This window comes from Helobdella robusta (assembly GCF_000326865.2).
Source record: "Helobdella robusta unplaced genomic scaffold HELROscaffold_3, whole genome shotgun sequence".
Classification (NCBI taxonomy): domain Eukaryota; kingdom Metazoa; phylum Annelida; class Clitellata; order Rhynchobdellida; family Glossiphoniidae; genus Helobdella; species Helobdella robusta.
Window position 1 is genome coordinate 4474777 of NW_008704501.1, and position 71799 is coordinate 4546575.

The 71799-nt window shown below is 32.5% G+C and overlaps 12 protein-coding genes across 12 annotated transcripts; 5 read left to right on the forward strand and 7 right to left on the reverse strand.

The window, feature by feature from the left end:
• Positions 1 to 2351: 2351 nt before the first annotated feature.
• HELRODRAFT_65156 (hypothetical protein) lies at positions 2352 to 3151 on the reverse strand (the record flags this gene model as incomplete). Its single annotated transcript, XM_009021358.1, has 3 exons — positions 2352 to 2624; positions 2801 to 2911; positions 3035 to 3151. The coding sequence occupies 3 exons, from the start codon at positions 3149 to 3151 to the stop codon at positions 2352 to 2354; spliced, it is 501 nt and encodes a 166-aa protein (XP_009019606.1).
• A 14364-nt stretch (positions 3152 to 17515) lies between these two features.
• On the forward strand, positions 17516 to 21909 carry HELRODRAFT_155789 (hypothetical protein; the record flags this gene model as incomplete). Its single annotated transcript, XM_009021359.1, has 13 exons — positions 17516 to 17537; positions 18390 to 18466; positions 18634 to 18793; positions 19005 to 19105; positions 19376 to 19473; positions 19661 to 19755; positions 19902 to 20024; positions 20092 to 20201; positions 20437 to 20580; positions 20938 to 21021; positions 21127 to 21222; positions 21464 to 21550; positions 21829 to 21909. 13 exons carry the CDS (start codon positions 17516 to 17518, stop codon positions 21907 to 21909), a joined length of 1278 nt encoding a protein of 425 aa, XP_009019607.1.
• An 818-nt stretch (positions 21910 to 22727) lies between these two features.
• Positions 22728 to 24302, reverse strand: HELRODRAFT_66168 (hypothetical protein; the record flags this gene model as incomplete). The annotated part of the gene is made up of 5 exons (XM_009021360.1): positions 22728 to 22971; positions 23157 to 23218; positions 23343 to 23480; positions 23628 to 23735; positions 24156 to 24302. 5 exons carry the CDS (start codon positions 24300 to 24302, stop codon positions 22728 to 22730), a joined length of 699 nt encoding a protein of 232 aa, XP_009019608.1.
• A 1220-nt stretch (positions 24303 to 25522) lies between these two features.
• On the forward strand, positions 25523 to 34186 carry HELRODRAFT_106517 (hypothetical protein; the record flags this gene model as incomplete). Its single annotated transcript, XM_009021361.1, has 22 exons — positions 25523 to 25669; positions 25821 to 25992; positions 26190 to 26315; positions 26622 to 26788; positions 27103 to 27258; positions 27499 to 27618; positions 27857 to 27972; positions 28261 to 28497; positions 28631 to 28709; positions 29128 to 29174; positions 29355 to 29456; positions 29598 to 29765; positions 29894 to 29963; positions 30113 to 30221; positions 30383 to 30543; positions 30793 to 30956; positions 32188 to 32343; positions 32476 to 32573; positions 32826 to 33037; positions 33121 to 33315; positions 33525 to 33626; positions 33907 to 34186. 22 exons carry the CDS (start codon positions 25523 to 25525, stop codon positions 34066 to 34068), a joined length of 3066 nt encoding a protein of 1021 aa, XP_009019609.1. The 3' UTR covers positions 34069 to 34186.
• A 4482-nt stretch (positions 34187 to 38668) lies between these two features.
• Positions 38669 to 41856, forward strand: HELRODRAFT_65423 (hypothetical protein; the record flags this gene model as incomplete). The annotated part of the gene is made up of 9 exons (XM_009021362.1): positions 38669 to 38811; positions 39064 to 39214; positions 39482 to 39649; positions 39973 to 40098; positions 40394 to 40703; positions 41043 to 41145; positions 41268 to 41317; positions 41461 to 41663; positions 41791 to 41856. Coding segments are annotated over 9 exons (1320 nt in total), but the record flags the coding sequence as incomplete, so codon positions are not given.
• An 846-nt stretch (positions 41857 to 42702) lies between these two features.
• HELRODRAFT_161444 (hypothetical protein) lies at positions 42703 to 44125 on the reverse strand (the record flags this gene model as incomplete). The annotated part of the gene is made up of 5 exons (XM_009021363.1): positions 42703 to 42779; positions 42859 to 42922; positions 42989 to 43206; positions 43258 to 43336; positions 44120 to 44125. The coding sequence occupies 5 exons, from the start codon at positions 44123 to 44125 to the stop codon at positions 42703 to 42705; spliced, it is 444 nt and encodes a 147-aa protein (XP_009019611.1).
• Positions 44126 to 46954: 2829 nt separating this feature from the next.
• On the forward strand, positions 46955 to 48560 carry HELRODRAFT_65590 (hypothetical protein; the record flags this gene model as incomplete). The annotated part of the gene is made up of 6 exons (XM_009021364.1): positions 46955 to 47044; positions 47177 to 47366; positions 47797 to 47937; positions 48011 to 48119; positions 48261 to 48344; positions 48461 to 48560. 6 exons carry the CDS (start codon positions 46955 to 46957, stop codon positions 48558 to 48560), a joined length of 714 nt encoding a protein of 237 aa, XP_009019612.1.
• Positions 48561 to 48774: 214 nt separating this feature from the next.
• On the reverse strand, positions 48775 to 50982 carry HELRODRAFT_184972 (hypothetical protein). Its single transcript, XM_009021365.1, has 7 exons — positions 50964 to 50982; positions 50624 to 50731; positions 50381 to 50542; positions 50150 to 50292; positions 49727 to 49843; positions 49401 to 49496; positions 48775 to 49247 (listed from the first exon to the last, which is right to left on the reverse strand). Exons 2-7 carry the CDS (start codon positions 50709 to 50711, stop codon positions 49035 to 49037), a joined length of 819 nt encoding a protein of 272 aa, XP_009019613.1. The 5' UTR covers positions 50712 to 50731; positions 50964 to 50982; the 3' UTR covers positions 48775 to 49034.
• Positions 50983 to 51647: 665 nt separating this feature from the next.
• On the forward strand, positions 51648 to 56346 carry HELRODRAFT_188623 (hypothetical protein). Its single transcript, XM_009021366.1, has 12 exons — positions 51648 to 51744; positions 51812 to 51851; positions 52086 to 52309; positions 52648 to 52827; positions 52971 to 53176; positions 53339 to 53430; positions 53850 to 53925; positions 54150 to 54315; positions 54559 to 54706; positions 54914 to 55022; positions 55240 to 55444; positions 55570 to 56346. Exons 1-12 carry the CDS (start codon positions 51742 to 51744, stop codon positions 55657 to 55659), a joined length of 1539 nt encoding a protein of 512 aa, XP_009019614.1. The 5' UTR covers positions 51648 to 51741; the 3' UTR covers positions 55660 to 56346.
• A 516-nt stretch (positions 56347 to 56862) lies between these two features.
• Positions 56863 to 59912, reverse strand: HELRODRAFT_66283 (hypothetical protein; the record flags this gene model as incomplete). The annotated part of the gene is made up of 7 exons (XM_009021367.1): positions 56863 to 57046; positions 57221 to 57317; positions 57594 to 57724; positions 58092 to 58173; positions 58354 to 58452; positions 58925 to 59148; positions 59791 to 59912. Coding segments are annotated over 7 exons (939 nt in total), but the record flags the coding sequence as incomplete, so codon positions are not given.
• A 6703-nt stretch (positions 59913 to 66615) lies between these two features.
• HELRODRAFT_161449 (hypothetical protein) lies at positions 66616 to 68395 on the reverse strand (the record flags this gene model as incomplete). Its single annotated transcript, XM_009021368.1, has 2 exons — positions 66616 to 66957; positions 68345 to 68395. The coding sequence occupies 2 exons, from the start codon at positions 68393 to 68395 to the stop codon at positions 66616 to 66618; spliced, it is 393 nt and encodes a 130-aa protein (XP_009019616.1).
• A 1496-nt stretch (positions 68396 to 69891) lies between these two features.
• Positions 69892 to 71409, reverse strand: HELRODRAFT_161450 (hypothetical protein; the record flags this gene model as incomplete). Its single annotated transcript, XM_009021369.1, has 3 exons — positions 69892 to 69939; positions 70583 to 70828; positions 71320 to 71409. 3 exons carry the CDS (start codon positions 71407 to 71409, stop codon positions 69892 to 69894), a joined length of 384 nt encoding a protein of 127 aa, XP_009019617.1.
• Between the last annotated feature and the right edge of the window lie 390 nt (positions 71410 to 71799).

Below are 71799 nucleotides of genomic sequence, written 5' to 3' on the forward strand. Positions count from 1 at the left end.
CCTTTTGTGAACCTCGAAGCATGGAAGCATTATGAACTTGTTGTTGATGTTGATAATGTTGTTGTGGCTGCTGAGGTGGATGCAGATGTTGTTGTTGTTGATGTTGTAGATGTTGTTGTTGATGTTGTGTAAGACCTTGAGATGAAGCACCTGGTTTGTAAGATGTCTGAGCAGAAGATAGTGAGGAGGAGGAGGAAAACATTGTTGACGCTCTTGGCGGACTGTCGTGTGCTGTTGCTGAGGCTGATGTTGTTGCTGCTACTGATGATGATGACAACGGTGTTGTTGTCCTAAACGATGCTGTTGTCATAAGGGAGGTTGCTGTCATAGACGACGTTGCGAAAAATGTAGTTGTGTTTGATGTTGTTATAAATTCGCGTGTTGAAATATCAGATACGGTGTTGTTGTCTCTAACGTACTTTATGTCATTCATCTTCAAGGGTTCACCATGCATCACAGTTTGCTGTTGTTGCCGCTGATATTGTTGTTGCTGAGGCTGTTGCGGCTGAGGTTGTTGTTGAAGTAGTTGCTGCTGACGCTGCTGACGCTGTTGTAGTAATTGTTGTTGAGATTGTTGCTGGAATTGTTGTTGGTATTGTTGCTGAAATTGTTGCTGGGATTGTTGTTGGGATTGTTGCTGAGATTGTGGCTGGAATTGTTGTTGGGATTGTTGCTGAAATTGTTGTTGAGATTGTTGTTGAGATTGTTGATTTGTAAACTGCTGCGAAAGTTTGCTGAATTGTTGATTGGCAGTTTGTTGGCTGTCAGGTTGTTGTGAATAACTTTGTTGTTGTGAGTAACTTTGTTGTGGCTGCTGTGGTGCTACTTGCTGTCTATAGCCCGGAGTCGTCAGCTATAATGAATAAAAAATAACAATTAAATGGAGCCATCGAGAAACATTATGTATCCAGAAAGCGTCAAAAATGTTTGCGCTACATTTGAAAGCCGTAATAGGAGCGATCAGCTAGCCAAAGCACAAAAATTACGAGCATTAAGTCAAATAAAAAATAATGGTAGATGATACCTTTGAATTCGAGCCACTGGTAGTTACAGGTTGCTGCTGTGTTTGCTGAGATTGTTGAGGTTGGTGATAACGCGGTTGCTGATAATTTTGAGCCAGTGGCTGTCGTTGTTGTGGTTGATGCAACTGACTGCCGAAACGCTGCCTCATCACACTTTGGTTGCTGGGAGATGATGCAGAGAATGATGATGACATGAACGACGATGGAGTTTGATACATCTGTTGTTGTCTCTGCGGATGTTGTTGAGTCAAACCTTGCTGCTATGAGGTGGATTTTAGAAAAGTTTATCTGATCGAGTAATGTCAGCAAATGCTGAAACCACATTTAAATTTTTAAATTTTCTACATTCTCAAGCTTTACGAACTGGTCAACTTCTCAAAACACAAATTAGTGCAGTTAAATAAAAAAAATTTACGACTCAAAAACATAAGGCAAATTTAGCCAAGAGACGAGGCTAAGCTACATTATGTTAATGTTGAAAAAGATGTACCTGAAATACTCTGGCATGGTGTTGGTTCATACAGAACCTTTTTATTTCATCGATCGTGGGTGTGTACCTTATCTGTTGGGTGGTTTCAATTTATCCGTTGAAATGTATGCGTATGCATGTGCTGTACATGGGTGTACGTTTGTATGTATGCTAAAACCAAATCCTAATGAATGACACTAAACAGTCAAACATCAGATAACAAATGGTTGTATGTATGTATGTGTCTATATGTACCTATGTGTCAATAATTATATTATTATTATTATTTAATAAATGAAGTTGACATTCATTCATACATGTCACTCATTTGTTCATTTATTTATTTAACATTTACATTCCTCATTAAATTCATTTCTATTCATCGAATCACTCGTCTGCTTCCACACATTCAAAAAATCATAACAGTTGAGAAAATATTTCTTTTTAATTTAATCATTAAAAATCGTCATGATCGAGAAACCTCTTCAAATAACAAACACCCAACAACTTCCAACCATTAGAGCCACCATCACCTCCACCATCAACTGACACAAACACGACCACACCTTGTGAACCAGCTTGTAGGTGTCCACCATGACGTCATCAAGTGGTTTGGTGGGCAGTCTGACGCATTGCTGTCTGATGTTGTAGATGCACAATAGGAAGTCCACCATGGCAGAAAACGTAGGCGGGTTTTGGTTTCTCCCTGAATCATTTACCAAATCGTTGACGTTGTTGTCATTCGCGGTGGTGTTTTCGTCTTTGAGACTGTTGAGTTGCTTGTTCAAAACCTGACAGCACATCAAGAAGGCTTTCTTCGACAATTTTTCTCTTTCATAATCTCTCAGATACTTTCTGGTTTACAAAAATAATAGAGCAGTTAATAAAGAACAATGAAATTGAATGAGTGAGAATGAAAGAGAGAGAGAGAGAGAGAGAGAGAGAGAGAGAGAGAAGAGCACATACTTGGCAGCATTTTCAGGGCACCTGCTGAGTTGCAGATGCAGATTGAAGAGCATCTTTGCATCATTTGTGTACTGGAGCACGTCCAGCAGTAACTTGATGCAGCGATGGAGATGTGAGGAGAAAGAACCACACCTGTCTAGGTCAGAAGATGGAAGTCGCCACAATCCCTGTCACACACATTGCGTTGTTGTGTTAATTCAATTACTTTCTCTTACAAGCCATTCATTAAAAAATTTGAGATAATTTTCAGCGACAACTTTACAGAATAACAAAATATTTGCAATAAAACAACTAACCAAATTGAAGAAATAAAAAAAAGTATTGTTAACGAATGAAAAGTTACATTGAATAGATTATGTTGTTTCCTGTCATGAAAGAGTCCAACGCATTTGAAGTTGTTGTATGGGAGGATGAAATTGTTGCCCAACAACAACTCTTTGCAGTGCTCTATATTCTGTAAACGTTCGAATCAGTGTACATTTATCAGCAAACGACTAGTTGGATGAAGCAAGTAATTTGAAATCGTGAATTACATTATTAAGAGATTAATAATGATGGAAAATATTCGCAAACTTACTTTAAACCTATCACAATAGAAGTAGATGTGTGCTAGTCGATATACAGATTTGAAGTGCCACGGATACCTGGAGAGGACGAGCGTGAACGCTCTCATACATGTTATCATCAGGGACATGAATCTAATCTCTTTCGATGATGTCATCAGTGGCTGTGGTAACGACATTTGCGATGACGATGCCAGAGACGATGATGATGAGGACGATGTTGTTGGGCAGTGAGACGTGGTTACTGCATTATCAATGGAGTCCTTGTTTGTAGCATTTGTAGCAGACGTTTTGGCGATGCTTGAAGTCGCCACATACGATGATGAAGATAACGATAAAGAGCTAACATCATAATTAGACGATGATGTAGCAACATTAATACTGCCAGAGACATGAGTCTTAATGTCACGTTGGTCAGGGATAGCATCATTATAAAATGATTTGGCATCGCCATCACTATTCAACTGATCACGAGCTGGTATTATCGGCTGATCACTTGTTGAAGAGGATTTTGGGATCACACTGCAGTCTGATGGAAGATTGAGTGGTTTATCATAGGTTGATACCATCTTCTGGTCTTTGTTAGTTGAAAGACTGCAAACTGCAATGCTATCGGCAGAGTTTTGAATGTTGACGGTGTGAGTTGTAGAAAGATTACTACAAATATTTCCTTGGCTAAGAATTGATTCAATCAGAGAAAGAGACGTGGAACTGGCAACGCTGGTCAGAGCTTGCGATTGCATGCATTCGGATAATACTTTATCAACAATTATGACGTCATCGTCATTCTTGAGATCTTCATCGTAACTGTCGTTTCTGGTAATGATGAAGTTGTTTGATTCGTCAGTGGCAACAACTTTTAAGACTACATTACCACAAGCGCCACCCTCGTCGCCATCTTCCCTCCTTCCTTCACACTCCATTTCGTCGATACTTCCATTATTGTTACTGCCATCCTCATTTCTTTCCATCCCCAGAGCCATGTTATCATCATTTTTGTAATTAGCACCAAAAGCATCTACGGAATTCATCAAATCACTCAACTTTTCCAAGCGTTCCAAACCGGCCACCCAGCGGTTTTGCTGGTACGTTGAAGCAACTGTTGCTGCTGTTGCTGATACTGAAGTTATAGAAGGTGTTGTTGGTGTTTTGGTAGTTGACTTTGTCGCTACGCTCGTTGCTGATGTTGCTGTTGTTGTTGCGATCAATTCAACGTTGCCATCGATTTTGATGAAAGTATCATTCTCAAGCAAACAACTTGCAGAATTATTAATAATGTTGATATTGTTTCCAATGTTGATAGCATTATCATTGCCTCCATAGTCGTCTTCCTCCATTGCTTCTTCATCATCAACTTCCTTAGGTACAACGTTATCTTTGTTGGTTGTTGAATTAGTTCTTGAGGCGTTATAAGATAGTGGAGTAGGCAGTTTCACTGGGGAATGGTACTCTTCAACAGCCACGACAATGTCTTGCAGTGAGACAAGGTCCTCATCGTAGTCCAGACATTCAGACGACTTTCGACGCTGTTCAATTGTTGGGGGTGCCTGTGATGAAGCTTTTTTATTTTTCTCATTATCATTCTCATCTTTATTATCATTAAAAATATTAGATTGATAACTATCACTGGCGACGTCATCTTTAATAATATCAAGATTTTCATCAGCAGAGATGTTAACCATATTATCATCGAGACCACCACCACGAGCAATCCTGTCGCCACCATCGCCGCCACCACCGCTACGAACCGCTACAATTTTTTCCCCAATTGTATTCACAACTACATCACCTGCCGACTTCACACAATCGTCTTCTTTTCCTTCTGCTACTCCCACCTTACAGCCAGCACTTCCATCTCCACCATCGTCAGCAACGCTACTGCAAATAACTTCGACGTTAACAATCTTATCATCATTATCACCGTCATCATTCTTCTTAGCCAGAGTTTCAGTTTTGTTGCAGCCGGCAGAGCTAGCAACAGTCTCCCACTTTGATTTGTTGTCTACCCTCCTATCGAGCTGCTCGTGCAGCGTGACCAGAGGAGTGTCTTGCACCAGCGTCAAGTACTTTTCAAATACCTCAAACGGAATGTTCTGCAGTTGTCCTTGGTTGGTTATCAAAAATTTGGCCGTGCTCACGTGCATTCGGTAAAACATCTGCGGTGATGAGGACGATGCGGTGAGGTGATGTTTATGTGATAGTGTGATTATGTCACGAATATCATATGATAATGTCACGTAATGTGATTGTGTGATGATGTCACGTAATGTGATTGAACGACTAAATGTGGTGACGATGTATCTTAAATTATAAATTTTCAATTATTTTTTGAATGGTGATACAGATTAAGGTATAGATTAGCGTTGGACCGACTTCGAGTGATTCAACAGCCAAGTGTGGCGGGTTGTAGTAAGATATGTTCCGCTTTGGGTACTTCGCCTTCTCAACGTGTAGATGGTGGCTGGCCTGAGTTTTGTGATGATATCGTTATGGTGATGCCTTGTATGCATTCAGTTAGCATGTGTGTGTCATATACGTATATAGAGTTTTGCATGAATATAACAACGATGATGATGATGATGATGACGGTTATGTCGATAAAGGTGATAAAGATGATGATAATGATGAAAATAGTGATGACGACCGACGATGGCGGTGATGATGATGTTGGATTTTAATAATTGCTGCTGAAGGTGGTGATGAAACAAAAAGAAGGAAAAATTCTCCTGTCACTACTATATTTAAAGCAAAATCGGTTGTTCAATTTCTATTAATAAATAATAATAAACATTTAATTTTCATTTAATCAAAGTTAAAATTGATGTGAAAATTTGCCTTGAAAATAACGCGAATAAAATGTTGACATATCACTACACATTGACTAAATAACCTGGAGATAACAGTTCAGATAAGTTTCGGGTTGCTTGCACAACTTCTCAGCCACCTTGCCAATCATGTAGTGTTCAAGCCACTCCTCGCCTGAGCCAGCATCATGTTCATGTGCTTGCTGGAAACATTCGTAACATAACTGCAACATCCTTTCCTTTCGAGCCATCAGTTCTTCCATTGATTTGTCTTTGGGTGGCAGTGTTGAAGTTCTCGGTATTGTAATTGTTGATGTCAGTGAAGTCGCTGATGTCATTACAGCTGCTGATGTCACTGAGGCTGATGTTGTCAGTGGAGTTGTAGTTAATGTTGTAGTTGTTGTCTTTGTTGTTGAAAGTTGATCAACCATATTGTTGTTGTTGTTGTAGAAATTCTGTGAAAAAAAGTTAACGAGTATCATTAATAGAGATACCATCAGGCTGACTGTTACAACTTACATTGTTGTTGCTGTCGTTGATTGTGTGGTTGCCGTGGTTGTCGTTGTTGTAGTTGTGGTTTAGTTTCAATAAAATCTCATCATCTCTCTTCTATTTAATATTTTGAATAAATAAAAAATTAGGATTTTAAAAGGTACTTATTCAATTAGGACAACGATAACATGAAATATAAATTAATAAACCGTATCTCTCCTATCACACGAGACGATACTAATGCAATGATAAATAAAAAAAAATGTGAGCAGTAAGCAGATGAGTAGAGACCTGTTTAATGATGTTGGATAGATGTGTAAGGATGATGTAGACGCACGTTCCATATTCTATCCACAACTTGCTGTTCGAGTTATCTATTGAGAGCGCTCGCTTGAAGCAATTCAAAGAATTCCTCGACAATTTTCCAATGTTCAAATCCGGCTTCATGTCGTGCTGGGCAAACAAAAATTTAATTCATGATCATTATTTTCTCAAAATATACTTTTATCTAAAAAATTATTAACAATAAAAGGAACGTAAATAAAAAAAAACAGAAACACGATAAAAACGAAAAAGCAAGCAGAGAAAAACAATGAAAAAAACCAACCGCGGATAGCAGATCTTCGAGTGAACTGGAATGGATAAGAGCCAGTGCCGCCCATGAATCAAATCTTTTTGGGTTCATGCAGAGGTCCTTCATGTAATACGTCTGGGCCTTCCTATTTCAGTTAGTTACAGTGAGAATCAGGAAATTACGCTTACACATCCGTCGCTATGCTAAATGTTTAATTGTGTTCGTGTGTGTCTGGATATATAAACAGTCATCTATCAGTATGCATACGTTGAATTGTGTGTGTGTATGTGTGTGCGTGTGTGTGTGTGTGTGTGTGTGGGTGGGTGGGTGTGTGTATGTGCGTGTGTGGTGTGTGTGTGTACGTGCGTGCATTTCAAAAAAACTTGAGGCATAATGCCAACATCAATAAACTAACTCAGGGTCTCCATTCTTGAAGTGGTGGTCAGCCAGCAAATAGTAGATATCCATAACCACTGGACTGTTTAATCAATGCATTTATTTAAAAAAGACATTTTTATCACCGTTGTTTTTAAAAGTACGCTGCAGTTTCACACTTTGACATCTGCACGCGTCTATCCTAGCCTTGCAGATGGAATAAAAAGTAATTATTTAAAAGTGAATGCCGATACTAACTCATCTGAGGCAGTTTCTTTAGGAATGTGATCAGCATCCTCATCATCGTTGTCGTCATCCTCCTCACTGCCATTTATATACCTCCTCACATTATCGTAAGTAGTATCTAACATAAAAACAAAACATTTGTATGTCAATGTATGCTACATGTCAACCAAACAACCGACCGACCAACCGACCTACCTATGTTTGTTATGGGTGGAATGAGAGGGAGCATCTTCATCAGCAAACCCTCGAACTTGGTTTTATGATTGAATAATTTAATATTTTATAAATAAGTTGTAATTAAAAATAAATGTTTCAATTAAACAAATCACAATACAACAATTGTGAAGGACCAAAAATGTATTTCAAAAGAAATTGCTAGAGGCTCAACCAACATGTAAGATGTAGAAAGTTTGAAATGTTTGCCGAAAATTAAGGAAATAAAATAAAATGTCGTTTCAACATGGATACGACAGACCTCATTTGATATGGAGCTCGTTTTAATGCTATCATATTCTGGCAGTGTGGCTGGTTTATAGTAGGAAAACAACGAGTGGCAGTGACTCCATTCCAGAGATATCTAATGACGTCACGATGATATCATAATGATGCCGTGATGATGCCGTGACGATGTCGGATGTCATGATGATGCATCAGTCAAGTAATCGTAACGTATTTAGTAAAATATTATTGAACTTAATGAGGTCAATCTCAACAAAAAAACTGAATAATTCTATAGGACAAATAACGCAATTATTTTCCACTGAATTGAATGAATGAATCTGCTAATTTGGACGCAGAGTTGATTCAAAACATTTGCACAGTTTTTAACATTTACGCGGACCTGCGTGGAGTTGTGGTCCTCCAGATATTTGACCCTGGCCTTCTTACTCGGATAGCCATGCAGACAGTAGAAGGCTTGCTCAAGTGCGTACCTCAATTCATCGATGCATGATTCCGATAGGATTTTATGCTGCGCTGAATGTTTTCCATCGCCAGTTAGTTCCTGTCCTTTGGTAGCATCATTGGTTGGAGGAGGAGGAAGACTGTTACGATCGGTGCTGATGTCGTCGTCTTTGTTACTGCTGGCCTCGCTTTCAATCATTTTGTTGTTTTCATTTACGATGGTCATCAGTTCGTCGACAACGAACAGTAGGTAATCTGAACCATCCAGTGAGCACCAACTATTTCTGGAGGTTATTTGGCGATGGGGGAAAATAATTATAGGTGGATTTGAGGAATGAATGAGGTTAAGTTTTCAACCAATAAAGAGCAAAGGTTGATTGAAACCTGCCAATGTAATCATGACTGGTCGTAATGATCTTGAGAAAACTTGGAAGGTCATCGTCGTCGTCGTCCTCGTCCTCATCAATGTGGCCATCTTCTTTGAAACAATTGTTGAACTCCGTCAAACTGTTGAGGGAAAAAAAATGATAGTGAAAATCAGATCATTAAACAGTTGAAAATGCAGGCACGAATTTGACAAGACTCAAAAACTTAGTGAGATTTAAAATGAAAACTAACACAAAACAAAACATCAATAAAATAAAACACAAAATGATGATTTCTACCTACACAAAAAAAGTACAACGAACAAGACACAGGCAGTTCAGATGAACAAAAAATAACTAACAATTTGATAGTTCGGTAGAGGCAGATCCAAACTGAACTAGGAAATGATGGCGATGACTTCAAGATTGATGACAACGATGATGACGAGGATGAAAAGGATGATGACGACGATGATGATGACGGTTTGTTTTCCTCGTCAAAAAGGTTCAGCAGTATGAGAATCAAGTTGTTCACAAATCTATGAGCGTGCTCTCTCCTCAGTACTTTCAATTCATCTGTTTCACATTCTATGCAGCTAGAACCAACATTTAATAATAAGTATAATACAAATATAAATAAATCATCGGCATGATGTATTGAATGATGATGATAACAATGAAGATGTTGATAGTGGTGATAAGAAAGATGATACTAGTGACGAATTAACAGAAAATTTAAAATATCGAGACATTTAAAACGCATAAACTTACTAATCAATATAGTTGAATATAATCATAAAACATTTGATGAGATCTCCATTGCTTTCCTGCTTGTTCTCATCAGCGCCGCTCCTACACTTCATACTCTGCTGAATTTGTTGGTGCTTCAGGTTCAGAATGAACTTCAAAATTTCGTCAAAAAACTTTTCAGACCACACCACGCACTCCTAAAAAGTGATAATTAATAATAATAATGTTGATGTCGATGGTAATGTTTGAGGTGTTGCTGATGAAATTATCGATGATGACATTGCTGATAATGTTTCAAACGATGATAGCATCATGATAAATAATTCAACTATTGATAATCCCATATTTAACGGGACGATTGCCAAAATAGATGCACTACCAAGTAACAACCCATCTTAACGCTCCACACTGACGAACACACGAAACACACCACCTGGTATCTGGATAGGGAGTACAAAGATTGCAGCATCATGACCATCATCTGCATCCTTCTCAAATCCGGACAGGATGTTGCTGCATCAGCATTTCTCGAGGAAAATGACTCGTTCAGAAGTTCAACGACCTTTTCATAGTTATCCTCGTTGAATATTTTGTGAACATCTTCCAAGCACTGCTTGCGTTCAATTGATTGCAGTACACTGTCCACGGTTTCTTATACAAAGTGCAGTTTATTTTTTCATTACTTTGTTTTAAATGAAACATTTTTATACAAAATCACAAAGAAAGAGAAAATTAGTCTTACGAATATTTCAAGTAAAATTAAAAGTAATTTACTGTTTGAAAAACAAGTTCATCAAGTAACCTGAAGAAATGACATTATCATGGGAGCAGTTGACTAAAAGTAGACAACCATTGCCAACTCCTTTCACTAGCTCCAATAGCTGCGAAAATCACAGTAACTGACCATTACACAATTTCAATGCCATAATTGATTTTAAGAAGAAATAAAAGAACAAAACTCACACCTCATACAACGCATGGGAAGCTTCATGCAATTTGTTGGTGTGCACCAGTAGCTTACATTCCAACCAACAAACTGAAGATTGGTGGTGAGTTACTAATATTATCATTGTTATCATAATCATCATTATTTATTGCAATAAAAAAGTTAAAGATACAAAAAAAAAAGAAAAATTATATTACAGCGTCTTAACGTTTAAGTATTCGAGCCAAACTAAAAGACGAAAAAACAAAAAAAATTAATTTTAAAATAATTTTGAAATTTTTTTTAAATAAAGACCGTCAGATCCAACTTGAGTTAAATAAGTTGTGTGCATTTATGCAATTGAATAAAAATGATAACGTAGAAAGAGCAATGTAATATTGATGAAATGGAAATGGAAGAATGGGAAGGAGGTGATGATTGAAAGAGGATGAGCAGACCTCTTGCAGCGAACTCATCAGCATGTTCTGCCTCAATATTACTACTCATCCCACATGTTTTGAGGTATGTTAAATAGCTCACGTGATCGTCGTTATCATCATCATCATCATCGCCACCTCTACAAGCACTATCATCTTCATCATCATCGTTGTTGTTGTTGATCTCAGAGTTGGGTTGATATTTCATCCCATCCTCCTCGCTATAGAGGCATGCAACAACATCTTCATCATTCAAGCAGTCATTAGACTTCATTGCAGAGCTATTTGGCGTAATTGATTTAATCAAAAATTATAATAGATGTAAAATTGTTATCATGTCAAAAACTTATAATTATTCATCCTTTAAAGAACAATAGTTATTACTAGTTCAAGATCAAAAATCAAAATGTGAGAGAGCATTGGAACCTAGCCAGCGTTGTTGATGGACGTTTTGACCTGCAGGTGGCCAACATTTCCTTTTTTTCATCGAATTTCAGCTCCATGTAAGACAAGCAGGCCTGCGTTACAATGAACAGAAGATAATTCAAACATTAACAAACAAACTAATTATTTGCTTGATGTGACAGATTCATTAACTGAAGAATGGTTACAAATTTTTTCATTTAATTATTCATCGTAATTGTTGAATAGTAAGATAAATTTCTGTGGAATAGAATGGAATTAGCATACTTTGGCATAGGAACGCTTCACGTCCTCACACACTCCATTGCTGGAAAAAAAATTAAAATAGCAACATCTAATTATTATCTGAATGGAATATCAAAAGAAGTTTTATAATAGACAAATCAAAAGAAATAGGTGCAACAAAGAATTGAATTCTTTGAAACCGCTATGGCCTGCTAATTAAAAAAATAAAATACTGGCGTGTTTCAATGAAAACGTCCTACCTCGGGAAACCGGGTCTCTGGACGCAAAACGAAGATTGATTGATTGATTCCAATGAAAAACATGGCACAAACCTCGTGAAATCATCAAGAGACGTGTGCTTGATCATTCTTTCGAAGCATTTTTTGTAAGTACTGGTCAATCCAGAAGGCCTTAGGAAAAGAATAATTACTCCATATAACGATAATTTTAAAAAGTACATATATGAAGAGCCGCATCTAGATAATAAATCTTTAGTAACAAACAAATGAACAACAAAAAATGTGTGAAAAAGCGTACTTCTACAAAAAATTAATTCAACCAAGACACAATGAGCAGACAAACCAAGTCAGATGATAGAACTGTTGCAGTTGGAAGACGTAATTCTGCAGAAGTTGGAAATAATTTTGAGCATCTTGTTGCTCCCTGAGAAATGAGATGACACTTGCACTTTCTTCCTCCTCGGATAAAAATGCTTTGGTTGCAAAAACATCGGCCACAAAATTCTTGCCGGGTGTTTGGTTCGCCTCTATGCCTTTTACACTCTTATTAGTGGTGGCATGTTCTTTCCTTGTTCCATCTGACGTTTCAACATTTTGTAACGGTCTGCAGGGTGAACGTTGAAAAATAAAAAAACATTAGCACCAACCGTTTGTGAGGGAAAACATTTTTGAACGGTGAATGAACAACAAAATCTTAAAAGTTCAAGTTAACCTCTGAAAAAATGTTGGGAGCATGTTTATGAGAGAGTCATACAGCTCGTAATCAACATTCACTTTGGATTTTGAAGCACATTTAACCTTGGTACATACAAATAAAATTATGTTAATATGAGTTCAAATTCGTTGTTGACCAGTTAAATAAAGTAATGTTAAACCAAAACAAATGGTTCATACTATTCACACTCGTGTAGGATTATTCTAACTAATTATGTTAAAAAATTAATCCAATTACAAAAATATTGTTGATGGAAAAATAGTTCTGCACATGTTTGAAAGAGGCACAAATTAACAGTAAAAAATATTGTAATGTTATCTACATGTGGTATTATCAACATGTGGTGTTATCAACATAAGATGTTATCAACATGTGATGTTATCAACATAAGATGTTTTCAACATACTCTGGAAGACCTCCTCTTGAAGTCAGGTTCGTCCGGAATCAACCACGACATCTTTCTCTTCTTAGTTTTCTTTTTTGATGCGTCAGCTGTTCATTAATTATAATAATATCTTCATTATATAGTTTATGAGGTCAGAACATAGGAATATAACAGATTCTCAAGTATTAATCATGATAAAAATTGAAAAATAAGCTAATAAAATGTCAAAAGCTTGCAGACAATTATGGCGAAACAGCTTTAAAAATTTCAGTGCATGGCTCAAAAAAGAAATCCTTCAAACGTTTAAAGACGTCATTTTCAGGATTCGAAACAGTTCTATCGGCGTGTTTGTCGTTCACCAGTACATCCGGTTCATTTGTTGCCCGTTGTTTCGTAATGCTTGTTTCATGGCAGTCAACGTTCGCCACTGCACTCTTATCACTGCCATTCACTTCAGTTGACGGATCATTAACGAGGAGTGTATGGGTAGAAGTTGTTGTTGTTGGTGGTGGTGGTGTAGTTCCAAACGCAACGGCATTATTATCGCTGGAATGATTTCCTTCAACATGCATCATTTCCTCATCTTTCTCATTCTCGTTTCTCTTACCTACCAAACCAACAGCACCAGGCGATTCTAAAACGTTATCATTGTTTTCGATGCTACTTTTCATCTCACCACTTTTATCGCCAATAGGATTATGCAACTGACAACTGGGCCCACCATATTTATCTTGCCCATTCAACAAATTGTCCTCAACATGACCAGATTCGTGATTGACACCGTTGATTCTAGATTCACTGCCCTTCAAAACATTCCAGATGTCCACATCCAAACTGTCGGTCCAGTTCATCATTCCAGCAAACGACTGGAATTAATAAAAAAAAAATAATTAAAATATACATTTAAAAAGTAAAATTCAATGAATTGAACCAAAAACACTACAAACAAACTGACCAATGACGACGACGATGACGTCACAGTGTCATACAATGTCAACAAACATTCACCCAATGATTGCCATCTGGTAATTAACGATAATAATATTATTTGGCCATTAATAATTATAAAATTGTTTCATAGTCATCTGCAAATTATAACATTGGTACACTGTAGATATTTCAAATTCTTTCAAAAATTAGAAATAGACTGTAAAACAAAAAAAAAATAAAGACCTGGAGCCAAATCTTCAGTTGCAATTTAAATGAAGAGAAAAAAAATCACTTGCAAGTAGTAAAGTTTGTATATAAATGAATGAAATTAAGATGCAAATTGACGATGTAATCTGTGAAAAACATATAAAATTTCTGACTGCTATATATTGACAGGTTGAAGATAACATTAATGTGAATGTGCCACATGAATGCACGCTGAGAACAAACATTCTTAGTGGAATTTCATCAATTTGATAATTTTAACACTCCTTACAATTTCAACAATTTAAAAAAAACAGTAAAACAGACATAAATACGCATTAAAAAGTCAGGCAAATAGCCATTATGAAAATGTAAGGCGTTCAGGAACATGGAAACAAAACGTATAGTTTGTGAGAAAAAAGTGACGTTGGTAGAAAAAAAAGTGGCGTTACTTCAATTGCGATAATGGAGGATGAAAATTGAGATCCGGTAGTGGTAGCCTCTTCAGAGATTGTTCGATCCTCTGGCTCCTTTGCTCTATTATCCTATTGATCAACTGGTCATAAATGGAGAAATAAGAGATTAGGAACAATTTATGGCGTCATGTTAATCTTCTACCTTATGTGAAAGTTAAGGATATTATGTCATACTATATTGTAGTCTATAAACTGCTAATAGTTAAATATTTTATCAATGTTTGATGTATATGTTTTTAAAATATTTAAACTGAAATTGTTTCACAACTTATCCTTATTTTTGTTTAGAAACCATTTTTTGTCATTAAAAAAAATTATAACAAAATGCACCAGGTTTGAAGTTTGAAAAATGGAATGAAAAAAGTGTATGCATGGTCTAACATAATAATGAAATAACTCTGTAAATTTATTTTATAAATTTATATTTATTTTAAACAAAACAACTGAAGCTCCTTCCAGTTCATAAGTTTCAGTAAAAGCAAACCAACACAACTAATGATTCGGATAATATGGTCATACAATTAGATATACAGTAGTAGGTGTGTTCATACATAAGGCACCCACCTTGTCAGATTCTTCTTGTGGAATCTCAACATCGTATATGTTGTAACTGAAAGATAAACAAATAAATAACTAAATTAATTTATCCATTCTTACATTAAATTCTAATAAAAAAATTAAAAAAGTGTTTTCACAGAAAAACAAACAAAACTAACGTAAATTGGAAATTGTTGTTGAACCAGGCTTCATAATGTGGAATATTCTTAAATATGTACCTCATCATTATGATTCCAGGCTTGAAGTTAGCATTGCACTGCAGTGCTGTGTGTATGTACCTCAGGCAGGCTAAGATGTTCAAACAAAAATATTGTCAACCAATAAACTTTTTCACATAATTAGTTAATTATAAATATAACAAAATGCACAACTGTTACATAGTGTTTCATCTAGCATCATAATGTTTGTCTATTTTGAATAAAAATGATAATTCAATAATCTTATTATCATGTAAAACCTTCGTAGTTCTCCAATATAAAGAGCACCGACACCAATCTTGACAGTGTAGGAATGTGATGAGCATTACATTTGAAAGCCTTTCAATCACAAAAAAAAACTGATCAGTGTAATAAAAATTTTGCCAATTTTTTTTCAATTTTAAACCTCCAATATTATTCTGAAAAATAATTGTAAAATTTTTTGTGACTTTTAAAAACATGAGCCAACCATTTCATAAGCATGTCTGGCCAGGGAATAATTAATGAGTGATTCAGACAACTGTCCTATCTTGTACCACATGCACACATCTGAATCATCAACCTCAATTGCCTCAAAAATAAAGAAACATCATTTTTGAATATATAATATTAATAGAAACATATTTAAAATAATACTTGATTTTTGTATATATTTTGTATATATTTGTATATATATATAATATATATATTGGATAAAGACTGTCAGAAATGAAATTATTGATGAAAATCACAGTACGTTCCACATTAGTTGGCTTCCTGCTTAATTCTTCAATTTATCAAACGGCAGATTGTAAATGATTGTCAAGTTTTGTGTTTCTCTCTCATGTAATTCTTTATAGCACCAATTTGTGTATCCATAGTGAGTTTTCTCAATAGCTTGGACGTTGTCATAGCAATGTATTCGGAATTATGTAAGTATATATATATATGTGTGTGTGTTAAAAATTACATGTACGAAAGAGAATCTTTTTATTATAATACATTTAAAAAACTAACTTTTATAAAATACTCTAATGCTGAATTCGGTTGCTTGCTGCTCTCAAACAGCTGAGCCAAATTTTTATAGATTGAATATTTCAATTTCTTGGCAGATTTGAAAATGATGGAAGTTCCTTTCTCATCTGGCTATAATAAAATTTAAAAAAAAAAATACAATGAAAGTTTTATAAGGACAAGTAAGATTGATTAATTTATTAAATAACACTAAAAAAACAATTGATAAATATTTCTATATATGCAATAGGAGTCAACCCAAAAATGAGACAATGCAATAATTGCTGGGTTAACCCTTTCACATTCAATGTTAGATTGTAAATCGAAAGATTATGAAAAATACAATAAAAAACATTAGTCAATCAATGAGTTGAACCTTGAAATAAGGACTATCCAAGAGTGTGAAATATTGACTGATGGCTTCATCAACGAGAGCATCTCTATGCAACCTCAGTGCTTTATTGTATGATGTCAGAATGTCTGCCTCTAATGATTCTTTCGATAGGACATTGTCAACGTAGTTTAATTCCACTGAGATTTTTTCATTTGTTGTGTGGCTTGAATTCTCATTAAGAGCAGCAATAGGCATGGTTATTCTGTAAATTTGGGCTTGTTAGGCTGGTTATGAATAGCAGATTATGAGAATAAAGTTGAAAATTTTTTTCATGCAATTTATTTTCTGATGCATTTATCTACCTGCTATAATAACAAATTCAATTCAAAATCACATCAAAGAAACCCAATCAACTAAACCAATTTTCACTTTATGGTTCAACTAAAAATTGAATGCTTACAAATTTGCTATATTAATCACAATGAAACAATAAACACAAAATATAATTAATTAATCCTAAGCAAAAGTGAAAACCTTTTAATTTATATTTTGATCCAAAGCAACAGAAGCTGCCAAATAAAAAAGTGAATCTAGTTTGAAAGAGATAGCAAAAAAACGTAAGTGTTAATGGAAAACTAAAATCAAATGTTGTAAATAGGTTCTCAATTTTATAGCCGTAGCCGGCTTGAAACAACAAGTATGTTTGTTTGTTTGTTAACAAAAAAAACATATATATTAAACAAAATTTGTTATAATTATTTTAAAAACTTACAGAAATACATAATTTGACAATGTTTTCTTTACTGCATTTATTAAAATATAAAAAAGTGCGACGTTTTCTATTGTATGAGTTCTTTGTTTTTAACATTTTCAACTTTATTTAATAAATAACCGGCTTTTGTCTGCTGTCGAGATTTACTATTGAAATTTCAGTCAAGAAATATAATGAGCGGCGGAGTTTTTGGAGGTAAATAAATAAAAATCATTTTTTCAGCTTTACATTAAATGACATAATGATGTGCAATAATTTTACACTGGAGACCGGGCTCTACTATTATATTTATTTATTATTATTTACTATTATAATTATATATAATATATAGATATATTATTTATTATATTAAAAATAAATAAACTATACTATTATAAATTATAATATATACTATACTCTTCTATAGTTAATCAACTAGTAGAGAAACTGTGTAGTGTCTAGTCTAATCTTAGACTTGTCTATTACTATTATTGCTTCTAGTCTACTCATTTTTATTTTTAAAATTTTACTAAGACTACTACCTAATCTTTAATAATGAATGTAATCAATCATTCTACACTTAAAATAAAATTTACAACACAACTTACCTGATACCAAAAAATCCCACTCCATACTGAAATTGAGTCTTCTTCTCACACTTAAGAGTAGTAAGTAGTAAAAAGAAAAAGTAATAAAATAATTAACCAACGGATTAACCCGAAAAGTTTTAAATGAATCAAAATCTTTGTTTTGTGATGTCATTAGTGTATAGTCAGTAGTTGAGTAGCAGGGTAGTACTTTTGTAAAATCATCATCATAACATAGCTGTTTTTATAGCTATCTGTCAGATTTTTTATGTTTTTTACAATATAAAAATTATAACATGCTTTTGTTTTTGTCAAATTATGCATGAATTATTCTGCTTTTAATTTTTAAAGTAACAAAATACTAGCCACTAGAGCAGACTTTTGATTTAATTAAATTAGTTTTATTCCTGTTTTTATAACATTATTATTTTCTTATTAAATTGAAGTTAAAGTAACTAATATTTTAACAAAAATGTGCCAGATGATATATTTTCATTGGTCTTTGATATTGGATCAAATTCATTTCGTGTTGGCTATGCAGGGGAGGATCAGCCAAGGGTTTTCATTTTTTTTTATTAATTTATTTCATAAATAAAATTTCAAATTTGTCTAATTTTTCAATATATGTATAATGCATTGTAAGAGATATGAATTATTTAGTTAATAAAATGTTTACCTGACATGAAATTTAAATAGGAAATATCTTATTAAATCCACTTATGCAGGGTGATTTTCCAACTTCAGTTGGAGTTTTAGACCTGAAGGAAACAAGGAATGAGGAAGGTAACTTTGTAACGAAACAGGACAAGTATGTGATTGATGTTGTTAACCTGAATGTTCCTAGAGAAGGCATGGAGGTCACCAGTTGTTTGAAGGAGGGCATGGGTTTGTTCCACTATTTTAGCAAAATTTAATGTAATTTTTTAATTATTTATGCATTTTACAAGTTTGGTCTAAAATGTCATATTTGTATAGTCATTCGTGAAACATAGGTTCATTTGTTGATATGTACTGCAATTATTTATTTATTTTCTTTTATTCAAAACAAGCATTTTCTTAAGTGGTTATACTATTTAATTAAATTTAAAATGGCCAGTGGAAGATTGGGAGATATTTGAGAAGCAGATTGAATATGCATATGGAAGGTTCATTGAGACTCCATCCGAGTACCATCCTGTCCTCATGACTGAGTCTGCGGTTTGATCTCTTTTTTACTTCATTTATTCAAAATTTCCATTTACCTAATCTTTATTTCCATTTGAAAGTGTGATGCTGTTTTAACCTTACACTTTTTAGAATCTACGGTTACTAATTTAATAACATTATGCTAATAATACTTTGATAATTTTATGCCGTTGTTGGTCTCTCCTGTTTTTGTTTACATCTGTTCACTGTTAATATAATCCTTTTTTTGTTACGACTACTGATAAATTTCCATAAATTTTAGTTATTGAATTTTTTCAACAGTGGAATGTACGATCGAAGAGAGAGAAGTTACTGGAACTTATGATGGAGAAGTTCAACATACCAGCTTTTTTCCTTGTCAAAAATGCCACACTCTCCGTGTAGGCTCATCATTTCATTCAAATCATTGCTTGCTTGCATGCGTTTTAAAATTTCTATTTCATGATCAACTTTTGAAATTCAACACATCTGTGTGAATTATGCAATTATAAATTTTGCACAAACATACTTATTCTTCATGGAGGATATCTGTAACTGAGACATTCGTATATTCATTTCACATTGCAGATATGCAAATGGTCGAACGTCAGGCCTCGTGCTAGACAGTGGTGCCACATTAACTTCAGCTGTCCCCGTATATGATGGCATGGTCATTCAACATGGTCAGTTTTTTTACTAGTATTAATTTAATGTCCATTTGCGTTTGTGTATAATATCTGTTTGAATTCGTTTGCTGTCATAACATCAATCCCAATTTGAGATTTGTATATCGCTCTAACGTGGGTTCCCTCTAAAATGAATAATTTAGGTATTGTGAAGTCTCCACTGGCTGGTGACTTCATCTTGATGGAGTGCAAGAAGTTGTTGGATGAGATGGGGATTGAGATTGTTCCTCCATTCTATGTGGCACACAAAGAACAAGTACCCGAAGGTCAGTCAGTTTCGAATGAGTTTGTTCCCTTTCTGTCCTTAATATTAATTATTTCATCAATAAACAGGCCAACCTCCAATATGGAAAAAAAGAGAAAACATTCCTGAGATGACCAAATCACATTTCAACTATTCAATTAAAGATGTCCTTAAAGACTTTGCTGCTCAAACGTTGCAGGTTCATTTGTAATTTTTTATTTCTCATACATACATTTTCATTCAAAATTTATTCCTACAAATCAATCACATCTTCCCTTTCTTTATTTGAGGTGTTTTTCTAACTACGTGCGATTTTTGAAATTGACTTACTGACGTTGCATGTACATTCTTTGTGTGAATGTGAACTGTTCAACGAATCAACGCTAATTTAAACAATAAATCTTCATTGTTGACTGAACTGTTTGCCGCCTCAGGTATCTGATTCCCCATATGACGAATCAGTGTTTGAGAACATGCCAACGCATCCGTATGAGTTCCATACGGGCTACAACTATGTCTTCAATCATGAAAGATTCAAAATACCCGAAGCACTTTTCGATCCATCACTTATTAAGGTAGTAAGTAGTTACTATTGCTATCCCAACAATTATGTAAATCATATTTTTTGCTACTCACTCTCAAATTTCATATTATAAAATTTAATTATTTAAATTAATCGATTTATTTATTTTCAATTAATCGTCATAGTTTGTCATCCACATTCTTAGCTGTAAAATAATATTACAAGGTCAAAAAAATAGTTTATACCAAGAAATGTACTATTTTACGTCTGGTGATTATAAAATTTGCAGTACTACTCTAATCCTCAACCATTATGTGGATGTTTACTGCATTAAAATGCACAACTTATACACATACATATATATACATACATGCATACATACATATATACATATACATACTCATGAACACAGGATGCACATGGAGGAAGTTCTATGTTGAGCATGAGTCACATTGTATCAACCAGTGTTGGATTCTGTGATATTGATATCAAACCAGTAAGTTGATACGTTAGGTATGATATCAATGCATTTATTATTATTATTATTATTAATGTTTTTAGACATAATATCTTTAATTTGTATTATTCATTTAATATTCAGAGCCTTTACAACAACGTGATCGTTGTCGGTGGAAACACACTTCTGAATGGATTTGTGGAGAGATTAACGAGAGATCTCAGTGCCAAGACTCCATCTGTTAGTTGGTTTTATTTTTTTGCGCTAGGTCATATGTTTTTTTTTTATTCATCAACTTAGGAATCTTGTGTGAACGAACTCAGTACAATTTTTAAAACTTTTAACATTCTTGCTTGCCTTGTTGAAGGATTGGTTAAATCTGCAAATAAGAAAAAATTATGCACTATATACAAAGTATAACTGATATTTTGTTAATTTATCAGTATAAACTGTAAGAACATGTTAAACATGCAAACAACAGAGCATGAAGTTGAAGATTGTATCATCCCCTGTAGCGTCGGAACGAAAGTACAGCAGTTGGATTGGTGGATCCATTCTTGGATCTCTGGTAACCAACCATCTCCATTTCATTTCTTGTTTTCCCGTTATTTCATTTCTAGAACCGCAATCAATACCGCGCATCGTTTTTTGTGTAAATATAGGTTCATATATAATTTTTATAAAAATTTATCTATAACATAGCCTCGTATCAAATGCTGCTTCTTGTAATGCAATCAACGAATTCAAACAACATAGGCATTAAAATTCTTAAATAAATATTTTTCACGGTGATTTCAACAAAATGATTTACTAATATTGAAGAGTTAATATTTAAAAACACTACAGAGCTCGTTCCCGCAGATGTGGATATCAAAGCAGGAATACGAGGAAGCGGGCAAAATTATTGTCGAGAAGAAGTGTGTCTAGTCTCTAGTCGAGTGTGTGTACGTTTATAAACTAATATTCAATCAACTGTGCTTGTCAGCGACGGTATCATGTTTTTAAATCCATGCTTTTATATATTTTTATTTTTAAAAAATTCAAAACAGCCTCTTGTATTTCAATACAAAAAAGATGGATTGCTTTTACAAATGTCTTTGCAAGGGTTATATTTATGCATACTATGATAAAACGTGTTTCTGCAAAACTAGAAAGCAGTTAACTAATAAAAAATGTTTAAAGTAATAAATAATTTTCATCTAACCAACTCAGTGCATTGTATCTACAAATCAACATTGGCGAAACCAGTGCCAAAACAAAGATTATGTAATTTTAAAATATCTCAAAAGTAACAGGCAAACTTATAAATAAATACCTTCCGTTACTTTTAATTACATCTAACAGACAACTTGAGATCACTTTAGTTGAGCTACTGTGGTAATATTTTCATATGATATTTATGTAAAATAAATCAAATTCCTAAATTTTGGTCAATAACTTTCAAGTTTATGGAATGCAAATGTAAACATACAAAACATGCTGCGTACATCTATAATAAAAAATCTACGTATATAACTAATATACTCACACACCTATCTACGACTGATCGTGTTATTTATATTTCTCATCAGCTAATTCAACAATTGTTTACAATTTGAATAAAAACGTGTAAATAATTGAATTTTTTATAAATATAACAACATGAGCAATGCATCTCAGCATTAAAATAATGTATAACATAAGTACATAGAAACATTAAAAAAGAACTAACATCAATTTTATTAAAAAAAAAAATGATTATTTAATTAATTCATTTGCTTTGAGCCCAGGATGTGCAATTCTTTATTGTCAATGATTTCAACGTGATTCTTCTCTCCACTGATATCTAGTGCATTTGGTTTTGGTTGTGTTGCTTTGATCACAATGCCCAATGCAACCGTGCTGGTGGGTATGCTGATGAATGTTGGAAAGGCCCATGTTACTGGTTTGATCAATGTCTTGAATGTTTTTTCAGCTAAACGACTTTCTTCTCTATCACACAACAAAACTCTGAAAAATTATGAAAAATTATGCAAATTGAATTTAAAAATGCATTCTTAAAGGGCAAGATACTTTGTTTAGGTGCATTTTTGATTGGTGCATTTCACAGAAGAAAATTTATCAAAAATTTATTAAATAGTTACATAATAAAAACTATTGAAAGTCAAAACAAATATATATATACGATAACATACGAAGGTCTGTAAATGTAGAGGTACTTGAATCCAATTTTTGTAACATCGTCCTCAGTCTGGCCCTTTAAGATCAATAAAGTAAATACTTATGTGACTAATTTCATTTATTTAAATAACATGTGGCTAGGAAATCATAACTTAAGTCAAAATAAAAAATTAAATGAAAAATTTGAAATAAAGCACTACCTTAGTCTTAGGGTACAAGAAAAAACTGTCCTTATTTGCCCCTCCTGATGATACAAGATGGAACTCCTCACAACCGCCGTCTTTTGCTAACTTAGCTGATTTAACAACATAATCATGATCAACTTTGTAGAAACCTTCCTTTGAATAGAAATAATACAAATCTTAGCTTAATATACAAATTCAAGATACAGAATAATGTTGGAACTGAATACAGCTGATTTATTTTAATTTAAAGTTGTAAATAAAATTATCAACAGCATTAAATTGGATGGAAGCTTTTCTTACAGCGCCTGCTTGTGCTCTTGTTGTTCCTAAACAGCAGAACCCAACATCAAAACCTCTGAAAACATCTGAATAGTTTTCAATTTGATCAAAATCAATTGCTTTTTGTTCCTGTAAAAAAAAAGAAACTAATTAGTTATACAATTAATGAAGAATTACAATTAGCTAGTCAAATTACTTGTTAATCTAATATAATTACTAAATGATTATTAAATAAAAAATCTTCCAGTGATCTTCCTTTGAGAATAAGAAAAATAATATGGCAGCAATCAATTTTACATTTATTTTGGTTCAGATTTTTTTACACTTAGTGAAAATCAAAATTTAAAAACTGAGACAATGCGTAAAAGAAGGCTAGGTTCAGTCTCATAAGATGGTAAGTTGATTCTAGAGACGAGATCTAGACAAGACTGTCTCATATCTAGACGAGACCGTCTCGTCTCTGAACTCCGAGCACAGACTATAGTTATAATCATAATGTATAATAATTCTAATTTATAATAAATAAATAAACTTTTAAGAAATACTAACAAGTGATTTCAAGTCATTTTCATAATTGATCATTCTTCGTCCAATGAGTGTAATTTGTTGGAAATTCTTGTCTTGAAAAACAGCTTTTACTAATTCCTTGCCGACCTCACCGGTGTACCCAAGGATGAAAGCTTTCTTGCCAGACATTTTTATTTTAATTTTATGTTCGGTACGAAGCTTGGTGTATATTATATTATATATATATATATATATTATTATTATTATTATTATTATTAACGGGGTTTAAAGTGGTTCAGAAGACTATGGTCTGTGTAAGAACCACTACAAAATAGATCTCCTAATATCCTATCTGTCCGAGTTTGGCTTTGAAGCTGCTGAGTGAATTCGCAGAGACTATATATATACTTTATTTAAAAATCAACAAAAAATTAATGAAGTGCCAAAAAAATTATATTAAAATAATAAAAATGATGATTTTTATTCAATTTATTCATCCATATACATACACGTAGAGCATCATCACGATCATACAGATCACAATATATCACACGCTTTTTCTGGCCCTTTTCTCTGGAACTCTCTGCCTCCTTCTCTGACTACTTCTCCATCACTTTCGAAGTTCAAAGCTGTTTGCAAAATTTATTGAGGAGCCCTGTTGAACCTCGCGGAAATGGCGCTTTATAAACTAATTGATTGATTGATTGATTGATTGATGGATGGTTCAACTCCTAAATCTGCCACCGTCTCCATTTTAAAATTCTTTTCTTTCTTTGAAAAGTTTTTATCTATGGCAATATACCCATGTGCTATATGTGTTTGATATCGCTCATTGACTCTTTATCGTTAATTTTGTTACGGACCGTGGTTAAAATAAAACTGTAAAATAAAAGAAAATGGAGAGTTTTGTATGCTATGTTTTGCATTTTTTTAAAACGCATCGATTAGTTTTTTATAATTGGTTTTTTAGTTTAATAAAAGTTATTTTGTTTTTAATTAATTTTTACTTCTATCTCTCATAAGTCATCCTAATGTTAAATTGTTAATCAGTGGATCAGGATATCCAACTTCATCATCAAATTTCAATTGAATAAAAAAATTTTAATTTTAAATGTATGTTTTAAGGTTAATGAACTTCTGGTTACAAGACAAATCTCAAAATCTCATTTAAAATGCATTGAAGAATGCATTCACGAGATGATAAACTGCTTGAAAAATAAACCACATCCTAAAAAATCTATTGTTAGCCTGGTTTTCATTTGTTTTTATATTTTTTGTTTATCCGTTTCAATTCATGCATTTGTCAAGTTAATTGCCTAATAATTTTTTGTAGCTGTTTAATTTAATCATTTGCAATTTTAATCACAAAATTTATAAAATTATTTTCAACTTTTTATTAGTTAAAGAGTATGAAATGTCCTCTGGAATTAAAAGAAGAAATATTGGAATTGAATTACCAACCCCCAAACCACATAAACCTGATCGGTAGCTATGCATACAACACTGATTTCTCAAAAGAGCAGAATGATGTTGATATTATTATAGAAATTCCAAAGGTTTATTTTTGTTTTAATAATTTTATATCAATTTTTATAATGTCACTTGTGTAATTATGCTTAAAAATTGTTGAATATTGATGTTCTATATGGCGCGGTTTGAAAATATTTATCGTTGCTTAAAATCAATTTTATAAATTGCCCATCTCAGGAATGCACACACCCAAAGGACTACCTGAATGAGCGAATATTAAGACGAAGAGCTTTGTATTTGCAACATGTAGCTGCCATCATCAGCAAGTTAAGTTGGGTGCACAAAGTGACATACCTCTACAGAGACGGTTTTGACAAATTGCCCATCCTTTGTCTTTACTCAAAGCCTGGTTGGTGTTTATTGATATTTCTCTTTCAAATTTGTTTTTCTAATAAACTTTCATTGAAAATATTTTAAACTGAGTGTGTGATTTTAACTTGAACAAAGTGAAAAGTTTAAACAACATGTATTTTGTTTTCAGTTACAACAGCTATTATTCCTAAATGCCTGATACTGATTGATTTATTAATTTCATTTTTGCATCAGAAAGTGTCCTAGCATCCACTCGATTCCTAATAAACACCACCATAGACAGCAGAGCTTTCAAACTGCATAGATACAATATAAAGAAAAACAACATCAGAAGGAGATGGTACTTCAAGGGCACTAGCAGTGATGATGGTGGTGGGGCCCCTGATAAATATATTAATGAAGGTAAGCTCACATCAAATTGTTCATTATTTTAGTTTTAATTATTTTTATTTTCTGTTTAATATTCACGCCTCTCCTTATGCTATTTGCCTATTTTAATCTTAGTTTAAGCATTTGTTGTATATCTTTATGGCAATGTACTGAAGTCAAATAATTTCAAAGAAGGTTATAACATCTTTAGCATATTATAAATGGATTTGTTTTTTATAATTTTATTCTTGTTTTGAACAAAAATTGTTCAAAGTAAACTAATTTTTTTCAAATTAGAACCCATTGAAGAGCCATTAAGTATGCACTATAACACATGGGTCCTCAATCAATTAACATGTGCATCCAACTTTGAATACCTGAACAAAAAATTGAAAGATGAATGCTCGCTTCAGGCTGGTATCAAGTTGTTGAAGATGTGGATGGATAGGAAAGCATTGAACAAGGTTTTATCTGATGTTACTCATTCTTTGTGTGCCTGTCAAATTATATATGTGTTGATCATTCTCTGTTAACTTGAACGATTTTTTTAAAAATTCATGCCTGACCATCCTCAGATTTTTTCAAATTTCAACAATAAGTACATCAAAGTATTTCATCAAAAAAAAAAAAATAAAATTTTTATAAAAATATTTCAACTACTTTTCAAGTTATGAAAATTTTTGATACATGGTCAGACATAAACCGTGATTCATGTTGACAGGGACTGAATCATATATATTTTCTATACAGATTAACGATATAACATCTTTAACCACAGGGCTATGCCTCAGGTCTCTTTATTACTGCTTATGTGTTGTTCCTGCTAGCCAATGAAAAGTTGAGGGCCAACATGAGTCCGTACGAAATATTCAGAATAACACTTTCCAATTTAGGTTTGTTTGTGATTTTTTCAGATATTTTGTTGACAAAATTTGTGTAGCTTGAATTATTCTGTTTCGATTTTATTGGAAATTTTCAACAATTTCTTTCCGTCTAAAAATATTGTTCTGTTCTTAACCATAGTAAGCATGTAACACTTGATAAATGTTCAGTCTTTCTGATTTATGGATTTTCTTTCAAAGGCAACAGCTCTCTGAACAACAAAGGTATCTCACTGGCTGACATTGATGGCAACAATGAATCACATGAACACCTTAGTGCAGATGGAGGTGAGGCTGATGATCAATTCAAACCTACAATGGAAGACTTCCATTCATGTTTTGATGTCGTCTTCGTTGATGTGACTGGGCACGTCAATCTGTGTGCTGACATGAACATTTGCATGTATGATATGGTAGGTTTGGGCTTCTTCACATTGATGTCAGTGTTTTTGTGGTTTGCACTAAAATTGGATTGCTGTTATTAATGTGTTACAAAAAATATTTGTAACTATTTAATGCTTTTAATATCTTTCTTCTTTAAGCTGATAAAATTTAATATTTTACGGCATTTTATTTGTTTTACCTATAATTTGATTTGGAGTTGTTCAACTTTTGTATGTTTTGATAATTCTTGCTTTGCATTGCGTGCAGTTGCGTTACGAAGCCAGCGAGACATCAAAGTTTCTATCATCAAACTGCGTTGAAAAGTTTGAATTAATATTTCTCGACAAGACAAGCTATTCCTCCAAGTTTGACCACATTCTGAGGTTCTTATTGACTTTTTATCACCATCGCTTTAGTGATTAATCTCAATTTAAATGTTCTTTTTTATTTATTGTTCTCTGAAATTCATTCTCAACCAATACATTCATCCTATTTTATCTTATTTGTTAATAAGATAAAAGTCGTTAAAGTGGCACATTCTTCCTAGTTTGGTCTTTTAAAAACGTATTTGGTGTAAACACTATAACTCTTATAATTTATAGCATTTAAAAATATTCTCAATGAAGAATGCAATCATGTCATTAAACCATAAAGAAAAATAAAATTATCAGCATAGAGACAAAAGAAAGCATCAAGACACTATCTGTGAAAAGTAAAAAACTTCAGAGCCACTTGATTGATTACTGTGGCAATTATACACTGGCATCATTCCAGCTGATCATCAAGGTTCTCAAGAAGGCACTCGACAATAGGATAAAATTCATTGCCTGCTTGCCTTTTGATGATGTTGAGGTTTCGTCTTGGAGCATTTTTCAACAATTTGTCTTATATGTACTTAAATCAATTTTGTCAAACTCTTTTGAAATCATACTGATAATAATGAAGGAAAGTTAGTTATTTTTAATTGAGAATGAATACAAATGAACATTTGCAGCACGAAGTAACAAAGGAGGTAGATAAATTCTCCTTAATACCAGACAGATTAAAATTAGGCCTCCTGCTGGAACCTTTGAATGCCAACATACCAGAAGAACGGGGTCCTCCTGCCAACAGTCCTCAGGTGTGTGTGTGTGTGTATGTGTCTGCGTGTGTGTATGTGTGTGTCTGTGTGTGGCTCTATCAGTTATTCCATCTCCTTAAATGTTAATTAACATGATTAATGTTAATTAAATACGCCCATTTTTTACATTATGACAGAATATGTGTAAAACTATTTACATTTAAGACTTGCGTAAAACTTTCTACACAATTATTGACTCTTTTGACTGTTGCAAATGTAATTACTACATGGCAGATCATTAATTAAACAGTGGTTGGTTGGTTGGTTGGTCGGGTGGTCGGTTTGTTGGGTGGTTGGTTGGTAGGTAGGTAGTAGATTCACAGTGTAACTTATTTTATAACCACAATTTGATTGATATGTATTGTAATAATTAATGCTCATTCAAATTCACTACAAACAACCAACAAATGACATCCAGGTGCATGAATTTCAAAAGTTCTGGGGTGAGAAGGCCGAACAATACAGGTTTTATAAATCTTTTATTATATTATCTTTGGTCTTTTTGTTATGATGGTGATATGTTGTTAGTATTATTGTTATATATCACATTCGTGTATCAGAATTGTTATAATGTTTTGGAATGTTGTTGTAATGCTTGTTGTTGTTGCAGCAGTTTGTGATGATGTGTTGCGGTTATTTGAATAGATATGCAGGCGGAGACATTGTGGAGGTGGTAAGGTGGCCAAAGGATAACATGTCCAGTGCCAGGACTATCGTTCCACGGATCGTCAAATTCATTCTTAATAGGTTAAAATCAGTCTAGTTATATGTTGATTAGCATTTATCATTCATTCTGTCAGTAGTCTAGATGTTTCTTCTTGTTTGTTCTTTGTTTTTTTTGTGATAATAATTAACTAAACACGTATTAATGATTAATTAAAATTGCAGGCATTTTGCATTTGCAAAAGAGGCAATCCAAATGACAGGCAGTCAACTGGATCATGTATTGAAGCCCGTTGAGGGAAAGGCTTCTTCTGACAGTTCCATATATGGTACAGGGGAGGAACAACATGATGATGTCATCAAATCATTTGATGCTCTCTCCAAAGCTTTAAGGTCGGATCAGTTCAATCTCTTATAAATCTGTTGAAAAAATTATCATTTGATTACTACATAATTATTAATAATTTTGTGCAGATTTTTTAAAAATTATAAGTTTATCTATTTGGCGTCTATGATTGCAGATCATTGGAGGACCTGCCACTGACCTTCAACACAATTCAAGGTCTCTCTCCCATCTTCAGATACACAGAAGTTTGTGTTGAGTACTTCTTTGGGCTTTTCTCGTAATCAAAATAGATTTAAATTAAAATATTATTTTATTTTTATCGATAAATTTACTGATTAAAAATCGTTTATTTATCTGTCTAATTGAAATTCATTGGAACGTCGTCCACACCCAGGTCTTTCCACCAGTGCAGTCAACGAGTCAGTCTGATGCTGTAGCCCTCCAGCACCGGCTCATACCAGGCAACAACAAAAACTGCCCACAATTTTTCCCAAAGTTTCAAGGTCTAATAATTTAGATTGTTCTCTCTACCGACTGACTGGTTTTTTGTACTTATTCCGTTGCATTACATTTGTGGTTATTTCCTTACGTTAATACCACCACATGGTCATAATATTCATGGTTATTTCCTTGCACTAACATCATATGGCCTTAACATTTGCAGTGCTGTGCATGATGGAGCGCAGTGGCAAGTGGTCCGACGATAGGGAAGTTATCCGTCGTCTGAAGGGGGCCTTCTACATCAAACTCGCTGAGCTGTTGAAGACCAAATTCAATTATTCATACTTGGTCTACATGGATAAGCTGCAGCTTTACAAATCACCTGTTAGTATATTGCACGTTCCAGTCATTTCTTATTTTCACCATTCAGTCGTTTAATGCTGTCAGAAAAGTTGAAGTCAGCAAGGAATTGTTTTGATTTGTTTGCGAATGTTTCTGTTTTTATGTGGTTGTCTTCTGATTGAACGTTGAATTTTATTAGATGAATCTTATAGGTGATAGAAGTATAGTTAATTTCTTAATTTCTCATTATATTACTTACTTAATTAGCACACTTTCTTGTTGTGATATCAGGCCAGGTATGTTTTTGAATTGAAAATTGGATTCTCAAAGGAGCTGTCGTTGAGTAGACGAGTGGCCTTACCTGGAGGGCTTGTGAGGATGGAGGACACACCTGAATACCTCGAGACCTACAGGAACCTTGTCATTACACCCACCTTCACCAGCTACTTACACGGGTGAGGATTTATTATGTTTTGCAATATTAACTCATAGCAACAACTTGAAAATGGATTCATTGATGTGTATGATTATTTATGTTTTTTCCGTCATCATAAGTATTATTATTTGGCTAGTTTTTACGCAGGACGCCCTTCCTTACGCAACCACAGTTATAAGCGGTGGGCCTAGCCTTTGATGATCCAACATCACTCACAAGGCAGTGAGGGTCAGTTTAATGTCATAACCAGGACATCAATGTAAGAAATGTGTTCATGGTGTGATTAATAGGACGGACGCAAGGACGGGGTTGAGTGGTGGTATTGAAAGAGTGGAAAGCTTTGTTTACTTAGGGGATAAGCTGAATGCGGATGGAGGATGTTTGAGCGCAGTTACGGCTAGAGTTTGTGTAGGATGGATGAAATTTAGGGAACTGGGTGGGGTATTGTGTGGAAAGAAATGGTCAGTGAAGATGAAAGGGAGGGTATATAAAGCATGTGTGAGAGCAGCGATGGTATATGGTGGTGAAACTTGGGTGTTGAGGAGAGAGGAGGAAAGTGTACTGCAGAGGGCTGAAAGAGCTATGGTGAGGATGATGCGTGGGGTTAAAGTGAAGGATAGGAGGAGTAGTACAGAGCTGATGTCAATGATGGGACTGAATGAGGACATTGTGACATTGATAAGGAGATCGAGATTGCGATGGTATGGTCATGTGTTGAGAAGGGATGAAAGGGTCGGGATTAGGCGAGCGTTGGAGTTCGAGGTTGAAGGAGTGGTAGGAAGGGGTCGTCCGCGATTGGGATGGAGAGAGCAGGTGGAGAAGGACAGGGTGAGAGCGGGATTGCGTGATACTGAGGCGAGTGACAGATGTGGATGGCGTCGAGGAGTATTTCGGTTTCATCATAGGTAGCCAAACGGCAACCCCCGATCTCGGGGAAAATGCCGTCTTAACGTGTGCTGTTGTATGATTATTTATGTATAAATATGTGTCACGTTTTTATGATAAAAATTATTTTCGAATGACAGTGTTTGCATGTAAATTATTTGTTATTTAATTTCCAATCTTGTTACAAAATTTTATATGCAAAAAATTGATAGGTGTAAGTTAATTACAACAAATTTTTAATATATATATGTATATATCACACGAATTAAAAACAACTGATGATTATGATGATGAGTCTTGTGCCATTCGTTGTTCATATCGATAAAATTTGTTATTGATAGCATGTAATTCATCCACCAATTCAGCATTCAGCAGCATTTCAACAGCTTCAGCACCACAGTAAGATTGTGCAAACGCTGGGTGTCCTGCCATCTTCTCGGGGATCACGTGAACAGTGACGTCATAGAGCTGTGTGTTGCTTACTTGTACACGTCTCTTCGTGGTCCCTACATGCCTCCCGGGTTGGTTTCCGACGATGTTCTTCATGTTTTTCACTTATCTCAATGCCCTAAATTATTCATGAGGGATAGAGCCATTACTCAACTTACTTTTTGCGATAATTATTTTTTGATGTTAAACTTTTATCTGTTCAGTTCTCCAATGGTCGGTTTCATGCAGTTTCTTCAACTAATTAGCACTCACGATTGGAAACTGCAGCCTCTAATCGTCAACTTCAATGAAGAGTTCACAGGTAGATCGATGATATATTTTTATTCCGCCTGCTAATCTTTTCATATAAACGTTTTGCGTTTTAAAACATTTTTTTCTGGTGAATCCTTCGATGGTGCATGTCTTATAATTTCAAAGTGTGATTATATGCAACAATGAAATTTTGTGTCAGCTGTTATATTTCAACAATCTAAAAAATATCTAGTAACATTATCTAAAACGACATTATCTAAAACGAACTTGAAATATGAAAACCACGTGAATTTACTTTCAGCACCGGATTATACAGAGATAGAATCATTTTTCCATAAAAATCGATCCAGCTTGCCAAGCCTTTTCATCTCAACTCCCATCGACAGGCACTTTTCCTACATCACCTCGCCATCACCTCTCATGCTCCAAAGGTTGATCATCGTTGCAAGGGCTTCCCTTAAAACTCTTGAAAGTCTCTACTTGGATTTATCTGTCAACAAAAAAGAGTTCAAAGTCAGTCAAGCAGTTTTTCATTGAGACTTATTTCAGTTGTTATATGTATGAAATTTTATAAATACATTCTTAAACATTGGCAGCAAGTGTTTAGGCCACCAATCTCCGATTACAACGTGCTGATCCATTTGGACCTGTTGAAATGCAGCAGACCTCAGTTGGGTTTGGACTTCAAATATACATCTGAACAACCTCCTCCCAAGCCATCGAGTCGATCTGACGAATGTTTCCCTCTCGTTGAGTTTGATCCCGTCCTGCTCTACCTTCGAGACTTGAAGGTTACTTTCCGATTTTTTTTAGTCTCTTTTACAAACTTATATTTAATGTTTTATTGGAAACTCATTACTTATAATAAACGTATTTATTTTATGGAGCAGATTTCTTTTTTATCTTTAAAAATTATATTTAGATTACGTTATAAAATAATTTATTTACTAGTATTCTGTTTTTCCATTCATAAATTTGTGCTCCTTTTTAAACGCTGCAGGAGTCATTCAACGATTTCGCATATTTCTTCTACGACGTGTATGGAGGTGCGTTCATTGCTGTGGCCTGGAGACCATCAGCATACAAGGGAAAGCCATATGACGTATGTAGCAAACATAACTCATTCCACTTCTTATTCAACTTTATAGAATAACTAACACTATTTTGTACACATTTTAAACCGAACGCAATTTGCCTTGGAACTGCTAAACCATGTTCCCTGATATTGAACGTTATGATTAGCATTGTCTTTCAAGAAATTGCATCGTAATTGATATATTAACTGATGTATCTTGTTCTCATATTAGTTAATTATATTTTCAGTAACATTTCAAATTTGCTTCTCGTCATGTCATAAATGTTGAAATATTTCCATACCACAGGAATCTTCCATGAAGTTTAATAAACTAGTAGAAGAAACTTTGAATTCTGAGCAAGCGCTTATGATTGCTGACGAAGAAGCTATTGTGGATGAGTTTCAATCTTTGGGATTTGGACTAGTTAAAAATATTGAAATTTTAAAACCAATAAAATTTTGTAATTAAATTTGTAACAAATCTATAATTTGTAATTATTAGCTTGTGGTAGGTTCATTTACAAAATTGTTCTAATTTTATTTGAGTTTCAACCGTCTGCGTTATGAATAAGAAATCGTGAAAAAGTTTTTACTTATACTAAGTACTAAAGTGGTCTTGAGGAAAATAAAATGATGAACCCGCTAAAGAAAATATAAATGATATTAAATTACAAAAACTGGTGTAAACTCGAGAAGAATTTCAGAATTTTTTTGAAATTATATACCAATGCTACGTAGAAAATCTAACGCTAAGAATAAGAAGAGGTTATTTACGGTCGTAAATTGAAACCTTTGGCAGTTGTGTTCTCGGAAGAAATTTTTAAATTCTATTTTTGTACTTAACCTAATTAGGAAATTTTTCTTGGTTTTAGAACTAAATTCAGTGCGGGACCAGAAGTTGAAGATTATTACAAAGTTGCATATCGTCCGTTTCGCAATTTGATGCATCTGTAGAGTTGTAATTGCGTAGATATAATTTTATGAAGTGGAATGCGTTTGCTGATGCTTCCTGCCAAAACAAAACATTTCTCAAAATAATTTTTATTTTCGTGTTGGATCGTTTGTCGTATGTTAGTTAGTTAACAATTGTGTGTATATAGAAGAAGCATATAATGTACAAGTTATACATATATGTAGTTGTATATAGTAAATTTTATAGACCAGCATATTTTGTGGTGTAATCTATTTAGAGTATATATATACATATTATAATATATATATATATTATATATATTTCACTCAAAAGAGGCGAATGTGTACTTTTGAACAGAGAAGTGTCTAAACATTTAGAAGGTTTCTGGGCGGTGTTAGATGGAGTTTTGTTGGCCAAAATAAAAGCAAAACCTTTCAAACCAGCTGCTTTTCAAGTTTATGCGCCAGCATTTGAAAACAGTTATTTTGACCATGATGCTTTTTACAGTGTCTGATGATGCTTTAAAAACATGTAAATCTCAAGAAATTATTATTATGAGTGACCTGAATGTTGGCTGAGAAAAAATATACATTATATGGTTGGTCCTAATGGGATGGTGAAAGAAATGAAAGAGGAGAAAATTGGAATGAATAGTGTGTCACAAATGATCAAATTATTTAAAACATTGGGTTTGACAATCAAGTTGGTCATATTTTGTGCGTTCTATTATGAAATGTTGGATTTACAGTTTGTGTGTGTGTGTGTGTGCGCGCGCGAGCGTGTGGTTACCGAGTTAGCTCAGTCAGTTAACTCGCTGCTATTACGCGATGGTATGGTTCGAATACTGCCTGTTCGAAACTCAAGGACCCTCATACCCGTATGATGTGGTGCTTGCGGGTGCATACATAATATGTGTGTGCGTCGTGTGTGACGTAGAAAGTGTTCAACCTTTGTTGCACGAAAGTGTAATTATAAATATAGAATAATATGTAAGCAGTTCTGCTTTTGACAGAGCTGGATTATAAAGAATAAAAAAAAGTTTGATACTGCATTCGTCACATTTTGGAGATGTATATTATGTATATGTTATGTATATTAAAAGAGATTGTATGTTGTTACATACAGCGTCTTTGACTTCAATGCTATATTTTATTTGTTCTTTGGTTATTTTTGAGCGAAGTTATGCTTAGTTTAAAAGGCGAGTGCCGGCGCTAATGTAAACGTTGAATGAAAAATTGATCGTACGACTTTCCAAGTTTGTTCACATTCGTATCACGTGTTTCCAAAACCTTGTGTTCTGTCAGTAGAATGTCGAGAAATAAATCATCAGGAAAAACTTTTTTTGGTGAGTCCATTTTGCAGTAGTCGTTTTTCTTTTTTGTAACTTACTTAATTAAATTAAATTAAATATTTGTTAAATTATTAATTGATGTTAATGTTGATCGAAAAACTTTTAAACCAATTTTAACTGGATCATGTTCAATGATCGTCACTTTTGTACATTAATTTCTTTTTTTATGAATATCGTTTCTGGATGTCTTAGTGACTTAGTCTTATCTTACCAAAACAGTAAAATATTGCTGAACTAAATAAATTAGAAGTAAATTATAATAAAACTCAGAAACCTTGGCTTTGTTATTTAGTATCAAATGAACATATAAAATATTAGATTAGCGAACAATAGAATTACTGTGTTTAAATCAATAATTAAAAATAAAAAATAATAATGGAATCTAATAGATTTTTAATTAAAATAAAATAATATGAGTAATCTAATCAGAAAGTTCATTATATTATTTAGAGCAATGCTAGGTGCAACAATGGATATAGTATTTTAGCATAGACTATTCATTCTAACTTATTTCAATTAATTTATGATTATATAGGAGAAATTTGTTCTATAGAGTTTATTGAATGAGCAGAATATTTTATATATGGTTTTACCAAAATTTGTGTTTTAGAAATTAACTTAACAAGTGTTGAAAGTTTTTTATTTTGATAGAACTATTTTTTAACAAGCTAAGTCCATAGATTGATGGAAATATTTTGCACAATTTGCTACATTGTTTTACATTGCTTCTTGAAACTTACCAATATCAATTATTTTAATTATAATTACAGTTATTTCAGCAATAATTTTTCATGTTATACTTACATTTTCAATCAAACAGACAAGCTTTCGCTGTCCAACCTGAGAGTTGATTTAGATGAAATAGAAGATGAAGACAAAAATGCAAATAGTACTCCAAATGTTGGTATTCCCACAACTGCAATCAGTGCGGATACTAAAATGACAAGCAGGCCTAACATAAAAAGGTCCCAGGTACAACATCCCAATATAAATGCCGATGAAAACAACAAAGTTTCTAATGAAATTGACCAGGTGAATGGAAAAAGTGCTACTGTGTCCAATAACAATTATGACACTGGAAGAGGAAAGTTCATTTCTTCCAGAGGTAACTTAAGTCAGACAGGAAGAAACAATAGAACATATGAGAATAATGGTAGTGCCAATAGAGACGGGAAGAACGATAATTTTATGATGAGTACTGCAGATGATTCTACCAATGCTGACAACAGTAGTGATTCTAGTCAAAGTAAAATTGCCAATAGTGACAGAAATTTTAAAACTAATGATAGGTTTAATAATTGCTCTGAAGGTAATTTCAACAGGCAGGCTAATAAACCTAATCTTTTCAATAACAACCAAAGGAGTAATGAGGTACCAGGTAATAATGATAATGCTGGTTCTAATAAGAGTAATGATGAAAATAACAATAGAAATGCTAGAAATAAGGAAATATTTAATGGTAGCAATCCAAACTTCAGAGATTACAAAGCTAAATGTGAAGATGACTCTAACAGAAACTCTGCAACTGATGATAAAAATTGTTACTCAGAAAAAAACAACAGCAACGATGACAATTCTAACCAAAGATTTACGAGTAGCAACCGACGACCAGAAGGAAAGAGCAATAATGATGAAGATTTTGAAAAAAAATCTACATTTAGTAACAGATATCAATCGGAAAAAAAGGAAAATTATGATACTGAGGAGGTAGATGATGCAAAAGATGAAAGAGGTAATGGCAGAGGCGGTCGTGGGAGATATAGCAGAAATGATCAGAACTGTGGTGGGCACAGAGCAAGTAATAGGAATGATGAAAATAGGGATGAACAGAAACCAAACTCCAAGAATGATGAAAATGCAGATGAACGCAAACCCAATTTCAGGAATGGTCAAAATGGCAATGGAAGGAGGCCATTTTACAAAAATGATGAGAATAATGATGAATGCAGACAAAACTACAGAAATAATGATGATGGTGAAGAACGAAGACAAAACTACAGAAATAAAGAAGATGGCGATGAACGAAGACCAAATTATAGAAATAATGAAAGTAGAGATGGACGAAGACCAAATAATCACAGAAATGATGAAAATGCTGATGGAAGGAGAACAAATAATCACAGAAATGATGAAAATGCTGATGGAAGGAGAACAAATAATCACAGAAATGATGAAAATGTTGATGGAAGGAGACCAAATAATCATAGAAATGATGAGAATGTCGATGGACAGGGATCTGCAGTTGATGGCGGTGGCAGAGGAAGTCACCAGTACAATAAACGAACAGTTGTTGACAATGGTGAAGATTGCAAGAAGGAAAGGAGCGAAGATAAAGGTACTGATTCAAAAAATGGTTTTTGATTTTTTGTTATTAAATATTGTTTAAATTTTTGTTTGTTGTTTTGTTTCACATTCATCATATTTTATGCGTAATGTGTTATCAAACCATGTTCTGTTAAAACTTACTAGAGCTATTTTAATAATTTGAAATAAAAATAATTATTTTATATTATATTTATAGATTATCTGTTATTATATTTTATAACTTTTTCACCATTTTATTCATAAACATTTTAAGGAAGTTTTTATAAGAAAAAAATGGCTTGAACATATTGACTTTTAAACTCTTTTTTTAGAGCATTCTTATCAACATTAGTATTTTAAACATGTGCATAGGATGGATTTTTATACTTTCTCATTAGTTTATGTTCATAAAATTTACAGAATTCATAAAAAAATTTAAATTAAGATATTTTTTTAGACTGATTTGATTTATATTTTAAAACATTGTACATTGCAGCAGCTCCAGTAACATACATCCCTCCCGAAGTTGAGGAGACTGAATCATATTTGTTTCAAAGTTTGGAAAAAGGAAAAAACTTTGATAGGCTATGTACATATTCTGTTGAGTTGACTGGTAACAATGCTCCTAAGAAAGCTCTCTTAAAGTTTGAATTTTTTTAAATTATGTTTATTATACACATTTGCTATTATACAGCTGTTTTTTTTATAAACAAATATTTAATGCCAACATATGTTTCATACAAATTGTTAGTACCAAAATTGAATTATATTACATGAGTATGTGTTATATTTTTTCCAAAAATATGTTTTGTTTGTTTTTTAAACCAGTCATATAGGCATTTTTTAATATTTACAAAGTTATCGTTTATTTATTATTCCATTCTCTCACCATCAAGGTTTGAAGATGCCCCAGTGACTCCAAAAATTTTAGAGAACATCAAAAAAGCTGGATATTCACTTCCAACACCTATCCAACAGTGGTCCATACCAGCCATCCTGCATGGTAGGGATCTCATGGCATGTGCTCAAACTGGTTCCGGTAAAACTGTACGTATCCATTTTATTATATGTTTCATTACAACGCAATTATTTTATCAAGTTCAATCATAAATTTGGTTTAATTGAAAATAGGACAGCTTAAAGTCATTTTGATCTTCCTTTAATTTGAAAATTTATAAAATCATTACAAATTACATTCCTGGATTTTGTTTTTCTTCACTATATCAATCCAATAATATCCACAAGAAATTTAGTTTGATTGAAAATGAACATGATTAAAATAACATAATTTTTAAATTTGTGGAATAATTGCAGGCTGCCTTCCTGATTCCTGTGCTATCCCTCTTGCTGGCAGACAACGAAAGCCTTATGAAAGCCTCCATGGACCTCAGCACTCCCAGTCCACTCGTCGTCATCCTCACTCCAACCAGAGAGCTAGCACTACAGACTCATAAAGAAATTCGCAAATTTGCATTTCAAACCGTTAGTTTATCTTATGCTGTTATTCGAAATATTATACAAAATTTGGATTATACCTTGGTTCATTTATTTTATTTATCCAATTAATATTTACAAGTCTCGTCACCTATGCCACTTAGGAAATAGACAAATATTGAAGGTATTTTATTATCACCAAACATAATAATGCAGTTTAGGTATATGAATAGAGTTTGCATCATTCTGCACATCTAGCCTGTCATATCACTTTTTAAAAGATCAATCTGCGACAATAACTTTCATGTAACTTTATCTAACATTGATGCCATTTGTTGAATTTGAAGTACGATTGAAATTAAATTTTGTAGGTGATAAAATCCTGTTGCGTTTATGGCGGTGTGTCAGTCAATTATCAGTTGAATAGCATGCTGAAAGGGGTGCACGTTATTGTTGGCACTGTTGGTCGAGTCTCTGATTTCACTAGGAATGGCAAGGTCAGTCAGTCAGATTTCACTTACAATTTTTAAATTCATTGAATCTATTTAGCAATATTAAGGGTTTTGTTTATAATTTTTATAGTTTATTCAATTTTTTATTGATACAGTTATCTTGTTCAGTGTATTATTACATTAAAGATTATTGACTTTACTTTGAAATGAATTCTGATATTTTATATTCGTTATTAAAAACGTTTTTTCATTACAGTTTATATATTTTCCAGAAAGATATTTTAAAAAATATACTACTATTAAAAAATGCTTTAACTTAACGATACGAAAATTGTTTCAGATTGACTTGTCGCATGTGAAATACTTGATATTGGATGAAGCAGATAGAATGTTGAACATGGGTTTCCACGATGAGGTTGTAGCACTGACTGAAAAGTGTGGAGGAATGAGAAGTGAGCAGAGGCGAACTATGTTGTACAGTGCCACATTCCCTGTGGAGATACAGAAACTTGCGTTCGATATTCTGAATGACTATTTGTTTGTAACTGTTGGATTGGTGGGTCAGGCCAACATGGACATTGAACAATCCATACTGAAGGTGAACAAACTGGAGAAGAAAGAAAAATTAAAAGAGATCCTAACCGAGATTAGTTAGTGAATGTTTTGTTTTATTAAAGTATTATTACTTTAATTGTTAATGATCATTTCAGTTGCATTATACAGCCGTCAAAAAAAGTTCATTTTTATGTAATTGTCTATAGTTGGATAGCTTCATCTTTTCTGCATTATTCAACTTTTTCTACAAGATTTCAAAAGAAACATGATTCAATTTAATGTGAACTTATCAATTGTTAATTTTTAGTTATTTAAAATTGTTAGCTGTCCGTTTTGTGTCATTATGTTTATAATCATTCTGTGATATTAAAGAACATTTTAATGCACCATTCCATTGAAAATTTATTGCAATATTTTCAATCTTTCAAACTTAGGCGGTGAAAAGGTAATTGTGTTTGTGAAAACGAAATTACTGGCAGACAGTTTGTGCATACAATTCAGTGAGGAGCTTGAAATACCAATGACTACTATTCACGGGTTCTTATTTATATGATTTTTTATTTTAACTTACTCAATAAATTTTAAATATTTGTTTTGGATTAATTTTTATTCATTTATTTATTTCATTAAAAGTCAAAAATTTAAATATTTTGTTTCAGTGATTTATCTCAAAAAGAAAGGGAGTTGGTAATTGGCCATTTTAGAGAAGGTAGGCAGTTTTTAAAGAAATATATACTCTTATTTTGTTTTCACTTTGTATCATGTGGTTCAAGCAATACAGTTGCTTTATTATTTTATATAAAAATAGTTACTTCTTTCATTCTTACATCCGATGAATAATTATTGTTGCAGACAGAGCATCAGTCCTATGTGCCACGTCAGTAGCTGCCAGGGGACTTGACATCCCAGGAGTGAAGCACGTCATTAATTATGACCTACCAGATAACATTGATGAATATGTACACCGCATTGGCAGGACAGCCAGGTGTGGCAACACAGGTAAAGCAGTTTCATTCTTCTCTGAACCGGAAGATTCTGAACTTGCCAGAGCACTAGTCAAAGTTTTAACAGATGTTAGTGCTTTAAGTTTGAATTGTTTTTCTGGGACTGTTGAGCATTCCTATTATTCATTGATATATTAAAGCAGCGATTTTCGTTGCAAAAGCAAACGTTAATATAAAGTACACCGAAAAATTTACATCCAGGCGCAACAAATTGTACCAGATTGGTTGGAAGAATTGGCTTTGAGTTCTTTGGGCGAAGGTCGTTTCCACAATGATCCCTTTAGAACAAGGGATGCCAGGAAAAATGGAGAGGTTGGTAGCTTCTGTATATTTTTGAAGACCGCTTTTAAATTGTACGATTTTTGTTAGAATGCTAAATCTATGAAACATTATTGGTTCGAAAATACCTTCTCTGCTGCTTCTATTACTTTCATTTTTTGTGCTATTATACTTTTTATAATTTTAACGTTTTTATTGTTATATTTATGCCTTGCATATTGTACCAATTTCTGCGTTTGTCAGTCTGATTTTTATAAACAATATTAAAATATATAGTGCATGTACACGTTTAAATACATGCAGTTGAACATTTTCAAACATTCGACTAATATTTAATTCAGATGTTATTCATTCAAACTAGACTATGAGGTATAATCATAATTTGAAATTGATTTTTTTCTGCAGTTTCCGAAAAGATTAAACAAAGGATCTTCCAGCAAAATCATTGCAGAGCTTCCCATGATGTCCCAACCGCCAATGACCACTGCTGACGATGATGAATGGGCTTGAAAAGTTTTCTCACAACCTCTTTCCGACTACCACCTATGTTTTATGTTCAACTAAATTTATAAATTTACAAGTAGCATTTTGTTTTGAACTGATGTGAAAAACTTGAATTTTTATACTAATTGAAACAGTATCTACTTCAAAGTGAAACTATTTTTTTTTTGTATTTTATTTTTCGTACAGAAACATTTGACGTTTACATTGTTAAATTTTACTAAAAAAATATTGATGGTGTGGACATTAATAATAATAATAATCAACAATTACTGAACAATTATGAAATTCTGGCTTGTGCATAAAAAATTCAGTTCCCCCTGAAAATTTTATCTGCCATTGACTCAACAATTGGACTGAAATCTTTTTCCATGCCTAATATACGACCTGCAAAATACGAGATTTGTAAGTTTAGTTGAAAAAACATTTGTTTCAAATTCATTATCAATTGAAAAGAATTTGTAACCCGTGTTTGCCTCAGCTGTGGCAATTATGGTTACAATCAGCTTGTCTTTATTGAAGCTGATTATCTAAATGAACAAAAAAAAGTAATTAATTGAAGCAATTGCATTTTATAATTTTAAAGTGTAATAAACCTGGTGGTCCTTGTAGTATGAGACTGTGTAATTGGTGCCACCAAATCCAAATCTGTCAGACTGTTCGAAGACAAGGTAAGCTGTTGCAAAATACCTCTGCTTCAAAGAAGCTTCAGGAAAAGTGTCTTTACACACTGTGAAAATAATAAGTGCAATGATGCTCAACGTGGTCTGCCGTATCAAATCATAGATCATTTTGTTTTTTAACATGTAATTAGCTAAACAATTGAATAATTAAATATTGCAGATTAATTGATACATTGTTTTACCTGTTAGAAGTGGAATACCATCTCTATCTGTTACACCAATGGCTAAGAGTTCTGTTAAACTAACAGTTGATATATTCAGCTAGTAAATAAATATGTTGAATATGAAAAAAATTGTTAACAAAATATCGTTCAATTTAATTGTTTATGAGGACATCTTTTTTACTCCTCAATCAAATAAAAATTAAATTTTTAAAATAAAAGAAATGAACCTGTTGAGCAGGCGATTAAAATATTGACGAACAGGTGAACTGTCAGGCTGAGGCAGAATTTTTAAGATGGAATGATGGAAGATTAAAATTTAATTTTAAAATTATAAATTTATTTTTTTTAAACTTGGAACTTTAGTCAGTAATGAGTAAATCAATAGTATAATAAATAATAAACATTAAGAAAGTTGGAAAATGTTGGTTGTTGTAGAAGAGGAATATTAATTTAATAATGATGGAAAGAATTTTTAAAATAAAAATCATAAATGAGAGCTTATATTTATTTATAAGATAATATAAATAAATGTAAGATAATGTATAAATGTAATAAAGTATATAATATGTAATTGTAAAAAAATGTATTATAAATTTCTAAATATATAAAAAAAATTTATAGTTTTTATAGTTTACATTATGATTACTTAATTACTATATAATATATTTATATTTATTACATTTTTACATGTGATCAACTTATGACGCATTGAAATTACTGTGCAAGAGAGCATGAATTTAACGTAAGTTTTTACATTAATTAATTAATAACTATATATAATATAATTATAATAAATAAATATAAAATATTATTATTAAAAATACAACTAATAAAAACTAGGTTCAATTACAAATAAAAAATTTAACAACAAAAAACTGACATTCATGTGTAAGCGGCCAAGTTTTAAACATTCATAAAAAAGAACTAGCAGGGATAAATTCGACACCAAATTGTTTTGAAGTAAACTTAATTTAAAATATTATTCGACGTCTCGACACGAAATTTCTGCTATCATGTGACTTTTTGTTTTTAAAAGTAAACCAGTGCTGACTATGTTTTTTCCATGGATATATATATATATATATTTCAAAAATTCAACACTACTTTCAACATTGTTCAACTTTTTCATATTTCTTTTTAATTTATTAATTTTCGAAAAATTAGACATTTTATTGTTTTTTTAAAATATTTTTATTAAATATTTATTTAATTAATTATTTATTTAATTTTTTATTAAATATTTATTTAATAAAAATATTTTAAAAAAACAATAAAATGTCTAATTTCTCGGAAATTAATAAATTAAAAAAAAATATGAAAAAGTTGAACAATGTTGAAAGTAGTGTTGAATTTTTGAAATGTTGCGTTAACAATAGTCTGTTACCAAAATATATATATATATATAATCATGGTTTTTTTTTCATAATTTTATAGATTTAAACCGAATAACAAATATTAAAACCATCTGACAAATACTACTTGTTAGTCTTTATTAAAATGTGTATATACAGACGATACGTAGCGTAAAAACACACACGAAATAAACTTTGAAAAAAAAATTTTAAAGCTAGAAACATTTTTGAAAAATAACAAAATTTATCTAATGGACTTTTAATGTATGTGATTATATATAGAGAAAATATAGGACAAGTCAAACTATTGGAAATAAACGAAATAAACTTAGAAAAGTGTCAAATTAAACTATCATGTTGGTGCCCTGCATAAACCCACATGGGTAACTCTTTCTGCCCAGAAACCTCGATCTTCAACCAAAAACAGCGTGTCTATATTCAATATTATGCAAAAAGAAAATCTATTGTTAACACATATATTTGTACTACCAACAACACCCATACCAACACGAACACTAACTTTGATTCTAGCATGTCTCTTTCTTCTCAGATTAATAGTGTTGCTAGAGTTCTTACATCTACGTAGAATAAAAAACTTTTGCCTTTTCTTGACGATCCTACTCTTCTCGTTGTTGTTACTTCTTTAGTTTTATCTAGGATTAATTATTGCAACTCGCTCTACTATGGTCTTTCTGATTCTACACTCTATCCTTTAAGTAACGCTTTTAATTCTTTCTAAGCTCGTGTTCCTTTATCTAAGTCTAAATTATTTCATAAGTACTTATCAGTGAACCTAAACGCCCCGGTTTACGATCATCTTGATCTCACTTCTTCTTAACCCGTGTTAAATCTGCATTTGCTTTTTCTGGTCCTTTTCTCTGGAACTCTCTACCTCTTTTTTGACTACTTCTCCATCATTTTCGCTCATAACGAAATAAACTTTGAAAAGTGTCACGTGACCCGCTCTGACGATTCGCTCTGAAGTTCAGAGCGGATCTCAAAACCCTTCTGCTTGCAAAATTCATTGAGGAGCGCTGTTAAACATCGCGAAAATAGCGCTTTATAAACTGATTGATTGATTTGATTGATTGAATCCTGTCAACGGTATCAACGATGAATGCCGCATTTAATGCACATTCAACATTACATTACATAACCATTGAATAAGACTTTGTTAAATTACTACCTTCTTCACACTACAGCTTACATATATGTTGGATTGGAATGCATAATACCGTTAGTTCAAAGATAATATTTTATTCTATTTACATGAAGCGATTGTTAGATCACTTAAGAACATACATTACGGTTACATAAGGAGATATGTTAATTCGTGCGCTTGTCCAACCTTCATAAATCATGAAACAATTGTGTCGTTTATACCAAGTAAATTGAACAAGCTGAAATTTCAAAAAACAAAATCATAAACACTTGTTTTTATTTTATTTTTATTATTGAACATAATTTTAAAATCTAACTATACTGACAGCCAGTTGTAAATATAATAAATATAATAGATCGAGAATAATGGTTAGGTACAAGGTAGCATTTGATATTTTGTTAAAAGCTCATTTTGGGAGTGATAAACGTTATAAAAAAATCAGCATGCATAAAGTAACAATAATATCTTTAATAAGCTTAATCACAAAACTTTCAGAAGAGTGTTAAAATCGGTGTGTGTGCGTGCTTTCAATATGCTTTCAACAAATCATTCATCTACACATTCTACCAGTTTTTACTAGTATTTTCGTTGTGAACTGCCCTTCGTTCTCTTCTGGTATCGTCGAATCGATAAATGAAAAATTGTGAATTATCACTTTGAAAGGTTTCGTGTTATATTTTTTTTTTATACAATATCAACGCGTAACTTTTTGATATCTTAAGATAGTCTTTATCGTGCATTTCACGGACACGTGAAAAATTTATAGCAACATAATCTCCTTATTATTATTATACGGTGCGAGATCAGTACCTACATTTCATCATCTTTTGCGCTCGCTATGTTACATTACGATTACAGATTACTACTACATGCATAACATGCAACGCAACATAATGATGATATGCATGCCATGCCACCGGAGCGATCGGTGTTGTGCTGCTTCAATCAGCGTTTTAAATATTGAGGGTTTCAAAAAAATAAACAAACACTGCTGTCCGTCTAACTCTAAACAAATCTACATCAATTAATTTTTAAAACAGTTGAGTTCAGCAATCTAACACACATCAAAAGTACAGAACCTTTGTACTGTGGAAACTTTGAACTTTAATAAACCGGCTGGCTAACTGGGAAGTATATTAACTTGAACATTATTTTATTTTACTATTCAGAATTCACAGTTGAAGATTTGAGTTGCAACATCATGACGTCATCTGCAGGTAAGGTGCTGGTTTATGGAGGCAAGGGAGCTTTGGGTTCCAACATTGTCAAGTTTTTTCGCAATAAAAATTGGGTTTGTGTCTATTTATTTGCATATCTTTGTTTTCAACAAAATCTTTTAAATTAAAATTAAGTGTTACCATAGATAGAACATTTTTAATTAACTTTTGCCTTTTATTTAATTGTATTCTGGATCATATCATAGTGGGTGGCATCAATAGATATGGGTCCAAACAGTGAAGCAGATGTTAACATTGTGGTTACACCTTCAGAGTCATGGCAAGATCAAAATAATACTATACAAAGTAAAGTGGCAGAAACACTCGGTCATGACAAAGTGGATGCAATTTTGTGTGTAGCAGGTGGCTGGGCTGGTGGAAATGCTTCTTCCAAAGGTGTGAATTATGAATATTCTAATAAGTTGAAAAAATCATTAATGAATTTGAAAAGTTACAGCCTTGTTATTGAAAGACATGCACTTATTTATAGGTTATTATTTTTAGTATGGTGATTATTGAATGTTAAAAATAAAGATAGTAAGTGATATTATGTAAGATTTGAATTATCTTTCTGATTTGTTTGATTATCTATGTGAAATATTATTTACAATTAATTTCTCAAAACCAAAATTATCTCTGCTAGAAAAAATCCTTCAATAATAAATTATCATCACTCTCTACAAAAATTTTTAAGGTTAAGAAATCCATGATTGAATTCTCTGAGATAGTCAAAACAATGTAGTTTGCTTTATTATTTTAAGATATTACATAAGAAACTAATCAATTTTTTGCATTATCTCATAATTTTATGGTGCATTTGATACAGATTTTATTAAAAATACTGACCTGGTTTGGAAACAAAGTGTGTGGACATCAGTGATAGCAACCTCAATAAGTAGCAAGTATTTGAAAGATGGGGGTTTGTTGCTTCTGACCGGTGCTCAAGGAGCTCTTACTGGTTCACCTGGTTAGCCAATATATTTTTAAACTTTTTAAACACATCTTTTAACAACTATTAATTTAAAAAAAAATGTTCAAAGGTATGATTGGTTACGGTCTTGCAAAATCAGCAGTTCATCATTTAGTGAAAAGTCTGGCAGAACCCAAGTCGGGCTTGCCATCACAAGCAACTGTTACTGCTATACTTCCGTACGTTGGATCTTTCAAATTAACAATTTTTTGTCATGTGCATTTTCATTGATCAAATGATAGACTGTTAATGGAAAATTTATTATTTTAATATTGGTGTCATCTGTTTGCCAATCACACATTTACTGAAATTATTTTCAGAGCAACGTTAGATACGCCTATGAATAGACAATTCATGCCTAAAGCCGATTTCTCAACTTGGACTCCTTTGGAGACCGTTTCGAGGTAAACGTAATACATTATTTCTATCTCTAACTTTTTTAGATTATCTTAACAAGTTGAAATAATTACACCAATTCATATAATATCTTTTGACTCTGATGAACAACATTGTTCAACAGCTACATATTTGATTGGATACAAGGAAAAGATAGACCAAGTTCAGGAAGTTTGATCAAGTTGATTACCAAAGATTCTAGAACAGAATGCCTCCCAGTTTGATTCCTATTCAATTGATGAACAATCTTTTTCTAGAGTGTGTTAAACATTCAACTAGTTTAAGTTATAATTAAGTTGAACAGCACTTCATGTTAGGGTAATATATTTATAACATTACATGGCTAAGATTCTGTTTTTCATTTATTAAAAAAAGAATGCCAGCATTTTCTCGTTTGTTCACTTCAAATAACAAGGAAAAACGAATCTGTTTTATACATTTTTAATCATTTAAACATGATGTTAATAAAAACTATAAATGAACCAAAAGTTCGTTTTCAAAAATTAAGTAAATTGTTTGTCATATAAAATGGGCCACATTTACAACATTTTAAACGGAGCGCAAAGAAACCCACATTGACAAAACAGCCTAACATATAAATTTTACAAAAAAAAAACTTAGAAGATTCATAAACAAATTATTTCAGGAAGTCCCTTCCAAAACCAATTTCAGAATCTGTAAACTCTGCTGCTCTTATCTTACTGAGGCAACCCAATCAGCGTATTCTGTCCCTGTGGTAGGTAGACTACATTGGATGACTGAGACATTTGGGCAGCTATGTCCTCAGCTGCTTCAATTTTTCTCAATTCAACAAGACCCTCACCAGATTCTGCAAAGGCTTTAGCAAGCAGATCAGCAGCTATGCTGTCACCTTCAGCTCGAATGATGGCTGCTAGCTTTAACTGCTCCTCCTGAAATGTTGCACAGAATGAAAAAAATTCCAAGTTGTTAACAAATTTTTTTTCCAGGGCAAGTTTAATATCAAATACAAAGGTTTATGCAAAAAATAACATGAGTATCAGAAGATAATCCAGCACACATGAGATTGGAAAAAATTCACCAACCTTCTCTACAATGTATCTGGCTCTTTCAGCATCCTGCTGGGCAACTTGCTTCATCTCAACCGCCTCTGTGAATTCTCTACCGAATGTTAAATGAGTCTGAAAGAATAATTATATAAAATACATCTACACCGAACCATGGACATTATGTTGTTCAGAAAAATATTTATTGTGTATTATTAATCCTCAATTAAAAACTATTTATAATACACATTATAGCACAAGATACTTGTTTTTAAAATATAATTCAAAAATTTTTTTAGCAGTAAGTGCAGATTTGAGCAGAATATGTTATTGAAATAAATAAATAAAAAAAAGAAGAAACAAACAATAGATATGTCATCCAGCATGACGCCAAAGTGAGCAGCTCGGTTCGTTAACTCCTCAGTCACCTTCTGTGATACCATCTCCCTTTGAGTGATCAGTTCACTGGCATCATACTGAGCCTAGATAATGTGCATATGTATATTTTAATGAATAGATTTTTAGGACCCAATAGATTATTGATTAAAATTCAACAGTAAAAGTTATGCAGAATGTACAAAATATTTCAACTCAAGTAAGAACAATCTAATATTTTTTAATGATTTATCAAGAAAGACAAGTGAAGCAGTATCTATAAGAATTATATTTGAAAAACAAGGTGGTTATAAGATCAATATAGTAACGTCTAATTTTTTTTAAAAGATAAACATAGGACATAAATAATGATGAAAATGTTTATATAATGAGTTGTAAAATGAAAAACCCACCACAACAGCTTTAAGCACTTCATTTACAATAGATGGAAGTACCCTTTCGTCATAATCAATGCCAAGGTTCATGTATATTTGGGGCAACTTGGATACCAAGGGTCGATATAATATACGCAGTGTTATGTTTACATTTTGTAAATCTGTACAGAACAGGATGAAACAATAGTGTTAAAAATAAAAATCAATTTCATCCCATTACAACATGGAAGCAAAAAATTGTTTGCCAACCTTTACTGCCAGTTATAGAGGGAACGCTTCGTGGTTGTGACCTGATGTCGAATATTATTGGTTTTTGTACCCAGGGTATTATAAAGTGAGTTCCTTCACCCACAACTTCTTGTCTAACCCCAGCAAATCTATCAAATATGACAGCCCTGTGACCCCCATCAACTACAAAACAAAATGATAATTAGTTTTAGAATAGATAATTAGAATTGACAAAAAAATTATAAAAATGATCCAATTCTTAACCATTGTAGAGAGCTGAATTGGCTACACCACCTGCAACAGCCAGACCTATACCAACTTTGCCCAATAAGTTAAACAACCTCCCGGCCATTTTCTATAAGTAAATCAGCTCTAAAAAAATAAACAATAAATTATAAAACTTTAAATAAAAAATTCAAGGTGGAATTAAAAAAAAAAGTGAAACGAAAAGTTAAGCTAAAAAACTAAATTAAAACTAAAATAAATAAATACTAAAGTAAGTGTGAACAGAACCAAAATAAATCGATACGTAATGATCGTAAAAAAAATGAATAATATGTTTACGACATTTAATTAGTAGAAATTTTAATTAAACGATTTTTACGTCGTCAAGAAAGTGGAAGTCGCCTAATAATTTATTCTGCTACAGAAGAGACAAACTCGCTTATGTTGGGCGATAAAAAAATTAGCAAAGAACATTATTAGATAAAAACATTTGTTTGACCTTAAAAATAAATTAAGCTAAGGGTTAGAGGATGTGGCGCATAATAACTGAAGTAAAATATATATATAAAGCATTGTATATAACTTACTGTCGATATGATAATACTAGTGGTCAAGTCATATATATATATATATATATATATATACATATATATATATATATATATATATTGGCAAAATGATTTCGACCATATACTTAGATTTCGACAAAGAAATTTTTATTATATTGCGTACTTATATATAGAATACTGAAAAAAATGAGTTGATTAGATTATTGAGATTATTGAAACAGTTTACTACTGGTATAGATCTAAACAGATTGCGGGTAACTGAATACTGAATACTTGTAATGTTGATTTAGTATAATTCTACTACAGCAAATCAAGAAGTATAAACTGACATGCAAACTTGTTAAATGATTACAACTATACCATGTACGTACACACAATGAGTAATTAATGTAATTATTTTTTTCTTAAGATAACTAACTTGACAACAATTTACCACAATTTTTTTCGTTAAACTTTCGGTTCGAATTTATTCGATTCTATTCTTGTCATCTCTACTGACGTGGCCCGTATTGACAACCGTGTTTTCTGCTTGTTCTAATTAATATTTATTATATTTAGTTGTTTCACATTCTTATCTGAACGTTAAAAATGGTTGGTTTATTTAATTTTTACATTTTTACGCTATGTCGTCTGAATTTAAAAAAAAACTTTCTTACAGGTCCTCCTTGCCGCTGCCGTTTGTAGCAAGACTGGCAAAGGTTTTTTAAATTTAATTTAATTTAATTAATTTAATAAATAAATAAATAAATAAAATGAATTATTTATATTTATTGAAAGTTGAATGAAAAGAATGAAAAATTGAATTAGAATATAAAAATTGAATTATCTCTATTTATTTTGCGTTTATATATTATTTATTTTACCTTAATTTAATTGACATTGACAGAAATTGAAATTGTTTATTTAAAAAAATTGTCTTCTTTCTTGATTAGCCATTATTTCTCGTCAATTTGTGGAGATGACACGTTCAAGAATTGAGGGTTTGCTGGCTTCCTTTCCAAAACTGATGGGCTCTGGTAAACAACATACATTTGTGGAAACAGAAAGTGTTCGTTATGTTTATCAACCATTGGAGAAGTTGTACATGCTTCTCATCACCACCAAGGCTAGCAACATATTGGAAGATTTAGAAACATTGAGACTCTTTGCAAGAGTCGTAAGTTACTAATTTATTCATACTTATCTTACAACTTTTACTACAGTTTTTCATTAGCTTGCTGTTGTGAAATGTCTTGCCAGCATTTTATAACATGGTTCATCATTTTGTTGCATGTTTGAAAAATAATCAAATAAATAACTTTTAATTTGTTCATGAAATTGTATTAAAACATTAAAAGTTTTTTCATTGAAAATTATGTGTTTTTTATTATAACTATACATCTATTTTTAGTCTATTTTTGATAATAAGTATTAAATCTTTTTTCAAATTCATACTTTAGCTAAATTATATGTTTAGGTTAGCAGTAATCTATGTATTGGTGATATTCTGTATAGATTCCAGAATATTGCAAAAACGTTGAAGAATCAGAAATAATAGAGCAAGCATTCCAGTTGATATTTGCATTCGATGAGATTGTTGCACTTGGCTACAGAGAGAATGTGAACCTCGCTCAGATCAGGACTTTCACAGAGATGGATTCACACGATGAGAGAGTTTTTGAAGCTGTCCGAAAGGCCAGTTCTATTTGCTGCTCTGCTCTTTTACTATTATTTATTCTTTCAATATAATAATAGGAGTTTTTTTAAAGCAGTTAGAGTTTTAAAGGGATGAATTAAATGAATGAATAAAATTGACATGTTGAAAAACTTGATTTCAGACTCAAGAGAAGGATGCATTGGACAAAAGTCGACACAAGGCAAAGGAGCTGGACAAGCTGAAGCAACAGCAGGGTAAGATGGGAATCAAATCAAGCACAGGATTTGGAGGTGGGGGCATGGGTAACATTGGAAAGGATATTGTCATCAACCCATCAACAACTACCACCTCTGAAAAACCAAAGACTACTGCATTCACTGCTCCCATGTAAATTTCTGTCATATTTCACTTCATTATGTGTTTTATTAAATAAAAAATCTAAAGATGAATATTTTTTAACAAAGATCTTTAGAATTAAACTGCTGGGGTTTAAGTAAACCATTTGTGGTCATTAATCTTTAATGTTATTCTAATATTAACCCCTGTTAGAAGACCATCGGGAACAGGCAAGGCACTAAAGATTGGAGGTGGAAAGAGAGATGTTGATTCATTTGTTGATCAACTGAAATCTGAAGGCGAACGTCAGTGCTCTCAGTTCTTATCTTACCATGATGCTCTATGAATTTTTCTATATTTATTATTTTCTACTGCTATAATTTTTTCAATGTCTTAAACTATTTATTTGATCCTGGTCAGTCGTATATTGCCGAATAATTGTTTCATTCGTTCATTTGTTTCCTTCATGTACTCATTCATTCATACGTAAATAAAACAAAACTTTTAATAATTTGAAATGAGCAAACATAATAACGCATTAAAATATTAAAAACATTGTTCTGATTAACTGATCTAGCTTGTTAATAATTCAACTTTAACATCTGTATATATGATTGTAGCATTTTGAAAACTTGCATGCCACATAATGTAAATTGATCAAAACGTTTTCTCAAACGCCTGCCGTATCTAACCACAACAACGTCCTACCACACATTCCAAACAGAGGTAGCCTCACCGACCAGTCAGCAGAAGCAGTCAGTGGCTACAAAGGCAGCAATACCTGCATCCAATCAAGAATCGTAAGTGTTTTCGGATATTGTTTTACATTTCTTCTTCATATCATTCAATCAATCTATCAACCTATCAATCAATCAATCATTTAATCAATCTTCTATCCAATAATAAACTTGCAGATAAATATGTTATCAAAAAATTGTCTTAATCAATTTAGACATTGTTCATTATATCATGAGCATTCTGTAAGTACTCAGTAGTAATTATTTTTCCACGAATCGACCATCAGAGTGCATTTGCAACTTGAGGAGAAGATAGTGCTGGCAGCAGGTAGGGAGGGAGGTCTGCAGAATCTCGAGGTACATGGCCTCCTCACACTCAGGATCAGCAGCGACAAGTATGGCCGCATCAAGGTGGGCGTCAGAAACAAGGACGAGAAGGGCATTCAGTTGCAGGTGATGATGCTCTGTTTTTATTCTCATTTATTTCATATAATATAACAAGAAACTATACAGAAACGAAACAGTTATAAAATTTATATATTTGTTAATTTATGACTACAATTTTTTTTCTTCAGTTCATTCAACAAGAAAAGTTTTATTGAAAGTTACTGAAAACATTCACATCCACGCTAAATAGCAAACACAATGAGTAATTACAAAAATTAGTAACTTCTAAACGCCACTCACCTTATGCAGACCCATCCAAATGTAGACAAGAAACTCTTCCAATCATCTTCTATCATAAGTTTGAAGAACCCAGAGAAGCCCTTCCCAATCAACACAGATGTTGGAGTTCTCAAGTGGAGGTTTCAAACGCAAGATGATGCTTTCATGCCTCTATCAAGTTTCTCATTATTTTAGCTATTTTCATTATAATCCATAACCTCATTAATCAGTATCAGTATTTAATATACTCTTTTACTAGCCGTTCATTCATTCGTTCGTTCATTGATTTATTTATTCAAATCAGATTGTCTTTACACTTATTTAACATGCTATTTCATTTTGTTGGGGAATAATCTTAATTAATTTGCCCGCCACGACGTTTCAGTTAACTGTTGGCCCAATGAGGCTGGGTCAAAGTGTGACGTCAACATTGAGTATGAACTTGAAAGGACAGACATGGAACTGAATGATGTCGTCATTTCTATACCAACCCCGTCAGTTTTTATCATTTCAGTTATTTCATCTGTCTGTCAAGTGTTTTATTTATTGTTTTTTAATTAATTTGTACCGTGCTTCGAATATTTTCGTCATTGACTTGATATATTTTTTTTTGATTTTGATATTAATATTTTTTTGATAAAATCTAGCCTTAAATTCCAAATTCTCCCGTCATCATTTTGCATTCGCAATCAACTCCAACACACTGAACAGATCGGGCAGTGGTTCGCCAGTTGTGAACGATTGCGAGGGCGAGTACAAGTACGACTCACGTAAGAACGTTCTGGAATGGAAGTTACCTGTTGTCGATGCTTCAAACAAGACGGGCTCCATGGAGTTTTCAGTGGCTGGTCGGGCCAACGACTTCTTTCCCATTAACGTCTCCTTTGTTTCCAAAAAACCATACTGCGACATCGAGGTTGTTGGTTTCAATGTTAACCGTTATTAATGATTTCATGTTGGCGCTGCAATTTATTAAAACAAATATTATTTTTATTATATATTTAAACTTTTTTCAGAGATTATGTTTAAATTTTGTTGCAGGTTGATTTTGTGAAGGATGTTGATGACGACAGCGATGTCAGGTATTCTTCTGAGGTCGTCTTCTACGCTGATAAATATGAAATATTATAAATTGGTTCATTATTATTATTTTATTATTATTATTCTCAATAATGCCGTTATCATTGTTATTAGTACTTATTATTGTTACTTATTATATTATTATTGTAAATTTTTGTTGCGTTTTATACGTAATATTGTGCGTAAACAATTTTTAAATAAGAAACCCTACTTGACAATGAACAAACAAGTTGGTTAATTATTTGTATAATATTTGTGAAAAGTTTCCGTTAAAGTTCGTATGTTTCATTGTATAATAATAGTTTATCAATAAATTGAAAGATCAATTTGATAGATGTGTGAGGTTCCAATGACGACGAAAGTGAATCCTGGCATGACTATGGATACTTAATTACCGACTGACCGTTGATGAGTGACATGACCCACATACTGACTAACGAACGACTTGACCTAAGTACTGACTGGTGACATAACGCTCAATGAAATTTTGAATCTGACTTTCTGACATAGGACGTTAGCTGGTTAACTTTCACTAACCGCCACAATGTTTAGGATACTTACATATGATGTTTAGGGTAGGTTACTGCTTACAATTATTCAACAGTTTGATGGTTAAGACATTTGAAATGTTTTTTTTTCTCACGGCAAGTATGAAATTAGTATTTATATCTTCGAAAAAACGTTTTAAAGATTGAGTTCTGCTTTATTAGTCAAGTGATAATAATATGGTAATATAATCAAATTGATTTCGTGTATGAATTTTTAAAATATCTGCAAAAAATAATTTTTAAAAGATATATCGTTAAAATCTTTATAAAATACGAAACATCTGCTGAAATTCGTTAACAAAGACATGAAAGTATCAAAAGGACGATCCAAACAAGGCACAACGCTATATTGATGGCACATCAATAATTGTCAATCAAAGATCACATCCAAACACGCTATTGCAAATTAAAAATTAACCTTTTATAAAATTAGATTCTACTTTTAACTCGTAAAAAATGATAACAAATATTGCCGATGTCGATAAATGATGAATTAAAGCAAGAATGTAGCTAATTGGAATGATTGAACCAATCACGCAGGGCACTTGTCGAAGATAATTAATTATGTAGACGATACAGACAAATTCAAATTACATAAATTGAATGGAATTAATTAAAAAAACTGTTTCCTAAAGGTTTAAATTCAACATTTAGAAAAAAGGATTTGCATCATATATTAAAAAAATTATATGTTAAAATTAAAATGTCATATAACGGAGTCAAAAAAGAAGGAATAATCCTGTAGTAGCATGTCCACCAGCTGACTTCTCATCACCATGGAAACTGCCAGACTTTGGTCATCTGATTCCTTCGGCCACATCAACGTAGGTCCAAAAATTATCGACAGGTTTTGGATGTGCATGCGATTTTCAGACGAGTGAGAAACGACGCTGAAAAAGAAAGTCGAAGTTGTTAAATCAGCTCGTAAAGTGTTGCAACTACCTTTTAAAACAGCGTCAAAATTGAAAAACTCTAATCTCAACAGCTTTTGAATTGTTCACACAGATTAATTGTATGCCTTGCTGACGATTAATGTTAAAAATTAAAAAATTATAGCAACTAACACAAGGAGATGTTGCAACAGAACTGTGAGCGTCAGATAATTGACTCTTGGAAGGCTTGCTAGGATGTTTTTAATGCTCTGTGCTCGCGATTTGCTATCTGAAATAATTTACATCACAATTACTAAAAATTATTTTTAAATTATATAAAGATTTAAATCATTTACTGACAAATTATAATTAATGTTTGTCACTGTTATTTTCGATTTACCGAGATTATTTCAAACAACAAATAACAGACGACAACTAATAAATACATAATACAAAAATAATAAATTAATTTGTCTAAAAAAAACAAAAAAATGCTGATCAAACAACGAACAACCACAATATTATATTAATCATAAACGAACGCACATGCGATGTAGTAACTTACTGATAACATTCATGATTGAGTTGTAATGCTCGTATGGGAACAACGGCTCCTGAAGCTCTCTGAAGAACAATTTCAATGCTCCAGTGATGACGTGGATGTCTGGAGGTGGAGTCGACGAGGAGGTAAGCAGGCTTTGAGATCCATCTGAGAAAAAAAGTTCAAATTACTAACGATTAAACTAATATTTATAATCATTTTACATGACTTGAAAACTACCAACTAATTGCTGTTATAGTGTTATAAGTTACTAATTATCACCAACGTACGTTTCATTCAAAATAATCAAAACGACAGTAATTAAATTTATGTCCAAGTTACTACATTTCATATAAGACATACTGTTCTATTTGAAAAGCACTGTTTGGTAAAATACTAATTCTTTTCTAAAACTTTTCAAAAAAAAATCTATCATCATATCTCATAGAAAACCAAAATGTTGTAATAATCTAATTGTGAGGATCTAATTAAAAAAAGAAAGAAAGCACGTGAAGTAAATACTCACTGGTGTTAACAGCAAATCTCAATTTTTGAATTTCCGCCATGTTTCCATTGGCCCTATATATGCCATCAACGTACAGACCTATGGAAACATTAATGAAGATCATATATATATATATATATATATATATATATATATATATATATATAAACAATAGACCGAATATATAAAAAAATTAATTTAAACTAGCAAATCTAATAGCGACATAAATGTTGTAAAATTCAAGATAGTGAAATAAAGTAATGATTAGATAAAACGTACCTCTTTCTTCAACAGCTTCAATGCAGTGAGTCACAAATAACGGAATCTCACTCCCCTCCTTCTCACATATTGTTGATAATGTTGAACCAAATATGCCATCTTCAATATTAATATAAAACTATTGTTTTAGCAGCAGCAGTGGATAAATTTACTTGTTTACAACATGTACACAACATCTGTCAATTATTCAATTGCTTATGCTAGGATTTTCTTTGAAATGAAAAAGAACATCGAGGATTTTTGAGGATTTTTCAACTGTTAAACAAAAACGTACGAAAGCGTAGTAGCTACTTATTTAGATGACTATTAAAAAAATTGTAGAGAAAAAAAAATCGCATAAAAATCTACTTAGCAGAAGAACTTTTCATAAAACAGTTCTCTGAGGGTATTTTTTTCAACATAAGCTTGACTTTTTCATGAAAAAAAGAAGGGAGTTTCACGACAAACTTAAAAATAATAAAATAAAAAACTTTCAGAATAAACTTGTAAATAAAAGCAACACACACACACAGACACCAGCATGAAAATCGTTACGACAAACACAAAACAACGAGACATCCACACTACCGACCCTTATATATTCCTTTTTCTCTCAATGTCTCCTTCGTAGGCCTCTTCAACAACCAAAGTTTCAACTTTTCTTTAAATTTTGATTTTTCAAGAGTACTTGTGGAGTTTGTGGTTGAGGTGGTGAGGGAAGCCATTGAAGGGCTGAGGGGAGATCTTGAGAGGTCCAGATGTGAACCCAGATCTTGTTGCTGAACGTTGCTACCTTTAACGTTTGAAAAGTTATTGCTATTACAAAGTGTCAGTTAAATATGTATACAAACTATAAAGGGCACGTATATACGTATATCATGAAAGAATAGAAGAGTTTAATGATATCATACTTGAATTTTCATAAATTAGCATCTCAATTAAAAATATTTCACAGAAAATTTATAAAAACGACGGCAAAAATATATCACATTACCTACCTTTTTTAGGCTTAGGAATGACATTTTCTTCATTTTTTGAGCCAGAAATGACTGCTTCCCTGGACTATAATCATTAAAAAAAATCATAAATTAAATAAAGATGATAACAATTGATATGATTAACGATGATGACAATGAGTGATGTTAGCATTTTCATCTCAGTGATAATAATAATTTCAGAAACGTTTGAACGTAAAAAGGGTAACATTAAAAATAGCATAAAACAGTGCTAAGGCTAACATAGAAGAAAAGAAACAAAAACAACAGATATAACAACAAACGAACAAGTACACAAATAGACAGACTGACGAACAGACAGATAAACAACTAGACAGATATACAGACAAACAGACAGACAGACAGACAGACAGAGACGAATAAATAAAAAACACAAACAAAAATAGATCTAATATAAACGCAATTAACAACTTTAACAAAGTACAACTTTAGACAACAAAACACCATAGAGTTGTTAAGTGTTGTTGCATGTGTTAGCGATTCAAACCAGTCATCGATGACATCCTGATCATCTGATTGAAGCATGTATTCAGTGCCTGTGGACGTTATAACCTGCATTTGGTTAATTAACAACTGTTAATAATTAAATAAAAATAAATTTTTAGCATTTTGGTAACAAAAGTTATTCAATAACCGCTAAAACTGATATTATATCAGTTTATGGTACATGGATTTATCAAACCTGCGTAGTTACCTGTATAAGATTTTGCTTATTGCTGGTACTACCCCTCATCACAAAACTACTTGACAGGTCAATGGATATTTCTGATTTGGATTTCTGGTATTTAACATCAACATTATTGTTATTATCATTCTAGTAATTCTTAAAAATATCAACAACACACATACACGGCACATGCGAGCGAATATACGTGAATCCATGCATCACATACATCATATGTGACAGGGAGAGATCTATTTGCATTCAAACCATGTCACTGCAACACCAAGTCTGGGCGCTTTAACCATTACGCTATCTCGCCACCAAGATTATAATTTGCATAATTAAACTAACGCTACACTTTATTTCCATTCTCATATCATTCCAAATGATCATAGTAAACAGGAAATCAATTGGGAATGTTAACAATTAACGACTGTTTATAACTGACACTGACGATAACAATAGTGATTACGACAGCTGGTCACATGTGTATGTATGTAAGTGTGTATATTATAATGGTAACTGTATTGGTACAAATGAATTGAGCTTTGCAGATGAGATTCATTTTCAAATTTATCATATAAAAAACATTCAAACGAAATTAAAAAAAAAATAAATGAAAAAAAAGAAATATTATACATAATTTTAGAAAATAAAATAATTCATTCTTCCAGATAGAAAAAATTATAAACTCTAACATTTGCAGTAGATTTTTGGTCTTTGAAGAAATAAAGATTTGAACCATCTAGCAGAATAAAAGATGGAGTCCAGTTTTTCCTATAGAAAAGAAAATAACAAATATTTATATTAAATGAAACATAACTTTATCATAATCATAAAATGAAACTTAGATCAGACATATAAAAAATAAATAAAATAAAGGAGAATGAACGAATCATGAATACAAATAGATGCATATATTTCTGCGACAGTTTGCAATCCCCATATTAATAATAACCAACATGGTAGTAATGTAAAAAAGTGTTACTCATACTTTAATTTCCTTCCATTCTCTGATAGCTTCAGTCTATTTATCTGACCTATTTTTGGATTCTGACAGAACAAAATTGCATTAAAATCAAAATATTGATAGCACTCCATTGAATTATCTAAATCTACAATTATGTGAGAAAAAGAATATAGTAAAATAATAATATATATAATATAATAATAACATATATAATATATTATAATAATATTAAATATAATATAATAAAGATAATATCACCACATTCCATTGCTGTCATCAAAACTAGTGAGAAAAATTAATTCACATAAATCGACAAAAGCAAAAAAATACCATAGTACCTTATCACTGTCAGTTGAACTGTCTAAATTTTTTTTAAAAGTATCCGGTGAGTCCTACAACAACAATTGAAAAAATTAAACTAAATTTACAGAAAATTAATTGAATAAAAAAAAAAAGAAAGACAAAACCAACATTTAGGTTGACATAATTGCTTGCGGACTCATCGGCCTGGTGTGGTAATGTCCAAGTTGACACTTTTGTCTTTGGATTGTGGTAATATTCCTTCCCTGTCACTTCATCTATGTATACTTCATACCCATTTATCATCTTAACTATATTTCCATTGCTATGTTGCTCCTGTGTTTGAGGGATTTCATGGTCTATAACCTTGAAAAAAATAAATCTACTAATTTAAATACATTACTAATTTGTTTACTAGAAATTAAAATTAAATGAAAATAACTTTAAAGTTAAAACTGAAAATATTAATTATCAATGTAGAATTTTAATAACTACTTTTTCTAATTCATCGATTTCACCATTATTGAAAATGTTTTCACTGAGTGGACGCTTAGAGTAATTGTAATCATAATTAGGCAAATTACTCAATGATGGTTTTTTATTGGTCTTATTAGCATCAAATGCTTCCCCATGTGATGTCAGTTTGTGCTCTGTTGTGGTAGTTGATGCAAGTTTATGAAAGTTGCTGGATAAAATATTGAAAAGTTCAATGCGAGCATCTTCATCAATGGCAGGAGGTGTTGGAGGTTCGATTTTCAAATCTTTCTGCATTTTTTCTAAAAGATTTTTCGGCTTGATGGGAAGTCTGGGAGGAATTGCCCTGTTGATATTGGTGGGCATCTGTAGTGGTGACACGGAACGAACTTCTTCAATGTAGGAAGCTGGAACGTAGAAGATATCTTTACAATCCGATTTTGTGATCGCTATCCATCTATCCGTTTTCCGCTCTACCAAACGATAATCGTCCCCAGCTTTTAAGAAGACGGGATCTTTTTTGCCACCTGGAATGGTGTACTGAAAATCGTACAGTAGGTAGACGCCACCAGATTGTGGGGAGACCATGTTTCAATCTCCAGTACCATTAAATTAATTATTATTATAAATATCGTTAACAGATTTTTTTTTAATCAACAGACAGTGTCGTTGTTACTAAATTCTGAAATTTATTACTTATTTCAGGGTAATGTATAGCCTTTTAAAAAAAAGTTTAAAAGTAAACAGGTTGTTTTGTTTTAAAGGGCGCTGACGAGATTTACTTCTATTTAGTTCGGTTTTGTTCGTATAATTAAGAGAACAGACTGCATCCAGTACACCTTGCACTTAGAATAAACATATATTAAACATATATTAAACCTATATAGGACACATGTATTATATATATATATATATGTATGTATGTGTGTCTAACTTTATATAATATGTAATATTGCTAGTTAATTCTAAAAATGTATCTCTAGGTATCTATTTTTATGTCCAGTAAAATCAACAACACATAAACGACGTATAGTATGAATGCAGGCTAAACGACGCATCACACACGAAGCATGTGATAGGCGGGGATCTCTTGTTATAATCGAAAGTGGCATTGCCAAGAAGCGCCAAGCGACCTTAGGTTAGTAAGCAAGTTAGTTACAGCTACGGAAGTTTAGACATTGGGGTATAATGGTTATAAACTAGAAAAACAAGTTTTCTTGCCAAATTAGAGTGCTTATCAACTGGAATCAGATTTGTTACAGATGAAAATATTATAGACCTACGTCATTTGGAGTTATTGGTCGACAGTATAATTGTTTAAAGGTATAAGAGGTGATGCAATGTTTAAAAACTAAATTACTTTGCATTATTCTACAGATTTCAGATTGGTTCATCTCCTTTTACGATTCTCACCAAACTTCAATGTCTTTCACCTGGTCTCAAAAGTACGTGCTTGACCATTAAGCCCATCAAAATCTCATGAAAAGATCTGAGAATACGTTTAATTCTTAAGTCTATTATTTGATTAAAAAGAGCAATTTCATAAAATATTATGATTTTTAAAAAATTTGTTTTTGAAAATTTAGCGCGTTTTCAGTAATAAATTATGTTACAAAATGAGTTTAAAAGGTAAAAAGCTTGATTTTTGGGGAAAAAGCGGAATAACTGATTTTCTCTTAGACTTAAAGTATAAATATAGCCTATTTTTCTTGCATTTAAATTATTTTAATTGATACCCATAACATTGGCGTTATTATATCCTAATCCAAAACTGGAAAAAAGGCAAGATTCTTTAACATTTAAAATAACAGAATGTTTTCATTTTAATTTTGAGCAAATAATTTATAACTCATTAAATTCACATAAAAGTATTTTCGTCGAGAACATTATTAAGCAGAAGAGACGCCTTGATTGAAAAAAGAGTAATTAAACAAATGAAACGAATACCTAAATAATGTTCATCAAGTTTTTTATTTCTTGGAATAGAACAACAAACTTTTGAAATATTAGAATGCATCTTTTATTACTCAAGAAACAATTTATAAGAATTTAATTAAAATGATTTGTGTGAAGTTCATAAATTATTGACAAAATTCATAAATTTATTTATAAATTCAGAGAAGCGTGCCACGCACGTTTTCTGCAAAAGATTTGCATCAATCATTCTGTCATCTTCACTTGTTGGCTGGTTGGGGAGCAAAAAATAAATGATTGTGTTAATAAATCATTAAAAAACATTTTTAGAAAGCAATTTGTTACTTAAATATTACAATTATTATATCCCTAAAGATAAATATTCAGCTAAGAAAAATGTTTTGTTTTTGACCAATCATTCTTATTAATATAATTTGAAATTCATTTGGATAGAAAATTACATTAATTCTTTCAAAAGATTGCAATTTGTGGAGAAACCAGTTGAGCACAAAACGAAACCTTCCATACATACATGCTGGAGGAAGCAATTAATATTTCACGATATTACCAGACTAATTGCGTGCCGCTTTTTCATTCAGTTACGTCAAAGAAGCACCAGACTCCTTTAAAAATTTCAAAAACTTCAGTGGGTTTTACGGCTTTTTAAATTTAATAATTCGATATTAATCGTTTTCATGCATTTTAGAAAAGATTTTCTCCATAAAGGGTCACAAAATTTACTACATTTTATGTAAATTATTAATTTTGAAATAATTAATTTAAAGTTTTTAAGTGAATATAAAATATAAATTATTTATTTATTTATGTGATTTTAATTTTTCACAGAAGCACACCTGCGTAACTTAATAATCGTAAATCAAATGCTTTCGTGCTTTCGCTGCAGGGGCGGGCAGAGGTAATTAAAACTTCCTGGCTTATCTAATTATTTCAACGAATTCCAAGCGACGAAGGGCTTACACACACTACACATACAATATACATAGATTAGCCTTTTATTTTGCATCTCCGTCTAATTAAATTTTTCTAAAAAATTTATTATGGTTTTGGGTGAAAGTGCAATTTGTTAAAGACGCGCTGTGTCAACTTAATGGGATTAACATGCTGGACGTAGGTGCACGCAAGCTGCTGACCAACCAAGCTCACTTTATTATTGCGCGGAGGAAAATAAATTTAAAAAAATTTAATTAATTAGAAAGTTTGTGCATTTAAAATTATTTAAGCGATTTTGTAACACAAAAAATAACATTACCAAATGACAAACGCATTTACAGTAACCAAAGCAAACAGTAGCCTATATATGATTTCATCAGAGGTCGTTTGGCTTTATTGCTCAATTCCCAGTGCTCCGATCAATCGGGCTCTATGTTAGCTTGCAAATTACTGATGATTATTTCTCGCTCTGACGCAATGTAATTAAAATAACTTATAATTATAGTGTTATTGACTGAAATAAAAATTATTTCCATGATATTTTTAATTATTACTATTGAATGAATGGTGAACTGTAGGTTTTGTCTATAAAAGTTGATGTCAGTAATGGTTGGATGTGGATGGATTTTGAATTCATCTCCCGAAATGCTGATGTCGATTGTATTTATTTGTTCTCTTTTTACAATGTTCTCAAACCTGCACTTTCTTCATGTTTGTCATGTTTCTTGTTTTATTTACAAGCTTTACATGCATTTGTATGTTTTATTCATTTTATTATTGTGACAGTTTTTTAATAATTGATTGTTTTTCACATTAGATTGTTGGTCTTTGGATAGGTTTGATCTTCGAGTTTCATGGTACTAAGTGGCAAATTTATTTTCATGTTAATAACTCTTCTTAAAAATTCATTCATTTCATTTCTGGGTGGAACCTTTTTCAAATGTTTCTTTAAAAAATTTTCATTTCAATCTATCAAAAAACAGTAAAAGTTAATCATGAACGAAACATTAAACGAACCACTACACACCACGCATGTAAGCTATAAATTTTTTTTTTCTATCAAACAAGCAATTTTAACTCGAAAAGCATACTGAACTTATCTTTGTTTGATTGAAAAGCCGTCCGATTATTTATTCATTCATATGCATTTTTATTTGTTAGTTTTTGAGATGATGTTAAATTAAAAGTTACCACCCTGCTCTATTTTATTCTAACACCTACATAGGCCACATCCGGCCATTTTAAACATCCGACTTACTTATTCTGGTGTATTCTGCATTCCCAACGCTAACTACATGAGAGCTAGAGGTTTGAATATTTTATGAACTTGAGTGGAAAAAAAATCTGAAATAATCTTTTTTACTTTTTAAAAGTTGGAGTATTTTTTTGTCAAGAATGGTTAAATTTTTTTGAATGGAGTTCATTTGCCACATGTTATTTACAAACGAACATGATTTGCAATTAATATTAATTTGTTAATAAAAATTCAAATTGACTACAAAGTCAATAAATTTTGGTAGACATAAATATGTCGCAAGTCAAACTGTCATAGTACTGCCAGAAATATAACGAAAATTATGCAAATTCAAATTTTTTTAATTTGAATGTTAGAGCATTACTAACCGCGGAAAATATTGTGAGTAATTATTAATTTTTGAATAATTTTCATCTCTGAAAAATTTATTCCTTGTGAAAAATTATGAACAGCTGCCGTGTTAGCCCGAATGGTAAAAATTATTTGCTACCACTCGTTGACCTGTTTCAAATGCCGTCCGACCAAGACCACCTGTGCCTAAATCTCACAAACGAATGCTTATATCGTGTGCAGTTTCATTGCGAATGATATGATTCATAAGAAGTGACATAGATCTAGACTTGACTGAGTTATTTAATAAAAACCAAAACATAATTAATAGTTGAAAGGTTTAACTGTGAAGAAATATTGTGCGTTAAAAAGATGGGCACAGTTACTAGCGGTGGAAGAAGTATGAATACTAACATGCTCTCCAGCAGATGTACGGCAGCATCCTCCTGTTCCTCATCCTCCTGAAGCAGAACCCTTGCCATCGACCTCGCTTCTCAACTTTTTTCTTGACCGGTTCCCTTTCTACGTAATAAATTTTGCCTTCTCTTTCTTCGTTTGTTGGATATGCAGCTGAACTGGGCATCAGTTCACTTTGTATGTAGCTAATGTTAGGCTCATTGTCATTGGTGTTTTCGTTGCTTAATGAAGGGTTCTTGTCGGCACCATCAAGCAGCACGACATCGTCGTCGACGTTGTTGTTGTTGTTCCAAGCTGACAGCGGCTGCTCTTTCAAAAGGTTCTTTTTCAAATTCTGTTAGTATTATTTGATGATTATTTCTACAACTTGAAATTCTAACATTTGCAAAGTATTTGCATGTTTCTTCTGAAAAATATTCAAATTTTTTCAGTTTGTTGTAATTTTTAGTTCAAGATGGTTCAATTTTCATTTAGGAAATAAAATGCTGTTTGAACGCCAGCTATAATATCAGTGAAATGTTCAATGTCTATTTTTAAGAACGAAGTGTATAAAAAACGATAAGACAATTTGAGTGTAACGAGCAATAAAGTGATCAAATATGTGCTGGCAACGTGGAGCAATAGACACTAGACTCAAGAACTGCTGGCAAACGTGAGTCAACAAAACAAATGTTCATTGAGGAGTGCCACTCAACTTGCCAAATCCGTCTGAATATATATCCATATTTTCCCAACTGCAGATATTGCACAACGGCATATTGCTGTATCGTCTGATCATTTTATTTATGCGAGCTAGCACTAGTTGAAACACATTCGTATTGTTCCAGTTAATTAGAAATAATTAAAAACGATTCATCATTTGCCAAAAACTAATTCCCTTTACGCTATAAAAATTACATTATTAAACCAGCAGTCGAATAGTGAAATAAGACTTATGGGGAAATAAAATTTTATTGAATGTGGCGAACGCATTGAAGAACTGGACTGAGTCGCTTTTATTGAGAAGTACTTAATCCTTCTACTGCGACTGCTGCTGCTACTGTGCTTTAATGAATGGTCAGTAAAATGTGCGTAATTCATTTGCTCCATGGATACGTACATGCATTCAGGTCTAATATTATATTAAATGCTCTGTTGTTTTTTTTGTTGTAAACCTCTTTTGTTATGGCTGGTTAACGTGTATTTATTTACACAAATTTACTCAAATTTAAGAATGATTAAAATAATCTTCTTGTTTGTTCTATTTACGAAATAAATAAAAAAGTTAATAGAAATGTTTTCGGATGCATGGACCACCAGGGCATCAGTGCACAATGCTTTTTTTAATTTTTACATTACTTTGCCTTTGTATGCTTACCGCTTCCCACAACAGAATAAAAAAATTAGATTTAACAAAAAAAAAGTCAACTCATGGTATTTCCAGAAACCTTCACGGCAGACCTCCAAAACAAATCACTAACGATAAGGATCTAGGTGTGCTAAAAAAATATTGCTATGCGGTCAAATATGATATAAATTTTTATGTTTATATTTTTTACAAAAAATCAAACAACTGGCATCCGTTAAAATTTAACGTCATTTGAAAATTCCTCAACTACTCGGGAAGCTTGTGAATGTTAAAAAGGATGGTGCCGTTGGCACGTAGGAAGCATTTGAATCATACTTCTCTGCCATTCTCTGCTCACATCCCCTTAAAACTTTGTGAATTCATCTTCACTGACGTGGTGGCGCCGGAAATCGCGCAAATGTTCGTACGATGGAGTGTACTTCATGGTGTGGCGTTGTTATCAAACAAATTGCAACGTTGTCATTGTTGTTGATGTTTTTTTAGTCTTCATTATTGCAACTCTGACATACGCAGAACCACTTACAATGTTAGATATATATCATCTATATATCTTCAATATGTTCTTCATATCTTCATCCATTGATTTTAAGCAGCCATCTTCGCCACAAAGGCTGTTTATCCATTCCACACAACATAACACAAGTATTTATCTGCATCATATACGCTGAGTAATGATAGCCATTGAGATGTTTGACTCAGCGCGCATTTGAACCACTGAGCCAGCTCGCCGGTGTTATTATATTAATTTTATTTATTAGTTATGTTTGGTTGTATTAACTGTACTTAAAAGTTAATAAGCAAATATTATTCATGCCGATTTTTTTCAAATCAGAAAATTCCAGGATGCCCGGCCAGAAATAATTCTTTTTCATCGGTCTCCCGTCAGCCAGGTGACGTGAAATATTTTTTCCTCTCTACGGTGTCAACACGTTATTTATTCCCAGCACGATCCATCATCCTTTTTATAAACACAATTTTCATTACGAACCGCTGTGGCGTAGTAAGATTTTAAAATTAAAAATTATTTTAAATTTAATAAACAACAATAACAAACAAAATAAACCAATAAATTTTTGGAAAGTGATTTTTAAACATCCGGCCATCATACACTCAGCGATAAAACTCATTTGCATTTCGTGAGTAGGAATCGAATACAAAGATAATTAATCAACAAACAAACCGTCAAGCCAGCCAGCCAGCTAACCAACCAGACAGCCAACCAGATTAGCAATGAAGCAACCATCAATCAATTTGTGAAGCAGTCATCTAATATCTCAACACATCAATCAATCCAGATTGTCTCTGCTCTGTACGTTTATTTATTTACCTTACTTTCAAAGATAAGATAATCTCATTTGTATTCGTTCGCTCGCCCGTGTTTGCTTTCTATTATCATCAATATTATTAACATTTTTTAAAAACAATTTTTTATTATTTTTTTATTGTCTTTATTTTATTATTAGCTTGCGTTTGCGGTCAAATTTAAAATGTGAAGCTTGGGAGTTTGTGGTTGATGTCGGTTATGACGTGGTGGCTCACGTGGTTCGGCTGTTGTTTATTCTCTCTAGATACTTCAGCCAGCCAGCCATCTAGCCAGCCAGCCAGCCATCTAGCCAGCCAGCCAGCCATCTAGTCAGCCAGCCAGCCATCTAGTCAGCCAGCCAGCCATCTAGCCAGAACTTTATTTCACACTCCTGCAGCAACACTGAACATTAACCTCTCTTCATATAAATAAATACGACGTTATTTTTAAATCAGATTCTAAGTTTTTTAGAATTCAAAACTTTTTCATTTTTATTTTGAAATATTTTATAAAGTATTTTTGTCTTTATTAAGTCAAAATAATAATATCAAGTCATTGATTTTTATGTGTAACTGTTTAAATAACTTAACGAAAAAATTGGATATAGGCCTTGGGTGTTAGGTGGATGTGCCCTCGCCTTTACTCCTACCAAAACATTTTTGTACCTTGAATAGCAAATGATGTTTAAATTTTTTTTGGTAACGTTTGAACCAACATTAAATTTCACTTGCAAAGATTTTAACCATTTATTTCTCCGTTCAATAATTTTACATTTTATCATCGGCTTAGAAACTGCGCTCAAACCTTTCGTTACTATATGCATAAACATTAAGCATTGATCTCAGAGATGTAAAAACATTACCTAACTGTGCAAACAGACACTCCTATGAAAACATAATTCACCCACGTTACAAAATGAAAACAGCGTTCCAATGAAGTGATAAACGCATACAATAGAAATAAAATAAAGTTATTTAATGAAGGATTCTGGGGCATTAAATTTCTTCGTTATTTTTATTTCGCATTCAAACATTATTTTCATTTCAAAATTAACGAGTTGAAATTTTATTTCAACTTCAGGTCAGCTCTGCCAATGTGTTTCATTGTTGGGTAGAAGCTGCTGCTCCATACTACCAATTTCAATACTGAACAATTATTAGCGCTACTGTGGTACTTCGCTATTAAAAACAACGTGGTGTAAACAACAAACAACACAACAAACAACAACCGAACAACTCAACAGGACCAAACAAGCAACAGCAAAAACAAACAGCAGAACATAACGGAACATAGAATATTTGAACATACCATGAGACGTTCATTAATGCTCATCTTCTGCAGTCTCTTCTGCACATCTCCCAAAATGACAGTGCGATCCATCTTGCTGACGTCATCTTCCTCATTGTTGTTATCGCCGACATCTTCGCCGTCATCATCATCATCTACCATCTTTCCACCAACTTCGTACTCATCAGATATGGAAGATGAAGGAGATGGTGATAATGATGATGATGGTGTCAGATCATTATCATAATCATCTGGAAGCTCGAGCAACTGCGGGTTTTGTTATTAATACGTTTGTTCTCGTTTTGTGCATGTAGGTAGACACGCGTGCTTTGTTTAGAATTGGTCTCAATCAATGTCTCCATCGCATGTGCTGATGTCTTGTAAATGTTGATTAAGTATTTGTTAATGAATGCACACACACACACACACACACACACACACACAAATACACACCCCACACACACACACAAATACACACACACGCACACACACACATACACACACGCGTATTTATAATATTTCTTGCGTTTGCGTACACATATGTGCGTGAAAGTATAGAAGGATGATGTCAGGGTATTTGTCTAAGTACAAGTTCTGTACGACATAGTAGACTAGAACAGTAGTGTTTACCGCTAAACGCTCACACATCTTCAGATGACGTTCATTTTGAGGGGGCGACGCATCCAAATGGACAGGTACATTGTACATCGGCTTATTTCAGTTTTCAAGAAAAAATTATTGTTCTCTTGTCAAAATACTTTCCATATACATCGCAAAAGATAGAGACGAGCAACGTATGCACAGCACACCCACATATACTCATATGCATACAGATAGACCCCGCACATGACTTTACAACGATGACTCACTCGTCTAACATAACATAAGCCTAACATAGGAACATCAACAACACTCAGCAGCAACGACAGCAACGCGTTGCTCAACGTTGTAAATTGATTTATTGCATATTTTCAATGTCGTATCTGTCTATCTTCATAATCGCCACACCACACCACACCTAGCCATAATGATTAAGGCACTGAAGTCATTCTACATGACGTGTTGTTAAAAGAGTTGAATGTCTTTTAGTGTAATATATAACAAACCAAAGATATTTACGTGTAGCTCATTTTAACATACGATTGGTATGGGCGGTGCAATGGTCTAACAGTTAAGTTGCTTCGAGCTTCTGTTGCAGCTACTAGGTTCGAAAGCAAAGAGATGCCCACCTCACATGC

Bases quoted from the DNA above. Each gene is read 5' to 3' on its own strand.
- HELRODRAFT_188623 (XM_009021366.1), top strand. The intron at 52,310-52,647 runs GTAAGTTACTAA...TATTCTGTATAG, and splicing joins TGAGACTCTTTGCAAGAGTC to ATTCCAGAATATTGCAAAAA. The intron at 54,707-54,913 runs GTTTCTCATTAT...ACGACGTTTCAG, and splicing joins TGCTTTCATGCCTCTATCAA to TTAACTGTTGGCCCAATGAG.
- HELRODRAFT_184972 (XM_009021365.1), bottom strand. From the start codon at position 50,711: ATGGCCGGGAGGTTGTTTAACTTATTGGGCAAAGTTGGTATAGGTCTG. The intron at 50,543-50,623 runs GTTAAGAATTGG...TTTGTTTTGTAG, and splicing joins CAATTCAGCTCTCTACAATG to TTGATGGGGGTCACAGGGCT. The intron at 50,293-50,380 runs GTTGGCAAACAA...TGTTCTGTACAG, and splicing joins CTCTATAACTGGCAGTAAAG to ATTTACAAAATGTAAACATA.